The sequence below is a fragment of the Spea bombifrons genome, chromosome 4 (assembly GCF_027358695.1).
Source record: "Spea bombifrons isolate aSpeBom1 chromosome 4, aSpeBom1.2.pri, whole genome shotgun sequence".
Classification (NCBI taxonomy): Eukaryota; Metazoa; Chordata; class Amphibia; order Anura; family Pelobatidae; genus Spea; species Spea bombifrons.
Window position 1 is genome coordinate 109,582,345 of NC_071090.1, and position 72,089 is coordinate 109,654,433.

At 39.9% G+C, this 72,089-nt stretch overlaps 5 protein-coding genes across 5 annotated transcripts; all 5 read right to left on the reverse strand.

The window, feature by feature from the left end:
* Positions 1-20,774: 20,774 nt before the first annotated feature.
* Positions 20,775-21,704, reverse strand: LOC128491661 (olfactory receptor 10A7-like). The gene has a single exon (XM_053463976.1). The coding sequence runs from the start codon at positions 21,702-21,704 to the stop codon at positions 20,775-20,777; it is 930 nt and encodes a 309-aa protein (XP_053319951.1).
* A 5,931-nt stretch (positions 21,705-27,635) lies between these two features.
* LOC128491662 (olfactory receptor 6B1-like) lies at positions 27,636-28,565 on the reverse strand. Its single transcript, XM_053463977.1, has one exon. The coding sequence runs from the start codon at positions 28,563-28,565 to the stop codon at positions 27,636-27,638; it is 930 nt and encodes a 309-aa protein (XP_053319952.1).
* A 3,966-nt stretch (positions 28,566-32,531) lies between these two features.
* LOC128491663 (olfactory receptor 6B1-like) lies at positions 32,532-33,461 on the reverse strand. The gene has a single exon (XM_053463979.1). The coding sequence runs from the start codon at positions 33,459-33,461 to the stop codon at positions 32,532-32,534; it is 930 nt and encodes a 309-aa protein (XP_053319954.1).
* A 12,578-nt stretch (positions 33,462-46,039) lies between these two features.
* On the reverse strand, positions 46,040-46,969 carry LOC128491664 (olfactory receptor 10A7-like). The gene has a single exon (XM_053463980.1). The coding sequence runs from the start codon at positions 46,967-46,969 to the stop codon at positions 46,040-46,042; it is 930 nt and encodes a 309-aa protein (XP_053319955.1).
* A 12,380-nt stretch (positions 46,970-59,349) lies between these two features.
* LOC128491665 (olfactory receptor 11L1-like) lies at positions 59,350-60,285 on the reverse strand. Its single transcript, XM_053463981.1, has one exon. It carries the CDS (start codon positions 60,283-60,285, stop codon positions 59,350-59,352), a length of 936 nt encoding a protein of 311 aa, XP_053319956.1.
* Positions 60,286-72,089: the final 11,804 nt, after the last annotated feature.

The following is a 72,089-nucleotide window of genomic DNA, read 5'->3' on the forward strand; positions in this document are numbered from 1 at the left end:
GATTGCGTCGTCTATTATTAGTGATTCATGTCACAGATGCAATATCTGTATCTCCTTTTGGATAAAACATTACCCCAACTGTGGCATACATTTCATTTCCAATTATTTATATTGTATAAAAAGTACATTAACTCTATCACCAGGTAGCACTAGAGAGTGATTGATGATGTGTACATCTCTTGTTTATCTAAGACCATAGATAATGGCTGCCTACATGAAAAGCTATGGGGGCTATACTAGGAACAATATGACTACCATGAACAGGAAGAGGAGCAGAATAGGCCAGAAGTAGGAGAATGAACCCATATAGCAGAAGCTAAGGGAGCTGTGAAAATATGTCAGAGAAAAAGTATGAAATAGGAAGCACCTCTTCCATCTTGGGCCAATGAAGTACCAAGAAGCTAGGACTAGTTTAGTACCTAGCATTGTAGCAAAAGTTATAAGAACAACTACTGAAAGATTCCTTTTAAGTCTTCTATATGAAGCTGTTATCTTGAGCCATTTTGGATGCTGAACCGCAAAGGAGCCATTTGGAAAGCTAATCCTCTCCAAAGTTAAGGAGAATATAATTGGTGACTGTCTGTTATTTTGTTATGGTTACCTTTTCGATATATTCTTTTTACCACCAGAGGTATTAATAAAGTATACCTTTATAAATCATAGCGTCTCTTGGTATTCGTCTTTACATAATTTAACTGTATTCTTGAATCAAATAAATGTATTGTATTGTTAGATGTGTTTTGTCAAAATGTTGTATTAAATATTAGCATAATTTTGCATAAACAGGCCACGACCACAACAAGCTGCCTACCTTCTTTTATTTAGAAGCATGAATACACCGCTGTGTCTTTACATTTGATTTATGAGTTATGAGAAAACAGAGAGAAAGTTTGGCTTTTGCTGTTTGACCCAGATTGTTATAAAATAAGAAAACTCATTATTGGTTTAATAATCTTATGAGGTAACTGAATGATTCGAAGTAAATTACAATGCAGACGATGAAAACGTTGTATTATTATTATTATACTTCCCAAGAGCAAAGAGAAAAAGCCTGCAAATAACAAAAATAATATCTTATCTTTTGAATGCATATCCTAAATTGGTCAGAGATGCTATTGGTTCTCAATCTTGGTGCATGGAAATGGTATAAGAGTGAGAGTGTGTGAGTGTATGGTTTTAGAAGGTATGTGTAAGTGTATTGTTATAGAGCGATAGTCTATGAATGTAGTGTATGATGTGAGGGCGTATGTAAAGTTGTACTATGGTTCGGTTTGTAGTGCCAATTGGTTGATGCCAGAGGAGGCCCTGCTGCCGACCAATAGAGTCTCTCTCACAGCCCTTTAACTCCTCACAGCGAATCTACTCCCATTAACCCCTGCAATGCTGCAAAGATAAGGTAGGCTAGACGGGGAAGGGACCAGGGAGATTAGTAAACGAAGATTCTAAGATTCTTTGTGTTGTGTGTCTTCAACTTCATATATGTTTTGCTGCCGCCATTTGTTCGTATGTTCGGTATTCGGGCTGAACAATGAAAAAGGAACCTTCGTGTTAGTTTTAATGTTCCCCCGAATACGAAGGCACAAGTCTAGTAACTACTGCCAGGAGAACCATGCGTCCAAAAGCAGCGTCCTCAGAGGCCAGAATTTAACATTGCAATATTTTGCAAATCTAGTTAGGTGAGGCAGGCACAGCTTCTGCCCAGTTGGTGGCAACAGCTCTAATAAAATGGGTTACAATAGAAAATGGAGGAGAGAGCGCTCCCATGACATAGGACTGTTTAATAGTCTCTTTTAATCTGTGCTCTCCCCTTATCCCTACCCAACCCTCCCAACCTGACTATGGCCCACCCTTAAGCCTTAGCCTAATACCGTAGATAGTTCCAAAGATAGTGTTTGGAGGACTGAAGAGGACAATATTACCTGAGAACAGTCGCTTTTAGATGATCTCCATTACTTTTCTTCTTCATAACAATCACTACCCTTAACTTCATCTTGGTTTAAAACAACCCAATTATCAGCTTATCCCTATGTGGTAGAGAAACATATTGCATTCACAACTGAATACTACAGTAACAGGCTGGAAATACTGGCCATGAGAGGAGTAATTCTTGTATAGTTCGTTAAATATGATTGAAACGAACCAGAAGAAACTGATGGAGATTCTGCTGTTGGGCTTTCAGAATCCCCCAAATTATAACTCTGCTATATTTCTTCTGTTCCTTGTGACCTACATCTTTATCTTAGTCTGCAACAGGGCCGGCCCTACAATGGAGCCGAGTGGGGCAATTGACACTTTGCCGCCCCAAGCGCTTTTTTTTTTTTTTTTTTTTTTTTTTAAGCGGAGGACAGAGAGGAGCCCCTCTCTCCTCTGCGGCGAGTCTCCCTGTTCGGTCTCGGTGCCGGCTTGTAATGCTGAGCTCCGGAAGTGACGTCAATTTCCGGTGCTCAGCATTACAAGCCGGCACCGTGGCAGAGCAGGGAGACTCGCCACAGGACTGTTTAAAGGTAAGTACAAAGGGGGGGGGTTAGGGTAGATAATGGCGTCGGCGAAGTTTAAAATGCCGCCCCCCGGCGTCGGCGGGGGGGGGGGGCGCATTTTAAACTTCACCCCAGGCGGCATTAAGTCTTGGGCCGGCCCTGGTCGGCAACTTGATGATTATTATATTGGTGTCAAAGGTTCAGAGTCTGAAATCTCCCATGTATTTCTTCCTCGCTCAGTTATCATTGTGTGATATCCTTCTATCTACAGATATCTTCCCTATGATGCTCCATGTTGTAATTAATGGAGGAAGCACCATATATTTCAATATCTGCACAGTTCGGCATTTATGGTGTTTCAGAAGGTACGGAGTGCTATATTCTCGCCGTGATGTCCTATGACCGGTATTTGGCCATCTGCCGCCCATTGCATTACACGTCCATCATGAGTTTTGCAAGGAAACATTTTAACTTCATGTTGACAAAGTTGATTTTGTTTTGATGATTCTGTAGATTAATAAAATAATGACTGTAGTTTAATTAAGGGAAACCTTTTATTATTTCACTAGAATCAGGATCAGTCTTTATACTTTGAAGGGCCGAAGCACAGCTCACTCTCACGTGTTACCAGACATTCTTTCTTTCCTGTTCCCGGATTTAAAAAAAAGTCTATGAAACTTTAATTTAGTAGAGTTAAAAAATGACTACGATGTCTTGGGATGTGTCGAGTTATTATTGTCGCACCACCTGGAGTTCTCTCTGTGATACACATCCCTGGAGTTCTTTACAGAAATGATGTCATGTATTTTACACAGTATAAAGACCCTCGCAGCAGGTATTGACTGTGTATTCCTGTAGGCCAGTCCACTCCATAAGTTCTTTTTATTAGGAATTGCTTCCTCCACCCTACTCTTTATGAACCACCATGCACCAGTATAGTGTCAACATCTAGCTTTGAACCCACGTGCACCTGAATTTGTATTAGAATTGCTGCTTACTTTCTCCTGCTTGGATTCCTACTTCCAACTGGATTCCAGTATGATCCTGTGGACTGTTTGGCTGCTGGGCCTTGCTGCTTCCTCCTGCTAGGACATCTGTTTCTTGCCTGCTGAGGGATTCCACTAGACTTGCTGGGCAGCTTTTAATTGTTCAAGAACTGCTACCGTCTACTCTACTTACTGATTGAACCCCTGCAAGGACTCAGGCTCCAAGGTCACAGGTCAGTGTTATTATTATTATTTATTGTTTTATAAAGCGCCATCAAATTCCGTAGCGCTGTACAATAGGTAGACAGGACATAACACGTAGTATGTTACATAACAAATTGACTAACAGAGATAACAGGTGAGGAGGGCCGGCTCAAACGAGCTTACAGTCTAGGGAGATTTAGGGTGTGGATGAGCGGAGAGACCGGTTAGAAGTGTATTTAGAGATGGGTGAGGAGAGACCGGTGAGGAGTGTATTTAGAGATGAGAGAGGACATGTAGGGAGTGGAACCGCTGTGAAGGGCTTTGAAAGTAAGAGTGTGGATTTTTAAATGAATCCTGAAGCACACAGGCAGCCGTGAAGAGACTGACAGAGGGGAGAGACGTTAGTAAAGTGATGTGAGGGGAAGATAAGTCTGGCAGCAGCATTCATGGTGGATTGTAGAGGGGTGAGACGGTTAAGAGGGAGACCGGCTAAGACAGAGTTACAGTAGTCAAGACGGGAGATAATCAGGCATGGACGAGAGCCTTAGTGGCCTGCTGTGTTAGGAAGGGACGGATGCGGGCAATGTTTTTAAGATGGAGGCGACAGTTTTTAGAGACAGACTGAATATGGGGTGTGAACGAAAGGTCGGAGTCAAGGGTGACACCAAGACAGCGTGCATGAGTAGACAGGGAGATGATGGCACCATTAACATTGAGGGAGATAGATGGGGGAATCTTAGCATTAGAAGGAGGGAAGATGAGGAATTCAGTTTTGGAGAGGTTGAGTTTCAAGAAACATGCAGACGTCCAGGTAGAGACAGATGCAAGGCAGTTAGTTACATGATCTAAGACAGAGGGAGAGAGATCAGGGGAGGATAGATAGATAGATCTGGGTGTCATCAGCGTACAGGTAGTTATTCACATATATTCCAGATTCCAAGAAGAATTCAAGCCTTTATGGTGTATTTTGATGAGCCTTCTTTACAGCTACTTTTGTGAGTGCACTTCACACCATTACATATTAGTAGTGTGTTGATTTACTACACTATTATTGTTGTTTTTATTTTTGATTTCTCCACATGTCCTTGCGCCTCATCTTTGACGTATAGGTCCAGTAGGATTAGCATGGAGTAGTGGCCCTTGGATTTAGGAGTGAGTAAGTCATTAGTAACTTTAGTAAGGGTGGTCTCGGTAAAGTGTCGAGGGTGAAAACCAGGTTGAAGAGGGTTAAGCAGGGAGTTGGAATCTAGAAACTTAGTTAATTGGATATAAAGAATTATTTCAAGAAGCTTGGAGGAAAGGAAGCAGAGAGATGGGACGGTAATTAGAGAGATCAGTGAGGTCGAGGGAGGACTTTTTGAAGATAGGAGTAATGGTAGCATGCTTGCAGGAGGAGGCCTGTTTAAACAGAGTTCATACCAGGGAGAAAAGGGAGAAGAAAGAAGACACAAAAACAAGAAGAGTAAAGAGAAGAAGTGGAGACATGAACATGGAAGCGGTCAGATGAGAAGGTAGGGAGACATTGTCAGAGAACGTATGAGAGAGCATAAGAGAGAAAATGAGAGTGTGAGAGCATGAGAAAGAGTGAGACCGTCAATGAAAGCACAAGAGTGTGAGTAAGAGTGAGAGTGAAATCCAACGAAAGAACATAAAAATTCGGAGTTGTCCCTCCTTACATTCGGACATTCATACAAATTCACACAAATCACACAAAGTCTAAAATCCAACATATGTAAAAGATACTTCAATACACTTTACAATCGCATAAATAATACAAAAAACAGTCCTTATGTCAAGATTAAACTATGAATGTGTCAACAAAACCTGGTATTAATTATGTTTCTTGATAATTAAGATTATAATATAATAAAGTTCCTAATGTGTGGGGTGACTGGTCATCTTTTTATTGTAATGTTTTACTTCAGCTAATACCTTTTTGGTGTTTATGTAGGTTATAGATATTGTCTGGATATCTCTGATCTCATCTAGTGTTTGGAGGACTGAAGAGGACAACATAACCTGAGAACAGCCATTTTTAGATGATCTCCATTATTTTTCTTCTTCATAACAATCACTACCCTTAACTTCATCTTGGTTTAAAACAATTATCAGCTTATCCCTATGTGTCTAGAGAAACATATTGCATTCACAACTGAATACTACAGTAACGGGCTGGAAATACTGGCCTTCAGAGACAATTGTGATTTTAGGTAAATTTGTTCAGTTTAAATAATTCCTGTATTCTAGTTTATTAAATGTGATTGAAATGAACCGGACAAAACTGACGGAGATTCTGCTGTTGGGCTTTCAGAATCCTCCAAATTATAACGCTGCTATATTTCTTCTGTTCCTTGTGACCTACATCTTTATATTGGTCGGGAACCTGATGATTATTATATTGGTGTCAATGGTTCAGAGCCTGAAATCTCCCATGTATTTCTTCCTCACTCAGTTATCATTGTGTGATATCCTTCTATCTACAAATATTCTCCCTGAGATGCTCCATGTTGTAATTAATGGAGGAAGCGCCATACATTTCAATATCTGCATCACGCAGTTTGGCATTCATGGTGTTTCAGAAGGTACGGAGTGCTATATTCTGGCGGTGATGTCCTATGACCGGTATTTGGCCATCTGCCGCCCACTGCATTACACGTCCATCATGAGTTTTAGGCTCTGTGTCCAATTCACTCTTTTTTGTTGGGCTTTGCCAAGCATAATAACATTTACGATTACATACCTGCTTTCATATTTACGGTTCTGTGGTCATGTTATTGACCATTATTTCTGTGATTTTCTTTTCCTTATAGAGTTGTCTTGTACAAAGCATACTGCTGCTGAACAATTTGATTTTCTGATAGGCATTCCATTCTTAGGTGTCCCTTTTTTCTTTATAATTTTTACTTATGTCTCCATTTCTATCACAATCCTTGGAATTTCCTCCAGCACCGGGAGGCAGAAAGCCTTCTCCACCTGCAGCTCTCACCTGACTGTCGTGTGTGTCTTTTATGGGACGCTAACAGTAGTTTATATTGCACCTACCAAAGGATATTCCTTTAATGCTAGTAAGGTTTTGTCTCTTCTGTTTACGGTGATCTGTCCATTTTTTAACCCAATTATATATAGTCTTAGGAATCAAGATATCAAAATAGGTTTGAAAAAGTTGTTATCAATTAGCCTACGAGGGATTTAGACTAAAGCTCAGAAAATCAATTACCCTAGGAAACTACCTACCTTCTTTTTTAGAACCATTTATTTACCACGGTGTCTTTACATTTTAATATTATTATTATTATTATGCTTCCCATGAGTCAACGAGTAAAAGCCTGCAAACGACAAAAATAATCACTTATCTATTAAATAAATATCCTAAAATGATCAGGGAAGCTGTTGATTCTCAATCTTGATCCATGGAAAGAGGTATAAGAGTGAGTGTGTGTCAGTGTAAGGTTTTAGAAAGCATGTTTAAGTGTATTGTTATAGAGTGAGAGGCATTGACTGGATGGAGCAGAGCAGATGTCCACCAGTCTTGCACACAACTTGACTCAGTTGAGGGTTGAGCAGCCCCTCCTACAGCACAGGTGCCTCATTAATAATGTCCAAAAAAAGGCTTTAAATTGCATGAGAGTCTAATTTGGGTTAAAATACAGTGCAGTCTCACTGATTCAGCTCCTTGGTGAGCAATATAGCCCTGGAAAATTAGTTAGGATGCGCTAAACTTGGGTTACTTTGACATAGTGGCGGGCTATTTAATACATGGCCATATAATAAGACGGAATACCCAATATTTATGGTTTTTATTGGTTGATGCTAGAGGAGCCTCCTGCAGGCGACCAATAGAGTCGCTCACACGGACCTTTAACTCCTCGCACAAACCTATGGATTTCCGCTTCCATTAACCCCTGCAATGCTGCGTAGATAAGGTAGGCTAGATGGGGAAGGGACCAGGGATATTAGTAAAGAAGACGAACCAGTAGCGTACCTAGTGGGGGGGATCGGTCCGCCCCAGGTGCCGCTCGTCAGGGGGGTGCCACAGGCTAGGGGTGAGCACATGCCCGATCCCTGGCAGCATCGTCACATTTTTTTTTTTACATAGAGGAGAGAGAGAGGCACCTAGCAACCGCTTGGCACCCCTCAGTCTCCTTCGCGAGGCCTCTAGCGCCGTTTCGGTGCCGGCATGTCATGCTGAGCGTCGAAATATGACGTCATATTTTGGCGCTCAGCAGTGAAGCAGCACAGCGGCAGAGCAGGAAGCAGCAGCAAAGCAGAAAGACGGCGGCATCGTGCTCCCACCACAGGACTTCTGGATGGTAAGTCCAAAACCTTTAAGTACAAAGGGGGAGAGAGAGGGGGATAGATAGTGAGAAGGGAGGGGAGATAGATAGCGAAAAGGGAGGGGGGATAGATAGTGAGAAGGGAAGGAGAGGGGGGAGATATTGAGAAGGGAGGGAGAGGGGAGAGATGGTGAGAAGGGAGGGAGAGGAGGGAGATAGTGAGAAGGGGTAGAAAAGGGAGAAAGGTAGATAGTGAGAATGAGTGAGTATGATTTTTGTGGGTTGGAGAAAAAAGTATAGTCCCTATCGGAAGGTTGGAGAACGCGCAATGTGTCAAAGAGATGGTGTAAGTGGAGTAGATTCGTCAAGTCATGTCCCATGCGTAGGGAATGTTGGGTATGGGGAGAGCCATGGGGTTTGAGGGTGTCCGAGAGGGGGTGCAGAGGCCTTTCTTATTGCGATCAAGTCTTTCCAAAAAGGAGTTGAGTTGATCTGGATGCGTGCTCGGGACCCATGGGAAAGGCACGCAGAAGGGCAAAATAAAAAGGAAAAAAAGGGGGGTACAGAGTACATCCCAATTAGGTGAACCACGCCTGACCAGTGTGTAATGTGTGCCATGTTCTGTGTGTTGCATTATATAACAAATAAACATGAGAAACCAAAAACAAATGGATTTGCAAGTCAGCATAAGTGCCAGCGCTATGGGTAGCACTAGAGGGTGGGGAGGAGAGCCGTTGTCATGCCCGAGAGCCAAGGTGAGGAAGGTATGTGGCATAAGGCTCCCCTGTCACTGGTAAACATAGAAGGGAAGGATCAGAGCCAGTAATACACTTAGCTGAGTGGCGAAAAAGAAGAGTCCCGATGTCGAAGTGGAAGGTTTGATTGGGGGCCGAGGAACCACCGAGGCGTCGCATGTCTCATAGCAGTCATGGTGGGAAGCGAGGGATCTGGTAATGCAGAGAAGGCGCTTTGTCCATCGCCGGAAATGCGTGAGATTGGCGGGAGAAGGAGCTGATGGAAGTTCAGGTGTAGGAGAGTTCGATGTTGCAGAAGTGGAGTGTTGCTTGGAGGTCGACGATGGGAGGCGGCATTTACCGGGAGGATTATGCTTTCGCCTGAGTCGTCCACGTTCTATGGAGCTTTTTCGGTGGCGAAGAGTTTTGTGGTGATGTTGCTAAAGGTGTAGTGTGGGGCATCTGTTCAGGGTGAAGACCCCAGGAGGCCAGTAGAGTGAGGCCGTCTTCAGGTGATGTAACGGTGGATGTAGAGCCATCTTTTTGGATATAGAGACGAACCGGGTAGCCCCATCGATAGGGGATCTGGCGAGCTCTCAGGAGAGATGTGATGGGAGCAAAGAGTCGTCTCCGTTGAAGAGTGAGTTGCGAGAGACCTGTTAAGAGTAAGATATCTCGAAATGGATCGAGTAGCTCCCGTTTACGGCGTGCAGCTTGCATGATTCTGTCTTTGATATCAAAGTAATGGGTCCGGGTCAAAACATCACGAGGTAGGTTGGATTTAACTGACTTAGATCTGGCGACACGGTGGAGGCGATCTAGCCTGACAGGTGAAGAGGATTCATCTGCCAAGAGGGATTGGAAAAGATTTTGGATGAATTGAGGTAAGTCCGTTGCAGAGACTTCTTCAGGGATGCCCCGTAGCCGGATATTGTTGCGGCAGGACTGGTCCTCGAGGTCCATGACTTTAGTACGGAGATCATCCAGCTCTGCCTGTATTTTAGTGTACCCATCTGAGAGAGTATTGTGGGCTTCTTTGAAGTCGTCCATCTTTCTCTCCAGGTGGTCCGTGCGTTCACCGATGTCGTCGATGTCTTTGCGAAGAGAGGATGTAATCTCCTGGAAGTCCCGCATGTCCTGAAGCAGGGATTTGAGGATTTGAGAGGTGAGTTGCTGGTCGTCTTGGTCATCCGGTATGTGATGCGAAAAGGTCTGGTGAAGGCGGATCAGATCTGGATGGCGAATGTGGACCCTGGGAAGCCTCTGAGTCTTCATCTGGAGCACGTGGTAGGCCGATGTCCCGAGATGACTGTTTCTTTCGAGTTTTAGGCTCAAAAAAACTGGGCATAAGTGTAGTTTTGCGGGAGCTGGAGTGCGCCATGAGAGAGGGAGCACTTTGTTAGAAAAAGGAGTCAAAAAATGATGTAGATGGAGTGCGATTTAGATCTCGGGACTCGGACTCTCTCTAGGCACGTCTGCTCAGACCGCCATCCAAGCCACGCCCCAAAGTTGATTTCTTTTGATGATGTAGATTAATAAAATAATGATTGTACTTTTATTAGGGCAAACTTTTTATTATTTTACTAGAATCAGGACCAGTCTTTATATTTTGAAGGGATGAAGCACAGCTCACTCTCACGTGTTACCAGACATTCTTTCTTTCACCTTTCCTGTTCCCTGAAAATTCTGAAAAAAAAAGTTAACTTTTGACACAATTATTATTATTATTATTTTTATACCAAAATATAGATTTTTTTTTACTAATAGACTGGATGTTTTGTGTAGGTTGGATTTAAAACATAGGTCTAAAAATCTTCAGGTTAGTACAGTTCAAACATGACTACGATGTCTTGGGATGTGTCGAGTTATTATTGTCGCACCACCTGGAGTTCTCTCTGTGATACACATCCCTGGAGTTCTTTACAGAAATGATGTCATGTATTTTACACAGTATAAAGATAGGTATTGACTGTGTATTCCTGTTAGAGCCCAGGCCAGTAGGCCAGTCCACGCCATAGGTTCTTTTTATTAGGAATTGCTTCCTCCACCCTACTCTTTGTGAACCATTGCACAACAGTATAGTGCCAACATCTAGCTTTGAACCCACGTGCACCTGAATTTGTATTAGAACTCCTGCTTACTTTCTCCTGCTTGGATTCCTACCTCCAACTGGATTCCATTAATAATCTGTGGAGTGATTTGCTGCTGGGCCTTGCTGATTCCTCCTGCTAGGACATCTGTTTCTTGCCTGCTGAGGGATTCCACCAGACTTGCTGGGCAGCTTTTGATTGTTCTTATTACGCATCTTGTTAAAGCACCGCTACTGTCTACTCTACTTACTGATTGAACCCCTGCAAGGACTCGGGCTCCAAGGTCACAGGTCAGTGTTATCATTATTGTTATTTATTGTTTTATATAGCGCCATCAAATTCTGTAGCGCTGTACAATGGGTAGACAGATATCTCGACATAACAAGTAGTATGTAACATAACAAATTGACTAACAGAGACAACAGGTAAGGAGGGCCCGGCTCAAACAAGCTTACAGTCTAAAGAGATTTAGGGTGTATTCCACAATAGGTAAAAGTGCCTAGGGATGGACCAGCCACACTAGTAAAAATATTGCAGGAGAGGGACTAGGAAAGATGAGCTAAAGGAATATGGGAGGGCGTTAATGTGCTATGTAGTGCTATGTGGATGAGTGGAGAGACCGGTTAGGAGTGTATTTAGAGATGAGATGGAGGGGAACCGCTGTCAAGGGCTTTGAAAGTAAGAGTGAGGATTTTGAAATGAATCCTGAAGCGCACAGGCAGCCGGTGAAGAGACTAACAGAGGGGAGAGACGTTAGTAAAGTGATGTGAGAGGAAGATAAGTCTGGCAGCACCATTCATGGTGGATTGTGGAGGGGTGAGACAGTTAAGAGGGAGACCAGCTAAGACAGAGTTACAGTAATCAAGACGGGAGATAATCAGGGCATGGACAAGAGCCTTAGTGACATGCTGTGTTAGGAAGGGACGGATGCGGGCAATGTTTTTAAGATGGAGGTGACAGTTTGAATATGGGGTGTGAACGAAAGTTCGGAGTCAAGGGTAACACCAAGATAGCGTGCATGAGTAGACGTGGAGGTGATAGAACCATTAACATTTAGGGAGATAGATGGGGGAATCTTAGCATTGGAGGGAGGGAAGATGAGGAGTTCAGTTTTGGAGAGGTTAAGTTTCAAGAAACGTGCAGACATCCAGGTAGAGACAGATGCAAGGCAGGTAGTTACATGATCTCATTTGAAGGAGAATTGGGTGGTCCACAGTGTCAAAAGCAGCAGAAAGGGCCAGCAGAATTAGCATGGAGTAGTGGCCCTTGGATTTGGCAGTGAGTAAGTAAATATATGCATGGCCAATATAAAGAGCTCTTCAGTGACCTGTTCATTAACAGAAATATACAAAGAACAAGAGGTCACCCTCTGAGACTAGAAGAGCGCAGGTTTCATAGATGAAAAAGGAAGGGATTCTTCACAGTGAGGACAATAAAAGTATGGAATTCACTTCCAAGGGAGGCAGTGTTATCCAATACATTAGATACCTGCAAAAGGGACCTCGATATTTTCTTAGAAAGGCATGACATACAGGGATATAAATAGAATAACATTAGTATTTTAGAGCTTCTTGATCCAAGGAGAAATCTGATTGCCTCTTGGAGTCAAGAAGGAATTTTTTCCCCTGATGGCAGAATTCGAAGTAGCATAATTAGGGGTTTTTTGCCTTCTTTTGGATCAAGAATAGGAAGGTTAGGTAAAAGGGTTGAACTTGATAGACTTTTTTTCAACCTTATGAACTATGATTTTAGTAAGGGCGGTTTCATTAGAGTGTCGAGGGCGAAAACCAGATTGAAGAGTATCAAGCAGGGAGTTGGAATCTAGAAACTTAGTTAATTGGATATGAAAGGAAGCAGAGAGATGGGAAGGTGATTAGAGAGATCAGGCAGGTCGAGGGAGGACTTTCTCAAGATAGGAGTAATGGTAGCATGCTTGAAGGATGATGGGACAGATCCAGTAGTGAGGGAGAGGTTGAACATATGAGTTAGAGTAGGGACAAGGGTAGGTGAAAGAGACTGGGAGAGATAGGAAGGGTTGGGTAAAGGGGGCATGTGGTTGGACAAGAGGAAAGAGGAAGAGCATGTACATCTTCTTCAGTTACAGCAGAAAAATGAGTTAGTGTATTAAGGGGAGAAGAGGTCAGTGGGTAGGGGGGCGCATATTCAAAAAGAGGGTGAGGGCTGGGCGGTGACTGTGCAGATATGTCATCTCTGATTTTATTATTGAAGAATGTGGCAAAGTCAGATGCATTAAGGTTAGTGGAAGGGGAAGTAAGGATCGGTCAAAGTAGTAATAATAATAATAATTATTAATTTTCTTATTATTACTTTTAATTATACTTTGTAGGAACATTTTATTCATATAAATAAATAGAATAGGATTATTGTTGCATTCTTTGAAATTTGAAAAATCTTTTATTTGGTCAACAAAAATCAATCGCAAAGAAATATCAATGAAAGCCTCCTAAAAGTCACCATCCACAGTATTACTGGTGGCATTAAATATAAAATCAATGATGACAGGATACTAGCAGATATCGAGCTTGTCTTAAAGCTAGACCTTACGAGAAACGATTTTGTAGTAAAACCAGTGTGACGGGAACACCTACCAGACGATCCTTCCTTCTCCCTACGGCCACCAGGAACACAAAACGTCAACCATCATGCGGGACTACCAACGGAGATAAGAAGAATCATTGTTCTTCAGTACCTTGGCCTCACCATAGTACACAAAGTAGAGCAATACAGTGCTTTACCACCATGACAAGCATAAAACCAAGACAGGAATCACATTCAGGTAAAAGAGAAACTTACATTATTGAGGAAACAATCACCACCAGCCTCCAAGAGCCTTTCAATAAGGTGGTGGTGAGCTACAACCAGCATGCATCACACCTTATGTAAAACAATATGAAGATCATATGCATATTAGTTACAACAGCACTCAAAGCACATGAACACAATCCTGCCATCATAACCAATAATACTAGTCAGACAGGCAGGAGGAAGGGTGAACCTGGGATCTAGAGCGCTCTGGCTCTCTCACTGTTGCCACCCTGTACCCCTAATCAGATACAGGGTGACTTAACATAAATCCAACCAAAGTAATCAGATATTACACTGTAATTAGTGTCCACTGTCGCCTGCTGGTATGTAATGCACTCCAGGGGTCCACCGTCTACCATGGGAAATACCAACTTCCAGCCTTTGCCCAAGTCACCAAGGCTTCCGTGACAAGCAGACTCACTAGTGATTTTTTTCTCAAATTTCAGTGCACAAAGGCACCGAGTAAGGACTAACTAACCGCTCAGATCCAAGTGATCATTTAGCGGGTTCTTTGCTTAATTACAGCCATTCTTCTACTCTTTCCATTTCAAGTTTTAGGCAACTGCAATTAAGTCGATTGAAAAATGTTGTCAATATGATGTCCTGGGGATCTACATTTCAGTGGGTTTTTTCCCCCCAATTATGTTTATATTTATGTGTGTGGTGGGACTTTGAAGAAGAGTTTTTGGGAATACGTGTTGATATTTTCTATTTCCTCTTCCCGTTTGTGGAAGCGCTCCAGGAGGCCTGTTTAAACAGAGTTGATACCAGGGAGAAGAGGGAGAAGAAAGGAGACAAAAAACAAGAAGAGGAAAGAGAAGAAGTGGAGACATGAACACGGAAGCAGTCAGATGAGAAGGTAGGGAGACATTGTCAGAGAACGTATGAGAGAGCATAAGAGAGTGAATGAGAGTGTGAGAGCATGAGAAAGAGTGAGACCGTCAATGAGAACGTGAGTAAGAGGGAGAGTGAAAAACCAACGAAAATTCTGAGTTGTCCCTCCTTATATTCGGACAATCATACAAATTCACACAAATCACACAAAGTCTAAAATCCAACATATGTAAAATATACTTCAATACACTTTACAATCCCATAAATAATACTAAAAAATAGTCCTTATGTCAAGATTAAACTATGAATGTGTCAAAAACATCTGGTATTAATTATGCTTCTTGATAATTAAGATTATAATATAATAAAGTTTCTAATGTGTGGGGTGACTGGTCATCCTTTTTGGTGTTTATGTAGGTTATAGATATTGACTGGATATCTCTGATCTCATCTAGTGTTTGGAGGACTGAAGAGGACAACATAACCTGAGAACACCCGCTTTTAGATGATTTCCATTACTTTTCTTCTTTATAACAATCACTACCCTTAACTTCGTCTTGGTTTAAAACAATTATCAGCTTATCCCTATGTGCTAGAGAAACATATTGCATTCACAACTGAATACTAGGGTAACGGGCTGGAAATACTGGCCATGAGAGGAGTTGTTCCTGTATTCTAATTTCTAAAATATGATTGAAACGAACCGGACAAAACTGACGGAGATTCTGCTGTTGGGCTTTCCGAATCTCCCAAATTATAACTCTGCTATATTTCTTCTGTTCCTTGTGACCTACATCTTTGTATTAGTCGGCAACCTGATGATTATTATATTGGTGTCAAAGGTTCAGAGTCTGAAATCTCCCATGTATTTCTTCCTCACTCAGTTATCATTGTGTGATATCCTCCTATCTACAGATATTGTCCCTGGGCTGCTCCATGTTCTAATTATTGGAGGAAGCACCATACATTTCAATATCTGCATCACACAATTGGACATTTATGGTGTTTCAGAAGGTACGGAGTGCTATATTCTGGCGGTGATGTCCTATGACCGGTATTTGGCCATCTGCCGCCCTCTGCATTACACGTCCATCATGAGTTTTAGGCTCTGTTTCCAATTTGCTCTTTTTTGTTGGGCTTTACCAAGTATAATAACATTTATGATTACATACCTGCTTTCATCTTTACGGTTCTGTGGTCATGTTATTGACCATTATTTCTGTGATTTAGTTTCGCTTCTAGCGTTGTCTTGTACAAAGCATACTGCTGCTGAACTTGTAGATTTTGTGATAAGCATACCATTCTTAGGTGTCCCTTTTTTCTTTATAATTTTTACTTATGTCTCCATTTCTATCACAATCCTTGGAATTTCCTCCAGCACTGGGCGGCAGAAAGCCTTCTCCACCTGCAGCTCTCACCTGACTGTCGTGTGTGTCTTTTATGGGACGCTAACAGTAGTTTATATTGCACCTACCAAAGGATATTCCTTTAATGTTAGTAAGGTTTTGTCTCTTCTGTTTACGGTGATCTGCCCCGTTTTTAACCCAATCATATATAGCCTTAGGAATCAAGATATCAAAATGGGTTTGAAAAAGTTGATATCAATTAGCCTACGAGGATTTTAGAATAAAGCTCGGGAAATCAATGACCTTACCAAGTTACTGTAGTGGACATGGATTGCATCGTCCATTATTAGCGATTCATGTCCGAGGTGTAATATCTGTATCTCCTTTTGGATAAAACATTCCCCTAACTGTGGCATACATTATTTTACCAATTATTTCTGTTGTATAAAAAGTACATTACCTCTATCACCAGGTAGCACTAGAGAGTGAGTGATTATGTGTACATCTGTTGTTAATTTAAGACCATAGATAATGGCTGCCTACATAAAAAGCCATGTGGGCTATACCAGGAACAATAGGATACCATGAGCTCCAGGAAGAGGGGCAGAACGGGCCAGAAGGAGAAGAAGGAAGCCACATGGCAGACGTTAACAGAGCTGTGAAAATTCACCAGATAAAAAGTATGAAATTGAAAGCTGCTCTTCCACCTTGGGCTACCGAAGTGCCAAGAAGCTAGGACTAGTTTAATGCCTCGTATTGTAACAAAAGTTCAAAAACAACTACCGAAGGATTCCCTTTAAGTCTTCTATACGAAGCTGTTATCTTGAGCCATTTTTTTGGACCGCAAAGGAGTCATTTGGAATGCCGATCCTTTCTAAAGTTAAGGAGAATATAATTGTTGACTGTCTGTAATTTTGTTATGGTAGCCTTTTCGATATATTCTTTTTACCACCAGAGGTATTAATAAAGTATATCAATTATAAATCATAATGTCTCTTGGTATTGTTGTATTGTTAGATGTCTTTTGTCAAAATTGTGTATTAAATATTAGCATAATTTTGCATAAACAGGCCACGACCACAACAAGCTGCCTACCTTCTTTTATTTAGAAGCATGTATACACCGCTGTGTCTTTACATTTGATTTATGAGTTATGCGAAAACAGAGAGAAAGTTTGGCTTTTGCTGTTTGACCCAGATTGTTATAAAATAAGAAAACTTATTATTGGTTTAATAATCTTATGAGGTAACTGAATGATTCGAAGTAAATTACAATGCAGATGATGAAAACGTTGTATTATTATTATTATTATACTTCCCAAGAGCAAAGAGTGAAAGCCTGCAAATAACAAAAATAATATATTATCTTTTGAATAAATATCCTAAATTGATCAGAGAAGGTAATCTCAATCTTGGTCCATGGAAATGGTATAAGCGTGAGAGTGTGTGAGTGTATGGTTTTAGAAGGTATGTGTAAGTGTATTGTTATAGAGCGAAAGTCTATGCATGTATCATGTGAGGGTGAGTGTATGTTAGTATATGATGCTAGCATGTCTCTATCTGGTGATAGAGTGTGTATGTATGTGGTATTGTATGGCGTTAGAACGAGTGCTTGTATGTGTACATGTTAAGAGTATATGTGTTAGTATATGGGAACTGAGGATGCCAATCTGTAGGGGGAATGTTTCGCTGCCCTCTTGGCATGCTTCCTGTTGCGAAAGTACTCCAAGAGTCCAGAATAATGGAGACAGATTCATGGACAAAGAAGTGCAGAAGTAAGAAGGGAAGCTCCAGAGAAGGAGAAGCAGAGGAGTGTGGTTGTCGGAGAAGGTAAGTAGACATTGAGTGAGGGTGTATGTAAAGTACCATGGGCGGTTTGTAGTGCCAATTGGTTGATGCCAGAGGAGGCCCTGCTGCCGACCAATAGAGTCGGTCTCACAGCCCTTTAACTCCTAACGAGGAACCAACTCCCATTAACCCCTGTGATGCTGCATAGATAAGGTAGGCTAGACGGGGAAGGGACCAGGGAGATTAGTAAACAAAGATGAACACGAATATTCTTTGTGTTGTGTGTCTTCAACTTCATATATGCTTTGCTGCCACCATTTGTTCGTATGTTCGGTATTCGGGCTGAACAATGAAAACGCACCCTTCGTGTTCGTTTTCATGTTCGCCCGAATATGAAGGCACAAGTCTAGTAACTACTAGACTTGTGCATTTGTCTTCGGGCGAAAATGAAAACGAACACGAAGAGTCCGGTTTTTTTGTTCGTTCTGAAGAAATGTAGAAGAGAATACAGTCCATGATCGTCTTCGTCTACTAATCTCCCCGGTCCCTTCCCCATCTAGGCTACCTTATCTTCACGGCATCGCAGGAGTTGACTGAAGCGGAAATCCGCAGGTTTGCCGTCAGGTGCTACAGGGCAGTGCAAGTGAGCCTATTGGTCACCTGCAGGGTCTTCCAATTGGTTGATGCCAGAGGAAGACCCTGCAGGTGACCAATAGGCTCACTCGCATGACCTTCTTGACTCCTGATTTCCGCTCCCTTTAACCCCTGCGATGCTGCGTTGGATAACAGGAGCAGAAATCCGTAGGTTAAAGGGCCATGCAATGGACCAATAGGCTCACTTGCACGGCCCCTTACCACTAGTTGCTATGCAGAAAAAAGAAAAACCTGAGACCCTGCTGCAACAGCTAAAAGTCCGTGCCAGCAACCAACAAAGTCGCTGGTACCGTCATTTAACTGACACAGCGGGGACACCACTGGTGTCCCCGCTGCGTCAGTTACATGTCTGTGCCAGCGACCAACAAAGTCGCTGGTACGGACATTTAACTTAGCATAATAGCTTATTATAACTTCGGACACAATGCTGCCCTCTATTGGTGAGATACATTGAGTAGCATAGTCAGTTATTATGCTACTCAATGTATAACCAACAGAGGGCAGCATTCTGTCTGAAGCTATATTAGCCATATGTGGCAGTGTGCTCATTTTCATTTATAAATTATTTAAATAAAATATATTCCCATAATCCGCTGGTCTCCCCGCTGCAACATTAACTCAACCATTACACAAAAGAATTATGGGAATAAATTTTATTTGAATAAATGCAAATGAGTACACTAGTATATATGGCTAATATATGTTCGGACAGAATGCTGCCCTCTATTGGTAAGATACGTTAATTAGCATAATAACTTTGGATTTTAAGCATATGGAACAATGCTACTCAATGTATAACCAACAGAGGGCAGCATTCTGTCCGAACATATATTAGCCATATATACTAGTGTACTCATTTGCATTTATTCAAATAAAATATGTTCCCATGATCCCTTCGTCTAACAGTTTAATACAAAAAGCGGAATACGAAGATTTTTTTTGTTGAAGACGAGCACGAAGACGAAGAGCCCCCTGGTGCCCAAGTCTAGTAACTACTGCCTGCAGAACCATGCGTTCAAAAGCAGCGTCCTCAGAGGCCAGACGCTGCTTTTGGACACATGGCTCTGCAGGCAGTAGTTACTAGACTTGTAATGTTTTGCAAATCTAGTTATCCTGTTCCTGAGCGTCGGTTCCTGACTGTCACGGGATTGGGTCCATACAGACGACTGTAATGACCCAGGTCACCAAAAGATGGTGTTCTGGAGTTGGACAGGGCCTGATGCAGTGTGACTGCACTTCCCGAGTGTTAAGCACCTAGGGTTGTGCGGCCACATACTAGGGCCCTGACATAGCAGCGGATGTTGTCCAGAACAAAGCAGAATCCTGCAGGCACCCTGGAACAGGCATGAGACATAGCACCAGAATCAAGTGCAGGATGCTACAGTCTGGGAGTATGGAAGCTAAAAGGTAAAAGCAGAAACATAGCGAGCAAGGGGTACAGAGGTAGCAAGGGACAGGGAGACAGAGCAAGAAACATAACCAGACATAACCATACGTAATACAGAACACAACAAAGGACAGGGAACAAGGAACACAAAGGAAGGCGTGAAGAGCCGGGATCCTCGGACGCTTCTTCTTTAAGCAAGGATAGGACAGAGAGAGAGGAACCAAAATCCCTCTGCAACTGGGCTCCTAACCGACTTGCTTTCCCAGGCCCTGACAACAGGTGTACAATCTTGAGTATTAATACATACAACAGCTACATAAAGAGAGTATCAAGTGAGTGGTGATGGTACCATTTAGATTGCACACAAAATATAGAGGAACCTGAAGAATTATGAATCTTCATTGGGGATCAAAATAAGGAAAAATAAAATGGTGAGGTAAGGGGGTGGTGGAGATGTTTAAACATTATTAATATACATCCATATTTGTAAAACATGTGTATGTATGTGTTGAGTCTACCCAAATGGTAAGTGCACCCCAATCTCGAAATTTGCTGTATCCTGACACTCCATAAAGGGGAAAAAGGAGAAAGACCAGCACATATGATGCTGGGCTTTACCTGATCTTTCCCATAGCTTGGCAGATACAACTTGGATGTTTGTCGACAATAGGTAAATTCAAACTTGAAGAATCACACGCGGCACATATTACGATGATATCTCAAGATCTGATGGAATATCTGGAATATCTGCACAATATTCTTGCTTCAAACTGGCACACATAGTCTTTCGGCCTCCTGTGCGTTGTGATCTGTAGATCCACCAGTGTATGTGGAGATGCCTAGGATCGCCAAGTCGAGGGGAGGTGACCAGTAACTCTCGGTAAGTATCTTTGCCAAGTCAAGTGAACTTGGTCAGGCACAGTTTTGTTTAGACTCAAATCCTCCACAGCCCACATATTTAGAACCACAAGGTGGATGACAGTGTGGAAGAGCAACCTCCACTCCAGGCCTGGTACTAGAAATGGGCCCTCTGCTCCTGTGGATCATAGTAAAGTTGGTAGCTCCAAATAACAGCAAATCCAAAATCTAGACACTAAAAGTCTCATGAAGGGCTGATATTTCTCCCTTTATAACTATAGAAGGCTGGCGACGGAGTTGGAACAAGAGGAGCTATTCTAAAAAGCATTTGATATAAACTTTTTCAGATGTTGTTTGATCTCTTGATTCCTAAGACTGTATATAAATGGGTTAGCAAGCGGACAGAGAACTGTATAGAGAAGAGATGCTATCTTTTTGATACTAAATAGATTAAGCCATTTAGATGGAGCTATATACACAATTGTTTCAGTCCCATAAAAGGCAGACACTACAATGATGTGAGAGCTGCAGGTGGAGAAGGCTTTCTGCCTCCCGGTGCTGGAGGAAATTCCAAGAATGGTGATCAATATGGAAACATATGTGCATATAGTAAAGGAAAAGGGGACAAACACAGCTGGTATAGCTAGAACAAAGTCTACAAGTTCAGCAACAGTATGCTTTGTACATGACAGCTCTAGGAGGGGAGCAAAATCACAGAAGTAATGGTCAATTACATGGCCACAGAACATTAAAGCAGAAACCAGGGCGGCAATAAAAAATGTTACTATACATCCAAAAAGCCAAGAAAACACAATGAGTTGAAAACAGAGCCTAGAACTCATGATGGACGTGTAATGCAATGGACGACAAATGGCCAAATACCGATCGTAGGACATCACTGTCAGAAGAAAACACTCTGTACCCTCTGAAACACCAAAAAAGTAAAACTGAGTGATGCAGCCAATGAAAGATATTGTGCTTCCGCCATTAATTATAACATGGAGCATGTTGGGGGATATATTGGTGGTCAGCAGGAGATCGCACGTTGATAACTGAGTGAGGAAGAAATACATGGGAGATTGCAGACTCAGAAACTTTGCCACCAATATAATAATCAGCAGGTTCCCGACTAACGTCAGGATGTAGATCACAAGGAACAGAACAAACAGAATAGATTTTAAAATCTGCGGAGTTTGAAAACCCAAAAGCAGAATCTCCACCACTTTTGTCTGATTTGTTACAAACATATTTCCCAGAAATAGAAAAAAATGCAATAAAATGTTTTAGTAATGTTTGACCAGGTACATAATACGGTAGCATTAAGGCGTCCTTCTAGTGGTTGCCTTCTGCTGATCTTGCATGTGGGAGAAAAAAGAATATAATAGTTGAAAGAGAGTAGTAAATCGTCCATCAGATATCAAGAAAAACCAGGAAGACTATGCTGTTTCGTTCAAACCTTAGAAAACTGGAGATAAAAAAAAACTAACTAACAAACAATAACTAACAGTACAAATCAACATAAACATAGAGTTAACTACAATATGCACCAAACAGCATTTAGAAGATATATTGGTATACTATGACACCAAAGTGCCCAACAGTTATCTCCATAATATAATATAAAATGGGGCCGGCCCAAGACATAATACAGCCTGGGGCGAAGTTTAAAATCCCGCCCCCCATTATCTACCCTTACTCTCCCTCCCAATTATCTACCCTTACTCTTCCTCCCTCCCAATTATCTACCCCATTTCCCCCCTTTGAACTTACCTTTCAGCAGTCTCGGCACCAGCTTGCAATGCTGAGCACCGGAAATGACGCCATCTTCCGGCGCTCAGCATTACAAGCCGGCACCGAGACCGAGCTAGAGGGCTCGCAGAGGAGAGAGAGGGGTGCCGAGCGGGTAAGCGAAAACCACTCGGTGCCTCCTCTCCTCCACTTAAAAAAAAAAAAAAAAAAAAACAGCTTGGGGCGCCTGGAGCAATTGCCCCACTCGGCTCCATTGTAGGGCCGGCCCTAGGCGGGGGGTTGGAGGAAAAAGCGGAGCTGTGGAAAAGGTCATGGAAGTGATCTGTGGAGTATGTAGGGAGACAGCTTGAGAGAGTGAATGAGAGTGGAAGAGCGTGAGTTTTGGTAAAACGCATATTAAGGTATTTGTCACAACGCAAATTTAATTAATGGGTAACTATTCATAATTTGTATTTGTCAATTCCTTCTGTTAAAAATAAAGAAAAAATAAAGAAAATCTGTATTGCAAATAATAATAATAATAATAATATTGCATACGTGAGACCAAAGTAACATATTGCTAGACAGACACCAAAAGGAGTCATGTATAAGTTTGTATGCATATTTCAACAAAAAAACAAGAGTCATTTAGTGAGCTTATTCCTCTGTTTAAGACGGAAAATACAGAAATGTGATAAACCTACCGGCTTGACCTATCCTCTTATGCCATCATGTAGAAGGATAACAATAACAGTCTCCTCACATGTAACAATGAACGGTCAGTAAATGCTTTGGAGGTCTTTATAGTGTGCAAAACACATGACATCATTTCTGATGAAGTCAGAAAAGCCCAGGGAATTTCAGGAAAGGCATCTGGGTATAGCTATAATGGGAATACACAGCCTGGTATGGCTTAACTCTTGCTCTACTGCAATGACTGAAGCCGTTAAATTTAGAAACTCTGTACAATATGACAGTAATTATAGCAGGCTATGCCAGAAACGAGGCCAGACCCCTCATGAATCGGATGAAATTGAGCCAAAAGCTTTGAATTTTCATCCAAAATTCGTAAGCCCACATTCACTCACATTCTCATTAATTCTCTCACAGTCTCTATCATGCTCTCTAAATGTTCCCCACCACTTATGCCAACCACTTTTCATCTTTTCCCTTCTCTCTTCTATCTACAAGCACCTATCTTTTACCTTCGTCCGCATCTCTGCCGAATTTTCATCCAAAATTCATAGGCCCTCATTCACTCGCACTCTCATTAATTCTCTCAGAGTCTCACTCATGCTCCCTAAATGTTTCCCTACCACTTCCACCAACCACTTTTTATTCAAATTTTCCCTTCTCTTCCCTCTTCTATCTTCAAGCAGCTATCTTTTACCTTCATCCGCATCTCGGCAGACACAACCTGGCTTAACCTTTCACCAAAATGGTAGCACTTGCAGTGACTTACATTCCACATCCGATCAGGGGAGGGGTCGTCACCGATCCTCCAATCAGAGGAGGACATCACTGCAAGCGCCACAATATTGCGCTCAGGTGTACTGGCAGAGAAGGTAGGGGAACCTTTAGAGAAGATGAGGGAGAGTCCACTAGAATGAGCATGTGAGAGAGTGTGAGTAAATGTAGACGCACAAAGGTCGGATGAAAAATTTGCATAATTTTCATCCGATTTGTTGGGGTCTGGCCTTGTTTTCGGGATTTCCTGCGAATCACAGAATATACCAAATTTCTGTAAATTTTCTATTCGTACGAATCTGAAAAATTCACAAACACACTTTGTATTTTGGGGTATAACTACCCCTTTATGTCAAAATACATGGCATGAGAGACCCAAATCATGAGTATACAAATCGGTTTCAAGCTGAAAAAGTGGGGTGAACCAAAAAGGTGTTGCTTTTTATTTTTGAAGAATAACTACCTCTAAATATTCCCTGCAAATGAAATATTTTCTAAAAGCAACCCCCCCCCCCAAAGATCTCAAATGCACCTCATGGCCAGTCGCCGGCAGAATATCACTGTACTCAGGAGATGTTAGTGAATGATATATGCCAATATTGGCTATGATATATCCCAGGAGCTGTAAGCACAATTTGTGTAAAAAAACCCACAAAATAAATTACTACCACAGAGCTTGGTAGTAGACTTGGCGCATGAAAAGTCTTAAAATGCAAGCATTTCAAATACCTTGGGGTGTCTAGTTTTCAAAAATATATGGTAAAATGATTTGGCCAGCTTCAAAGATGTCCCAAAGAGGAAAAGGGGACAGGATAACCAGATTTGAAAGAAACGGTTTTGAAATAGCAAAACGTTACTTGTACTAATTGACTATAACTTGCAACCCCCCCCCCAAAAAAACCATTAAAACATTGGTTATTTAAAAACTCAGGACAAATAGTAAACTCTATTTAGCAGGTTTTTTCATTAAATTTTGTAGATGAGTCAAATATTTTTCAATTTTCTTATATATATATATATATATATATATATATATATATATATATAGTAAGTTAGATGATATGATCAAAAATGATATCAAAAGAAAGCCCTTCTGGTTCTGGAAAAAAATATATAACTTGTGTGGGTAAAGTAAATAAGAACAATTATCTTATTACGAGCATCACAAAAACATTAAAACAGTCTTGGTCATGAAGGGTACAAAACAACCTAGTCCTTTAGGGGTTAAACATATCTCACCCCCTTTCCTCTTCAGAACTCATTCGCAGTCCACATTTCTCCCTCTCTTCTGCCATCACCCTACCTTAACTCACATGCTATTCTCTCCTTTCCTCATTCACTCCCCCCCACTAACCTCTCTCAGGTAAATGCATCCCATCCCCACAAATCACAGTCCCATTTGTTATCTGTCTGCTCTCTGAAACCCTACCTTTTTCAAGAACACTCTCAGCCATCATTCTAAATCAAGCCATCTGAATGACCAACAACCTCTACAGATTATCTGGGCTCTATTTTTTCACTTCCCCCTCTACCACTAGACTGTAAGCTCCCAATTGGACGGCCTTCTTCTCCTTTTGTACCAGTTTGTTATTGTGTGTGATTATACATTATTCTACTCATTGTAACAGGGCTACGGAATCTGCTGGCGCTATATAAATAAATGTAATATCATTATGTAGAAGTGCTCCGCTAGGCCTGGTTAATGTAGCTGATACCAGGAAGAAGTGGATGAAGAAAGAAGTCAGAAGACAGAAGAACAAGAAGAGTAAAGAGAAGAACCTGAGCTCTGGAAAGGGACACGGGGACAAGAAAGCAGTAGTTGGAGAAGGAAAGGGGACATTGACAGAGAACATGAGAATGTGTGAGTAAGAGAGGAGCGAAAGGAACAAAATGCAAATGAAAAACATGGAGCTCTCCGCTTCATTTTAATTTGTTTCATTTTTGGACAACAAAAAGTTGTGCAAATCCAAATGCGCAAGTCTGATATGCATTATCCTGAATTATATGGCAAATAGTTGTATGAAGTATTTAACCCCTTCTCGGTCAGAGGGGTTTACTCTACTTTAGCTTTTTTGATATTTTTACCATATCTTTGTTCACCCATAATTCCTCTTTATAATGTTTAGCGTACCCACACAAATTATGTATTGTCTTCTCCTCATGACACTTTTTGTATAGTCTTTCATTCAATATGAATTATATGTTAGAAAACAAACCAAAATCTAAAAAAAAACACATGTATGTAGGATTTCTTTTACAAATCATCTTCTGATTTATGTTTAGTAACATCCTCTGAATAGAATAATACCCCACATGCTCCCTGACATACTACATGACTTTTTCTTAATTATAAACTTATTATGATCACCATTATTATTATTTTTGACTGGAGTTCCCTTTGTGGTCTTGGAACTCTCTTGGAACGTGGGATCACTGAAGTCCATTTAATTATCATTGAACTTAATTTATTTATATTTTTAATTATTTCTCCCTCATTTTCACTTTAATCCCCATCTCCGCCGATCACAGTGAGTTCAGTAAGCAGTGCTCCATTGCCCTGCATTACCTGTGGTCAACCTGCTCATCAGAGGTCTCAAGATGTTCTAGTTAGACCCTCTGGGAACCTTTTTAATTTTAACACCAGCAGAAATATGCATTATTCTGGTTTTTATTCGGGTGTAACAGGAGCTCAATTCAGATGCCATTATACTGGACCAGCCAGCAAGAAACAGACTCCTACTGACTGGGGAGTTGTAATGACAGCCTGTTCTCCTGGGTACCAGTGTGTGTGTGGGGGGGGGGGCGTATGATGTACTATTATGTCCTTGGTCCTCTAGACCTTGTTTTTAGTAATACCATTCCATATGGTCACCAGATGAACTCTTGTATGCTATTATTATATAAATCAGTATTCCTGATAAACTTAGTTGATAATCTAATTGAATGTGCCAACATATTCAGTAACTGTAAAATTGCATTGTCACATTATGTTATTCAATTCATGACTTTCTTGAAACGTCTGGTTACAGAGAATTAGTTAAAAGTGTGCTTATTGGTGCTATGATATTATATCAGTAATTCCCATCTTCTGTATTGCACTTCAGCCTCAATTTTACATTACACATTTATTTTTTTTGTATTAAACGTTTTATTCATCAGATCTGTGACACAGAACAAGAAAAATGTCATCAATACATAGGAAGGAAAAGACAACCGTCACGCAGGGCGGTGTGCTAACTCTAGATGACATATTCAAACAACATTAAATTGAGGGCTCCAATAGGGCCATAAGTGCGTCAGCATGTAATGAGAGGGCCAAGATGAAGATGGTGGCGAGTCGAGACCCAAACAGCAGAGCCAGATCCGAAGGCTTTTAAGTGGTTTTAGATACAGAAAAGAATCAAAAACACAAACGTTCAATGAAACAGAACTAAAAACAACAAAAGAAACAGAAAACAATACAAAATACGATTGATGTACCAGGAAAGCCGTGTCTGAGGATAAGCAGGCATACACGGGTATGAGAGCAGTGGATTTACAATGCAAATTACCCATTACCTTCAAAAGCCGTCGGGCGATGGAGATGCAAAAAGTCTTTTGGCTCCCTCTGCGTTGTGATCTGTAGATCCACCAGTGTATATGGAGATGCCTAGGGTTGCCAAGTCCAGGGGGGGGGGTGACCAGTAAGCCTCGGTAAGTATATTTGCCAAGTCAGGTGAACTTGGTCAGGTACAGTTTTGTTTAGACCCAAATCCTCCGCAGCCCACATATTTAGAACCACAAGGTGGATGACAGTGTGGAAGAGCAACCTCCACTCCAGGCCTGGTACTGGAAATGGGCCCTCTGCTCCTGTGGATCATAGTAAAGTTGGTAGCTCCAAACAGCAGCAAATCCAAAATCTAGACACTAAGCTGTTGGTAAAAGTCTCATGAAGGGCTGATATTTCTCCCTTTATAACTATAGTTGGAACAAGAGGAGCTATTCTAAAAAGCATTTGATATAAACTTTTTGAGATGTTGTTTGATCTCTTGATTCCTAAGACTGTATATAAATGGGTTAGCAAACGGGCAGAGAACTGTATAGAGAAGAGATGCTATCTTTTTGATATTAAATAGATTAAGCCATTTAGATGGAGCTATATACACAATTGTTTCAGTCCCATAAAAGGCAGACACTACAATGATGTGAGAGCTGCAGGTGGAGAAGGCTTTCTGCCTCCCGGTGCTGGAGGAAATTCCAAGAATGGTGATAAATATGGAAACATATGTGAATATAGTAAAGGAAAAGGGGACACACACAACCGGTATAGCTAGAACAAAGTTTACAAGTTCAGCAACAGTATGCTTTGTACATGACAGCTCTAGGAGGGGAGCAAGATCACAAAAGTAATGGTCAATTACATGGCCACAGAACATTAAAGCAGAAACCAGGGGGGTAAAAATAAATGTTATTATAAATCCAAAAAGCCAAGAAAACCCAATGAGTTGGAAACACAGCCTAGAACTCATGATGGACGTGTAATGCAATGGGCGGCAAATGGCCAAATAACGATCATAGGACATCACTGTGAGAAGGAAACACTCCGTACCCTCTGAAACACTAAAAAAGTTAAACTGAGTGATGCAGCCAATGAAAGATATTGTGCTTCCGCCATTAATTATAACATGGAGCATGTTGGGGGATATATTGGTGGTCAGCAGGAGATCGCACACCGATAACTGAGTGAGGAAGAAATACATGGGAGATTGCAGACTCCGAAACTTTGCCACCAATATAATAATCAGCAGATTCCCGACTAACGTCAGGATGTAGATCATGAGGAACAGAACAAACAAAATAGATTTTAAAATCTGTGAAGTTTGAAAACCCAAAAGCAGAATCTCCACCACTTTTGTCTGATTTGTTACAAACATATTTCCCAGAAACAGAAAAGATGCAATAAAATGTTCTTGTAATGTTTGACCAGGTACCTAATACAGTAGCATTAAGGCGTCCTTCTAGTGGTTTCCTTCTACTGATCTTGCATGTGGGAGAAAAATGAATATAATAGTTGAAAGAGAGTAGTAAATCGTCAGATATCGAATAAAAAACAGGTAGACTATGCTGTGTCGTTCAAACCTTAGAAAACTGGAAAAAACTTGTAAACCAAACACTTCTAGCAGTGGTTCTTCAGGATGCTAAGATTGGAGACAAAAAAAAAGAACACTAACTAACAAACAATAACTAACAGTATCAACATAAACATAGAGTAAACTTACTAATAATAGTTATGCATTCATTGATTATGTTGTATATGACCACATAAATTACATCATCGATTACATTAGCAAGAGAACAAGCTGAGCTGTGGAACAGGTGACAAGGTCATGGAAGTGATCTGTGGAGTATGTAGGGACACAGCTTGAGAGAGTGAATGAGAGTGGGAGAGCGTGAGTTTTGATAAAACACAAATTAAGGTATTTGTCACAACAAAGATTTAATTAATGGGTAACTCTTTTTTCATAATTTGTATTTGTATAATTTGTATTTGTCAATTCTTTCTGTTAAAAATACAGAAAAAATAAAGAAAATCTGTTTTGCAAATAATAATAATAATAATAATAATAATAGTAATAATACTGCATACCCCATCATGAGTACAGAGTGTTAAAAAAAAAAGTCTAAATATCACCATTAAATTTAAACTGATTTAAAGTACTGCAGGAATAATGCCATACCGCAAGAAAAATAAGTATTAAATATTCTATAATATTTCCTTGGTAATAACATAAATATTCATAGCTTAAAAAAAAAACATAGAAAAAGTTTTATTACATGGAAATTTATATACACTGACGTAAGTAACTCAACTAAAGCGAAGAATTTTATAATTGATTCAATTTAAAGACCAAAGAAATATATTGCTAGACAGACACCAAAAAGAGTCATGTTTAAGGTTGTATGCATGATAAACTTGATAAACCTACCGGCTTGACCTATCCTCTTCTGTCATCATGTAGAAGGATAACAATAACAGTCTCCTCACATGTTTGAAAAAAAAAAAAACAATGAAGGTCAGTAAATGCTTTCGAGGTCTTTATAGTGTGCAGAACACATGACATCATTTCTGATGAAGTCAGGAAAGCCCAGGGAATTTCAGGAAAGGCATCTGGGTATAGCTATAATGGGAATACACAGCCTGGTATGGCTTAACTCTTGCTCTACTGCAATGACTGAGGCAGAAAATCTGTACAACATGGCAGTAATTATAGCGGGCTATGCCAGAAATGAGGCCGGACCCCTCATGAATTGGATGAAATTGAGCCAAAAGCTTTGAATTGTCATCCAAAATTCGTAGGCCCACATTCACTCACACTCTCGTTAATTCTCTCACAGTCTCTCTCTAAATGTTTCCCTACCACTTCCACTTATGCCAACCACTTCTTAGTCATCTTTTCCCTTCTCTTCTCTCTTCTATCTTCAAGCAGCTATCTTTTACCTTCGTCTGCATCTCCGCCTGGCTTAACCTTTCGCCAAAATGGTAGCACTTGCAGTGACTTACATTCCACATCCGATCAGGGGAGGGGCCATCACCGATCCTCCAATCGGAGGAGGGGACATCACTGCAAGCGCCACAATATTGCACTCAGGTGAACTGGCAGAGAAGGTAGGGAAGCATTTAGAGAACATGAGGGAGAGTCCACTAGAATGAGCATGTGAGAGAGTGTGAGTAAATGTAGACGCACAAAGGTCGGACGGAAAATTTCTAACTTTTCATCCGATTTGTTGGGGTCTGGCCTCATTTTCGGGGTTTCCTACAAATCACAGAATATAACCAAAATTCTGTAAAGTTGCTATTCGTACGAATTTGAATGCACAAGTCTATTATGTTTTGCTCTGATATTAGTGGGAGCGAAATAAGAAAATATATTACAAATAAACATTCAAGGTCTCCTGACTAGCACAATAACCTGTGACTTATACTATGTGACAGTCAGAGGGGTTTACTCTACTTTAGCTTTTTTGATATTTTTACCATATCTTTGTTCACCCATAATTCTTCTTTATTACGTTTAGCGTACCCACTCAAATTAAATTTTTGTCTTTACGACACTTTTTGTATAGCCTTTCATTCAATATGAATTATATGTTAGAAAACAAACCAAAATGTGAAAGAATCTGAATAGAATAATACCCCACATGCTCCCTTACATACTACATGACTTTTTCTTAATTCTAAACTTATTATGATCACCATTATTATTATTTTTGACTGGAGTTCCCTTTGTGGTCATGGAACTCTCTTGGAACGTGGGATCACTGAAGTCCATTTAATTATCATTGAATTTCATTTATTTATATTTTTAATTATTTCTCCCTCATTTTCACTTTAATCCCCATCGCCAATCAGAGTGAGATCAGTAAGCAGTGCTCCATTGTCCTGCATTGCTGATTGCACTACCTGTGGTCAACCTGCTCATCAGAGGTCTCATGATGTTCTAGGTAGACCCTCTGGGAACCTTTTTAATTTTAACATCAGCAGAAATATGCATTATTCTGGTTATTATTCGGGTGTAACAGGAGCTCAATTCAGATACCATTATACTGGATCAGCCAGCAAGAAACAGACTCCTACTGAGTGGGGAGTTGTAATGACAGCCTGTTCTCCTGGGTACCAGTGTGTGTGTGGGGGGGGCGTATGATGTACTATTATGTCCTTGGTCCTCTAGACCTTGTTTTTAGTAATACCATTCCATATGGTCACCAGATGAACTCTTGTATGCTATTATTAGTATTCCTGATAAACTTAGTTGATAATCTAATTGAATGTGCCAACATATTCAGTAACTGTAAAATTGCATTGTCACATTATATTATTTAATTCATGACTTTCTTGAAACATCTGGTTACGGAGAATTAGTTAGTTAAAAGTGTGCTTATTGGTGCTATGATATTATATCAGTAATTCCCATCTTCTGTATTGCACTTCAGCCTCAATTTTACATTACACATTTATTTTTTTTTTGTATTTTTTGTATTTTATTCATCAGATCTGTGATACAGTACAAGAAAAATGTCATCAATACATAGGAAGGAAAAGACAACCGTCACGCAGGGCGGTGTGCTAACTCTAGATATAGAGTAATAAGACATGAAACGATGACATATTCAAACGACATTAAATTGAGGGCTCCAATAGGGCCATAAGTGCGTCAGCATGTAATGAGAGGGCAAAGATGAAGATGGTGGCAAGTCGAGACCCAAACAGCAGAGCCAGATCCGAAGGCTTTTAAGTGGTTTTAGATACAGAAAGGAATCAAAAACACAAACGTTCAATGAAACAGAACTAAAAAAACAACAAAAGAAACAGAAAACAATACAAAATACGATTGATGTACCAGGAAAGCCGTGTCTGAGGATAAGCAGGCATACACGGGTATGAGAGCAGTGGATTTACAATGCAAATTACCCATTACCTTCAAAAGCCGTCGGGCGATGGAGATTCAAAAAGTCTTTTGGCTCCCTCTGCGTTGTGATCTGTAGATCCACCAGTGTATGTGGAGATGCCTAGGGTTGCCAAGTCCAGGGGGGGGGTGACCAGTAAGCCTCGGTAAGTATATTTGCCAAGTCAGGTGAACTTGGTCAGGTACAGTTTGTTTAGACCCAAATCCTCCGCAGCCCACATATTTAGAACCACAAGGTGGATGACAGTGTGGAAGAGCAACCTCCACTCCAGGCCTGGTACTAGAAATGGGCCCTCTGCTCCTGTGGATCATAGTAAAGTTGGTAGCTCCAAACAGCAGCAAATCCAAAATCTAGACACTAAGCTATTGGTAAAAGCCTCATGAAGGGCTGCTATTTCTCCCTTTATAACTATAGTTGGAACAAGAGGAGCTATTCTAAAAAGCATTTGATATAAACTTTTTCAGATGTTGTTTGATATCTTGATTCCTAAGACTGTATATAAATGGGTTAGCAAACGGGCAGAGAACTGTATAGAGAAGAGATGCTATCTTTTTGATATTAAATAGATTAAGCCATTTAGATGGAGCTATATACACAATTGTTTCAGTCCCATAAAAGGCAGACACTACAATGATGTGAGAGCTGCAGGTGGAGAAGGCTTTCTGCCTCCCGGTGCTGGAGGAAATTCCAAGAATGGTGATAAATATGGAAACATAAGTGAATATAGTAAAGGAAAAGGGGACAAACACACCCGGTATAGCTAGAACAAAGTCTACAAGTTCAGCAACAGTATGCTTTGTACATGACAGCTCTAAGAGGGGAGCAAGATCACAGAAGTAATGGTCAATTACATTACCACAGAACATTAAAGCAGAAACCAGGGGTGCAAAACTAAATGTTATTATACATCCAAAAAGCCATGAAAACACAATGAGTTGGAAACACAGCCTAGAACTCATGATGGACGTGTAATGCAATGGGCGACAAATGGCCAAATACCGATCATAGGACATCACTGTGAGAAGAAAACACTCTGTACCTTCTGAAACACAAAAAAAGTAAAACTGAGTGATGCAGCCATTGAAAGATATCGTGCTTCCTCCATTAATTATAACATGGAGCATGTTGGGGGATATATTGGTGGTCAGCAGGAGATCGCACACCGATAACTGAGTGAGGAAGAAATACATGGGAGATTGGAGACTCAGAAACTTTGCCACCAATATAATAATCAGCAGGTTCCCGACTAACGTCAGGATGTAGATCATGAGGAACAGAACAAACAGAATAGATTTTAAAATCTGCGGAGTTTGAAAACCCAAAAGCAGAATCTCCACCACTTTTGTCTGATTTGTTACAAACATATTTCCCAGAATCCGAAAAAATGCAATAAAATGTTCTTGTAATGTTTGACCAGGTACCCAATACAGTAGCATTAAGGCGTCCTTCTAGTGATTGCCTTCTACTGATCTTGCATGTGGGAGAAAAATGAATATAATAGTTGAAAGAGAGTAGTAAATCGTCCATCAGATATCGAGAAAAACCAGGAAGACTATGCTGTTTCGTTCAAACCTTAGAGAACTGGAAAAAATCTTGTAAACCAAACACTTCTAGCAGTGGTTCTTCAGGATGCTAAGATTGGAGATAAAAAAAACACTAACTAACAAACAATAACTAACAGTACAAAGTCAATCAACGTAAACATAGAGTAAACTTACTAATAATAGTAATCCCTTCATTGATTACGTTGTATATGACCAGATAAATTACATCATCGATTACATTAGTGATCACACTAAATTTCCAGTTTCTTCATTTTGTATTGGTATCCAGTCAATTTGGACGAATCCTAACTTGTTTTGCAGTTAGAAGGATAAAGTGGGGTTGTCGGCTTGGGTTTTTGGGAACTCGTTTTTTTTTGTTTTATATTTTTATTTCTTATAATCAATAACAAATATGTATGGTTTTAGTGTCGCAATTCCAGGACAAGTTTTATGGATATGTCTGGATAGGGACATGTCTGAATCAGAATAGTTTGGGGCATTTTTCACCCAAAAACAAAATGTGTTGCCCGGTGTCAAGGAGGGCGGGGGGTTGGAGGAAGAAAGAAGACAGAAGAAGCGGAGCTGTGGAAAAGGCGACAAGGTCGTTGAAGAATGTAGGGAGACAGCGTGAGAGAGTGAATGAGAGTGGGAGAGCCTAAGTTTTGGTAAAACACATATTAAGGTATTTGTCACAATGCAAATTTAATTAATTAATTAACTATTTTTTCATAATTTGTATTTGTACAATCTGTATTTGTCAATTCCTTCTGTTAAAAATAAAGAAAAAAAAGAAAATCTGTATTGTAAATAATAATAATAATAATAATAATAACAATACTGCATACGTAGCAAGTTAGACCCCATCATGAGTACAGAGTGTTCTTATTTTAAAAAAAATTGTAAATTCTAAATATCATCATTAAATTAAAACTGATTTAAAGCACTGGAGGAATATTGCCATACAGCAAGAAAATAAGAATGTAATATTCTATAATATTTCCTTGGTAATAACATAAATATTGATAGCTTAAAAAATTACAGAAAAAGTTTTATTACATGGAAATTTTTATACCCTGACATGAGTTATTCATCAAAAGTGAGGAATTTTATAATTGATTTGAGACCAAAGTAACATATTGCTAGACAGACACCAAAAGGAGTCATGTATAAGTTTGTATGCATATTTCTACAAAAAACAAGAGTCATTTAGTCAGCTTATTCCTCTGTTTAAGACGGAAAATACAGAAACTTGATAAACCTACCGGCTTGACCTATCCTCTTATGTCATCATGTAGAAGGATAACAATAACAAATTCCACACATATATGAAAAAAAGCAAGCAATGAACGCTTGGTAAATGCTTTAGAGGTCTTTATAGTGTGCAGAACACATGACATCATTTCTGATGAAGTCAGGAAAGCCCAGGGAATTTCAGGAAAGGCATCTGGGTATAGCTATAATGGGAATACACAGCCTGGTATGGCTTAACTCTTGCTCTACTGCAACGACTGAGGCCATTAAATTTAGAAAATCTGTACAACATGGCAGTAATTATAGCAGGCCATGCCAGAAACGAGGCCAGACCCCTCATGAAACGGCTGTAAAAAAATAATTAATATAGTTTAATAAATGCTAACAATAAAGGCCTCCTAAAAGTCAACATCCACAGTATTACCGATGGCATTAAATATAAAATCAATGATCACAGGATACCGGCAGATGATGGGCTTGTCTCAGTGACCTTACGAGAAATGATTGTGTAATAAAAGCAGACTCACTATTTTTTTCCCAAATTTCAGGGCAAAAAGGCACCAAATAAGGACCAACTAACTGCTCAGATCCAAGTAATCATTTAGCGGGATCATAGCTATTCTTCTACTCTTTCCATTTCAAGTTCTAGGCAACTACAATTAAGTCGATTGAAAAATGTTGTCAATATGGTGTCCTGGGGATCTACGTTTTCAGTCTTTTTTTTCCAATTATTTTTATATTTATGTGTGTGGTGGGACTTTGAAGAAAAGTTTTTGGGAATATGTGTTGATATTTTCTATTTTCTCCACCCTTTTGTGGAAGTGCTCCATGAGGCCTGTTTAAACAGAGTTGATACCAAGGAGAAGAGGGAGAAGAAAGAAAACACAAAAACAAGAAGAGCAAAGAGAAGAAGTGGAGACATGGACACGGAAGCGGTCAGATGAGACGGTAGGGAGACATTGTCAGAGAACGTATCAGAGAGCATAAGTGAGTGAATGAGAGCATGAGAAAGAGTGAGACCGTCAATGAGAACGCAAGAGTGTGAGTAAGAGGGAGAGTGAAAATCCAACAAAAATAAATGAAAATTCGGAGTTGTCCCTCCTTATATTCGGACATTCATACAAATTCAGACATATCAAATAGTCCTTATGTCAAGATTAAACTATGTATGTGTCAAAAATCTGGTATGAATTATGCTTCTTGATAATTAAGATTATAATATAATAAAGTTCCTAATGTGTGGGGTGACTGGTCATCCTTTTATTGTAATGTTTTACTTCAGCTAATATGTTTTGGTGTTTTTGCAGGTTATAGATACTGACTGGATATCTCTGATCTCGCCTTGTCTAGAGTTTGGAGGACTGAAGAGGACAACATAACCTGAGAAGAGCTGCTTTTAGATGATCTCCATTATTTTTCTTCTTTATAACAATCACTAACCTTAACTTCGTCTTGGTTTAAAACAACCCAATTATCAACTTATGTGTCTAGAGAAACATATTGCATTCACAACTGAGAGTAGTAATTCCTGTATTCTAGTTTCTAAAATATGATTGAAACGAACCGGACGAAACTGACAGAGATTCTGCTGTTGGGCTTTCAGAATCCTCCAAATTATAACTCTGCTATATTTCTTCTGTTCCTTGTGACCTACATCTTTATATTAGTCGGGAACCTGATGATTATTATATTGGTGTCAATGGTTCAGAGTCTGAAATCTCCCATGTATTTCTTCCTCACTCAGTTATCATTGTGTGATATCCTTGTATCTACAGATATTGTCCCTGAGATGCTCCATGTTGTAATTAATGGAGGAAGTGCCATACATTTCAATATCTGCATCACACAGTTTGGCATTCATGGTGTTTCAGAAGGTACGGAGTGCTATATTCTCGCGGTGATGTCCTACGACCGGTATTTGGCCATCTGCCGCCCACTGCATTACACGTCCATCATGAGTTTTAGGCTCTGTTTCCAATTCACTCTTTTTTGTTGGGCTTTACCAAGTATAATAACATTTACGATTACACCACTGCTTTCATCTTTACGGTTCTGTGGTCATGTTATTGACCATTATTTCTGTGATTTTCTTTTCCTTATAGAGTTGTCTTGTACAAAGCATACTGCTGCTGAACTTGTAGATTTTGTGATAGGCATACCCTACTTAGGTGTCCCTTTTTTCTTTATTATTTTTACTTATGTCTCCATTTCTATCACAATCCTTGGAATTTCCTCCAGCACCGGGCGGCAGAAAAACTTCTCCACCTGCAGCTCTCACCTGACTGTAGTCTGTGTCTTTTATGGGACGCTAATAGTAGTTTATATTGCACCTACCAAAGGATATTCCTTTAATGTTAGTAAAGTTTTGTCTCCTCTGTATACGGTGATCTGCCCATTTTTTAACCCAATTATATATAGTCTTAGGAATCAAGATATCAAAATAGGATTCAAAAAGTTGTTATCAATTAGACTATGAGGGATTTAGAATAAAGCTCATAAAATCAATTACCCTAGCAAGCTACCTACCTTCTTTTTTAGAACCATTTATATACCACGGTGTCTTTACATTTGTTTATTATTATTATTATTATTATTATTATTATGCTTCCCATGAGTCAATGAGTAAAAACCTGCAAATGACAAAAATAATCACTTATCTATTGAATAAAATATCCTAAAATGATCAGGGAAGCTATTGATTCTCAATCTTGGTCCATGGAAAGGGTTATAAGATTGAGTGTATGTGTCAGTGTATGGTTTCAAAAGGTATGTGTAAGTGTATTGTTATAGAGTGAGAGGCATTGACTAAGGATGGACCAGATCAGATGTCCACCGGTCTTGCACACAACGGTTGAGGGTTGACCAGCCCGTTCTACAACACAGGTGCCTCATTAATAGTGTCCAAAAAAGGCTTTCAATTGCATGAGAGTCTCATTTGGGTTAAAATGCAGTGCAGTCTCACTGATTCAGCTCCTTGGTGAGCAATATAGCCATGTGTAACGTCCACCGTTTGCTGTTAGGAATTATCTTCACTCTGTGCTGCTCGTTTCCCGCTTCCAACCACTAGTGGCCGCTATTGTCACTCTGAAGCACTCAGAGTGATTATCAAGTCCAGCTGCACTCAGACCTGATTGCCATAACCAGGAAACAAGGTGCACCTGGACATCACAGCCTTTATAAACCTGCCCAGCCCTTCAGACTGGGCCTTGATATTGATGTTATAGGACTGTCTGTTTGGTTCCTGCTTTGGTTCCTGATCTGTTCCTGTGTTGTGGCCAGCACCCCACAAGGGGACTCCCAAGCTGAGTACCCTGCAAGTGGGATTACCTGTGCCCCATCCAGAGGGCTTCCTGCCATGTGTGCCCCATCCAGAGGGCTTCCTGCCGTGTGTGCCCCATCCAGAGGGCTTCCTGCCGCGTGTGTCCCATCCAGAGGGCTTCCTGCCGCGTGTGCCCCATCCAGAGGCCTTCCAGCCAAGAGACTTTCCCTGCTTATATGTCGTACCATCATCTGCAATACAACTATTATCAGCATCTTCTGTCTGTGATTTATTTCCTGCGCCTGTCTGTACCAACCCCAAGCTGGCAGGACTAGCAACTGAGACAGCAAGAATCATAGGATCTGTGCCTCACTGTAGTATACAGCAGTATAGCAATAAAGTGCTTTACCGCTCTCACAAGGGCAGCGCCAAGACTTTTTTCTTTTTCTTGGAGCCCGACCAACTTCAAAAACATTATCTCAACCCCAAGCCCTCATGGGTCAGGGGGAGAGACGTGCATGAAGAAAAACCACCTAGTACAATCATGTGCTCACCATGTGCAGCGGCGTGCAAAACTGCACACGGTGATTGCAGCTTGCGTGCTGGGGCAAATCAGCACCTCAGGCTCCATGCTTCCTACCCCCCGCATTGGGGTACTACACTTGATCTTAGCCAAAAGGCCAGTGCCAAGACAAAAACACAGACAGACAAACAGACAGACAGACAAAAAGACCCACATTTAGGCAAAACTGAAACTAATTTAATTGAGGAAGCAATCACCACCAGCCTCCAAGAGCTTTTCAATAAGGTCGTGGTGAGCTACAACCAGCATGCATCACACCATATGTAAAACAATATGCAGATCATATGCAAATTAGTTATAACAGCACTCAAAAAGCACATGAACACAATCCTGCCATCAGAACCAATAATACTGGTCAGACAGGAACGAGGAAGGGAGAAACTGGGATCTAGAGCGCGCCAGCTCTCTCGCTGTTGCCACCCTGTACCCCTGATCAGATACACGGTGACTTAAACATAAATCCAAGCAAAGGAACCAGATATTGCGCTGTAATTAGTGGCCACTGTCACCTACTGGAATTATGTAATGCACTCCAAGGGTCCATCGTCTATCATAGGAAATATAGCCTCCAGCTGCCGCCCAAGTCACGGAGGCTTCCATGACAAACAGAGTCACTAGTGGTTTTTTTTTTCAAATTTCAGGGCACAAAGGCACCAAATAAGGACTAACTAACCACTCAGATCCAAGTAATCATTTAGCGGGATCATTGCTTAATTACAGCCATTCTTCTACTCTTTCCATTTCAAGTTTTAGGCAATTACAACTAAGTCGATTGAAAAATGTTGTCAATATGGTGTCCTGGGGATCTATGTTTTCAGACTTTCCCTGTTTATATGTCGTACCATCATCTGTAATACAACTATTATCAGCATCTTCTGTCTGTGATTTATTTCCTGCGCCTCTCTGTACCAACCCCAAGCCCCTCGTATCCCCTGCACCTGGGCTCCTATCAGACCTGCTCACCCGGTCCGTGACACCATGGAAAATTAGATAGGATGCGCTAAACTTGGGTTACTTTGACATAGTGGCGGGCTATGTAATACATGGCCATCTAATAAGACGGAATACCCAATATTTATGCCTTAGGTGTTTTTATAGGTTGATGCCAGAGGAGGCCCCTGCAGGCGACCAATAGAGTCGCTCGCACAAACCTATGGATTTCCGCTCCCGTTAACCAGGGAGATTAGTAGATTAACAAAGATGAACAAATTGTGTGTCTTCGTCTTCGTATACATTTTGCCGCCGCCATGTTCGTTCGGTATTCGGGCTGAACAATGAAAACGCACCCTTCGGGTACATTTTCATGTTCGCCCGAATACGAATGCACAAGTCTAATAAACATGGAGCACAGCTCACTCTCACGTGTTTCCAGACATTCTTTCTTTTACATTTCCTGCTCCCTGAAAATTCTGCCTTTCTGAATTTTTTTTAACTTTTGACACAATTATTATTATTATTATTATTATTATTATTATTATTATTATTATACCAAAGTATAGATGATTTTTTACTAATAGATTAGATGTTTTGTATAGGTTATATTTAAAACATAAGAAACTTCAGGTTAGTAGAGTTCAAAAATGACTATGATGTCTTGGGATGTGTCGAGTTATTATTGTCGCACCACCTGGAGTTCTCTCTGTGATACACATCCCTGGAGTTCTTTACAGAAATGATGTCATGTATGTTACACAGTATAAAGACCTCCGCAGCAGGTATTGACTGTGTATTCCTGTTAGAGCCCAGGCCAGTAGGCCAGTCCACTCCATAGGTTCTTTTTTTATTAGGAATTGCTTCCTCCACCCTACTCTTTATGAACCACTGTGCACCAGCATAGTGCCAACATCTAGCTTTGAACCCACGTGCACCTAAATTTGTATTAGAATTGCTGCTTACTTTCTCCTGCTTGGATTTCTAATTCTAACTGGATTCCAGTATTAACCTGTGGACTGTTTGGCTGCTGGGTCTTGCTCTTCCTCCTGCTAGGACATCTGTTTCTTGCCTGCTGAGGGATTCCACCAGACTTGCTGGACAGCTTTTGATTGGTCCTGTTACTCATCTTGTTGAGGCACCGCTACTGTCTACTCTACTTACTGATTGAACCCCTGCAAGGACTCAGGCTCCAAGGTCACAAGTCAGTGTTATATCTCACCATCTCTGTCCAGGGTAGCCCAGTGACAATTCCACTCTGATTCTACTACAGAAACTATGCGGGCACATGAGAGTACTTAAAAAACCCAGCCAGGTATTATTCAGTTAGAAATGGACATGGAGATGACTCAAGAGGAAGGTGGGATCCCTGGTACAATGCCAATGGTCTATGTGGGGTTGTGCGTGGTCGTATGAACGTGGAGTATGACTTAGACCCAGCTCTGCACATTTTATTCCACAACCAGCTCACCCATCACTACCTAAAATGTTAAAAACAATGTCTGCATATAGGTTTGTGACACATATTGTCCACTTTCTGTAAGTATTAACAGCTAAAAAGTGGTCACTCTAGTATGCAGTACATTGGACATTTTAGATTGATGTCAGCAGGACAAAACATTATATGTAGAATTCGTAGTTTTGTATATGATGGTTTCTGCTGTAAAACAAATAATTAATATCGTTTAATAAATGCCAACAATGAAGGTCTCCTAAAAGTCAACATCCACAGTATTACCGGTGGCATTAAATATAAAATCAATGATCACAGGATACCAGCAGATGATGGGCTTGTCTCAGTGACCTTACGAGAAATGATTGTGCAATAAAAGCAGACTCACTATTTTTTTCCCACATTTCAGGGCAAAAAGGCACCAAATAAGGACTAACTAACTGCTCAGATCCAAGTAATCATTTAGCGGGATCATAGCTATTCTTCTACTCTTTCCATTTCAAGTTTTAGGCAACTACAATTAAGTCGATTGAAAAATGTTGTCAATATGGTGTCCTGGGGATCTAGTTTTCAGTCTTTTTTTTTCAATTATTTTTATATTTATGTGTGTGGTGGGACTTTGAAGAAAAGTTTTTGGGAATACGTGTTGATATTTTCTATTTTCTCCACCCTTTTGTGGAAGCGCTCCAGGAGGCATGTTTAAACAGAGTTGATACCAAGGAGAAGAGGGAGAAGAAAGAAGACACAAAAACAAGAAGAGCAAAGAGAAGAAGTGGAGACATGGACACGGAAGCGGTCAGATGAGACGGTAGGGAGACATTGTCAGAGAACGTGTCAGAGAGCATAAGAGAGTGAATGAGAGCATGAGAAAGAGTGAGACCGTCAATGAGAACGCAAGAGTGTGAGTAAGCGAGGGAGTGTGAAAAAACAACGAAAATTCGGAGTTGTCCCTCCTTATATTCGGACATTCATGCAAATTCACACAAAGTCTAAAATCCAACATATGTAAAAGATACTTCAATACACTTTACAATCCCATAAATAATACTAAAAAAATAGTCCTTATGTCAAGATTAAACTATGAATGTGTCAAGAACATCTGGTATTAATTATGCTTCTTGATAATTAAGATTATAATATAATAAAGTTCCTAATGTGTGGGGTGACTGGTCAACCTTTTTGGTGTTTTTGCAGGCTATAGATACTGACTGGATAGCTCTGATCTCCCTTATCTAGAGTTTGGAGGACTGAAGAGGACAACATAACCTGAGAACAGCCGCTTTTAGATCATCTCCATTACTTTTCTTCTTTATAACAATCACTAACCTTAACTTCGTCTTGGTTTAAAACCCAATTATCAGCTTATCCCTATGTGTCTAGAGGAACATATTGCATTCACAACTGAATACTACAGCTGAAGATACTGGCCATGAGAGTAGTAATTCCTGTATTCTAGTTTCTAAAATATGATTGAAACGAACCGGACAAAACTGACGGAGATTCTGCTGTTGGGCTTTCAGAATCCTCCAAATTATAACTCTGCTTTATTTCTTCTGTTCCTTGTGACCTACATCTTTGTATTAGTCGGCAACTTGCTGATTATTATATTGGTGTCAAAGGTTCAGAGTCTGAAATCTCCCATGTATTTTTTCCTCACTCAGTTATCATTGTGTGATATCCTTCTATCTACAGACATTGTCCCTGGGATGCTCCATGTTGTAATTAATGGAGGAAGCACCATACATTTCAATATCTGCATCACACAATTGGAAATTTATGGTGTTTCAGGAGGTACAGAGTGCTATATTCTCGCAGTGATGTCCTACGACCGGTATTTGGCCATCTGCCGCCCACTGCATTACACGTCCATCATGAGTTTTAGGCTCTGTTTCCAATTCGCTCTTTTTTGTTGGGCTTTACCAAGTATATTAACATTTACGATTACATACCTGCTTTCATCTTTACGGTTCTGTGGTCATGTTATTGACCATTATTTCTGTGATTTTGTTTCGCTTCTAGAGTTGTCTTGTACAAAGCATACTGCTGCTGAACTTGTAGATTTTGTAATAGGCATACCATTCTTAGGTGTCCCTTTTTTCTTTATTATTTTTACTTATGTCTCCATTTCTATCACAATCCTTGGAATTTCCTCCAGCACCGGGAGGCAGAAAGCCTTCTCCACCTGCAGCTCTCACCTGACTGTAGTCTGTGTCTTTTATGGGACGCTAACAGTAGTTTATATTGCACCTACCAAAGGATATTCCTTTAATGTTAGTAAGGTTTTGTCTCTTCTGTATACGGTGATCTGCCCATTTTTTAACCCAATTATATATAGCCTTAGGAATCAAGATATCAAAATGGGTTTGAAAAAGTTGCTATCAATTAGCCTACGAGGGATTTAGAATAAAGCTCAGGAAATCAATTACCCTACCAAGCTACTGAAATGGACATGGATTGCATCGTCCATTATTAGTGATTCATGTCACAGATGCAATATCTGTATCTCCTTTTGGATAAAACATTCCCCTAACTGTGGCATACGTTACATTTCCAATTATTTCTATTGTATAAAAAGTACATTACCTCTATCACCAGGTATCACTAGAGAGTGAGTGATGTGTACATCTCTTGTTTATCTAAGACCATAGATAATGGCTGCCTACATGAAACACCATGTGGGCTATACCAGGAGTAATAGGACACCATGAGCTCCAGGAAGAGGAGCAGAATGGGCCAGAAGGAGAAGAAGGAAGCCGCATGGCAGATGTTAACAGAGCTGCGAAAATTCGCCATAGAAAAAGTATGAAATTGAAAGCTGCTCTTCCATCTTGGGCTAGCGAAGTGCTAAGAAGCTAGGACTAGTTTAGTGCCTGTTATTATAAGTTAGAAAACAACGACTGAAGAATTTCTCTTAACTCTTCTATATGAAACTGTTATCTTGAGCCATTTTAGACACTAAAGAGTAAAGGAGTCATTTGGAATGCCGATTTGGAATCCTCTCTAAAGTTAAGGAGAATATAATTGTTGACTGTCTGTAATTTTGTTATGGTAACCTTTTCGATATATTGTTTTTACCGCCAGAGGTATTAATAAAGTATATCATTATATGTCATAATGTCTCTTGGTATTCGTCTTTACATAACTTAACTGTATTCTCGAATTAAATAAATGTATTGTTGTATTGTTAGATGTCTTTTGTCAAAATTGTGTATTAAATATTAGCATAATTTTGCATAAACAGGCCACGACCACAACAAGCTGCCTACCTTCTTTCATTTAGAAGCATGTATACACCACTGTGTCTTTACATTTGATTTATTAACAGAATATGATATATGTGAAAACAGAGATAAAGATTGGCTTTTGCTGTTTGACCCAGATTGTTATAAAATAAGAAAACTCATTATTGGTTTAGTAATCTTATGAGGTAACTGAATGATTCAAAGTAAATTACAATGCAGAAGATGAAAATGATGTATTATTATTTTTATTACACTTCCGCACTCGCGGACATTAATTCTGTCGCACTTGCAAACTCTTTTTTTCTATTTATTTTGGGTTTTTTTTTTGTATTAAACCATTACACAAAAGGATCATGGGATATATTTAATTTGAATAAATGCAAATGAGCACACTACCATATATGGCTAATATATGTTCGGACAGAATGCTGCCCCAGTTGAGATGTCCTATCCTTGGGCTACTAACCGGCTTTCCCAGGCCTTGACAACAGGTGTACAATCTTGAGTATTAATACATACAACAGCTACATAAAGAGAGTATCGAGTGAGTGGTGATGGTACAATTTAGATTGCACACAAAATATAGAGGAATCTGAAGAATTATGCAAGAGATTAAAAAAAAAGAAAGATATAAACTGTTGACCTTTATCCCTCCCCCTAACTAATACCCACCCCACTAACTAGTAGATATTGGGTTTATTCCTCTACTCTGCTAATAATCAAACCAAGAGGATAAAGCAAGATCAATACATTGTTTTTTTGTCTGTGCTCTCCCCTTATCTCTACCCACCCCTCCTAACCGGACTATGTCCCACCCTTAAGCCTTAGCTAACTAATACTGTAGATAATTCCAAAAATATGAACAGACCAACAATGATGATAATAGAACAATGGATCTGTCATCTAAGAGAGGGTGTCACTCCATTCTTAAAGAGGAATCTTTGTTGGGGATCAAAATAAGGAAACATAAAAGGTGAGGGTGAGGAGATGTTTAAACATTATTAATATAGGTCCATATGTGTAAAACATGTGTATGTATGTGTTAAGTCTGCCCAAATGTTAAGTGCACCCCAATCTTGAAATTTGCTGCAAGCAATAGTATCCCGACACTCCAGAAAGGGGATCCTTCCTATAGCTTGGCAGATGCAATGTGGATGATTGTCGACAATAGGTAGATTCAAACTTGAAGAATCACACGTGGCACATATTACGATGATATCTCAAGCTCTGATGGAATATCTGCAAATTATTTTTGCTCCGAACTAGCACAGGTAGTCTTTTGGCTCCCTTTGCGTTGTGATCTGTAGATCCACCAGTTTATGTTGAGATGCCTGGGGTCCCCAAGTCAAAGGGGGGGGTGACCAGTAAGCCTTGGTAAGTATATTTGCCAAGTCAGGTGAACTTGGTCAGGTACAGTTTTGTTTAGACCCAAATCCTCCGCAGCCCACATATTTAGAACCACACGGTGGATGACAGTGTGGAAGAGCAACCTCCACTCCAGGCCTGGTACTGGAAATGGGACCTCTGCTCGTGTGGATCATAGTAAAGTTGGTAGCTCCAAACAGCAGCAAATCCAAAATCTAGACACTAAGCTGTTGGTAAAAGTCTCATGAAGGGCTGATATTTCACCCTTTATAACTATAGAAGGCTGGCGATGGAGTTGGAACAAGAGGAGCTATTCTATAAAGCATTTGATATAAACTTTTTCAGATGTTGTTTGATATCTTGATTCCTAAGACTGTATATAAATGGGTTAGCAAACGGGCAGAGAACTGTATAGAGAAGAGATGCTATCTTTTTGATACTAAATAGATTAAGCCATTTAGATGGAGCTATATACACAATTGTTTCAGTCCCATAAAAGGCAGACACTACAATGATGTGAGAGCTGCAGGTGGAGAAGGCTTTCTGCCTCCCGGTGCTGGAGGAAATTCCAAGAATGGTGATAAATATGGAAACATATGTGAATATAGTAAAGGAAAAGGGGACAAACACAGCCGGTATAGCTATAACAAAGTCTACAAGTTCAGCAACAGTATGCTTTGTACACGACAGCTCTAGGAGGGGAGCAAAATCACAGAAGTAATGGTCAATTACATTACCACAGAACATTAAAGCAGAAACCAGGGGTGCAAAACTAAATGTTATTATACATCCAAAAAGCCATGAAAACACAATGAGTTGAAAACAGAGCCTAGAACTCATGATGGAGGTGTAATGCAATGGGCGACAAATGGCCAAATACCGGTCATAGGACATCACTGTGAGAAGGAAACACTCGGCGCCTTCTGAAACACCAAAAAAGTAAAACTGAGTGGTGCAGCCAATGAAAGATATCGTGGTTCCTCCATTAATTATAACATGGAGCATGTTGGGGGATATATTTGTGGTGAGTAGGAGATCGCACACCGATAACTGAGTGAGGAAGAAATACATGGGAGATTGGAGACTCAGAAACTTTGCCACCAATATAATAATCAGCAGGTTCCCGACTAACGTCAGGATGTAGATCACAAGGAACAGAACAAACAGAATAGATTTTAAAATCTGCGGAGTTTGAAAACCCAAAAGCAGAATCTCCACCACTTTTGTCTGATTTGTTACAAACATATTTCCCAGAAACAGAAAAGATGCAATAAAATGTTCTTGTAATGTTTGACCAGGTACCTAATACAGTAGCATTAAGGCGTCCTTCTAGTGGTTGCCTTCTACTGATCTTGCATGTGGGAGAAAAATGAATCTAATAGTTGAAAGAGAGTAGTAAATCGTCCATCAGATATCGAGAAAAACCAGGAAGACTTTGCTGTTTCGTTCAAACCTTAGAGAACTGGAAAAAAACTTGTAAACCAAACACTTCTAGCAGTGGTTCTTCAGGATGCTAAGATTGGAGATAAAAAAACACTAACTAACAAACAATAACTAACAGTACAAAGTCAATCAACATAAACATAGAGTAAACTTACTAATAATAGTTATCCCTTCATTGATTACGTTGTAAATGACCAGATAAATGACATCATCGATTACATTAGTGATCACACTAAATTTCCAGTTTCTTCATTTTGTATTGGTATCCAGTCAATTCGGACGAATCCTAACTTGTTTTGCAGTTAGAAGGATAAAGTGGGGTTGTCGGCTTGGGTTTTTGGGAACTTATATATATATATTTTTGTTTCTTATAATCAATAACAAATATGTATGGTTTTAGTGTTCACAATTTCAGGACAGGTTTTATGGATATGTCTGGATGGGGACATGTCTGAATCAGAATAGTTTGGGGCATTTTTCACCCAAAAACAAAATTTGTTGCCCGATGCCAAGGGGGGCGGGGGGTTGGAGGAAGAAAGAAGACAGAAGAAGCGAGAGAAGAAGTGGAGCTGTGGAAAAGGCTACAAGGTCGTGGAAGCCGAGAGTGGGAGGGCGTGAGTTTTGGTAAAACACATATTAAGGTATTTGTCGCAGTGAAAATTGAATTAATGGGTAACTATTTTTTCATAATTTGTATTTGTATCATTTGTATTTGTCAATTCCTTCTGTTAAAAATAAAGAAAAAAAGAAAATCTGTATTGTAAATAATAATAATAATAATAACAATACTGCATACGTGCCAAGTTAGACCCCATCATGAGTACAGAGTGTTCTTATTTTTTAAAAAAATTGTAAATTCTAAATATCACCATTAAATTAAAACTGATTTAAAGTACTGGAGGAATATTGCCATACAGCAAGAAAAATACGAATGTAATATTCTATAATATTTCCTTGGTAATAACATAAATATTGATAGCTTCAAAAATCACAGAAAAAGTTTTATTACATGGACATTTTTATACCCTGACATGAGTTATTCAACAAAAGAGAGGAATTTTATAATTGATTTGAGACCAAAGTAACATATTGCTAGACAGACACCAAAAGGAGTCATGTATAAGTTTGTATGCACATTTCTACAAAAAACAAGAGTCATTTAGTCAGCTTATTCCTCTGTTTAAGACGGAAAATACAGAAACTTGATAAACCTACCGGCTTGACCTATCCTCTTATGTCATCATGTAGAAGGATAACAATAACAAATTCCACACATATATGAAAAAAAAGCAAGCAATGAACGATCAGTAAATGCTTTAGAGGTCTTTATAGTGTGCAGAACACATGACATCATTTCTGATGAAGTCAGGAAAGCCCAGGGAATTTCAGGAAAGGCATCTGGGTATAGCTATAATGGGAATACACAGCCTGGTATGGCTTAACTCTTGCTCTACTGCAACGACTGAGGCCATTAAATTTAGAAAATCTGTACAACATGGCAGTAATTATAGCAGGCCATGCCAGAAACGAGGCCAGATCCCTCATGAAACGGCTGAAATGGAGCCAAAAGCTTTGCATTTTCATCCAAAATTCGTAGGCCCACATTCACTCACACTCTCATTAATTCTCTCACAGTCTCTTTCATGCTCTCTAAATGTTTCCCTAAAACTTCCACTTATGCCAACCACTTCTAAGTCATCTTTTCCCTTCTCTTCTCTCTTCAAGCAGCTATTTTTTACCTTCGTCCGCATCTTCGCCTGGCTTAACCTTTCGCCAAAATGGTAGCACTTGCAGTCACTTACATTCCACATCCGATCAGGGGAGGGGACATCACTGCAAGCGCCACAATATTGCGCTCAGGTAAACTGGCAGAGAAGGTAGGGAAACATTTAGAGAACATGAGGGAGAGTCCACTAGAATGAACGTGTGAGAGAGTGTGAGCTTTTTGCATCATTTTCATCCGATTTGTTGGGGTCTGGCCTCGTTTTCGGGATTTCCTGTGAATCACAGAATATACCAAATTTCTGTAAATTTGCTATTCGAACGAATCTGAATGCACAAGTCTATTATGTATGGCTCTGATATTATTGGGAACGAAATAAGAAAATATATTACAAATAAATATTCAAGGTCTCATGACTTGCACAATAACCTGTGTGTTATATGACATAATCCCAAGGTCATAACACACCCCAAATCATGAGTGCGCAAAGCAGTTTAAAGCCGAAAAATTCACAAACACACTTATGTCAAAATACAAAAATGTGTTGTTTTTTTTTTTGGAGGAATAACTACCTCTAAATAATCCCTGCAAATGAAATATTTTCTAAAAGCAACCCCCCCACACGAAGATCTCAAATGCACCTCATGGCCAGTCGCCGGCAGAATATGCGGTCCATTGGCATAATGAACTACACAAACCTTAACTTGCCCAGCAAGGATTGCAGCTTTATCAAGGATTGCAATTCATCCTCCGCCAACTGGCAAACCATCATATTGGAATCAATTTTGATGCCCAAGAAACAAATAATTGTCGTCGGACACTCTTTTGCTTTTTTCTTAAGCAACCCAAAATGTGCCATGATGGCTTGCTTTGTGCCAAATAATATATATATATATTAAAAAAAAATGGTGACTAAGAAGGGTCAGCAAAAATAAAATGTCCCAAATAGGACATGTGGGCCAGGATGACAAGAAGGTAAAATTCTAACTTCAAAAATGCACACCTCCCAAATATGGCCTTTTAACAACCAGGCAAACCTATGAATGGATGATATCACTGTACTCATATGTCATGGCAATCATATATACCAGGAGCTGTAAATTTATACCTAAAGCACAATTTATGTAAAAACCCCCCCACAAAATAAATTACTACCACAGAGCTTGGCAAAGGCTGGTAGTAGAATTAGCCCATGAAAAGTCTTAAAATGCAAGCATTTGAAATACCTTGGAGTGTCTAGTTTTCAAAAATATATGGTAAATTGAATTGGTCAGCTTTAAAGATGTCCCAAAGAGGAAATGGGGACAGGATAACCAGATTTGAAAGAAAATGCTACTTGTACTTAATGCCCTATAACTTGCAAAAAAAGAAAAAAAAACATAAAAACATCGGTTATTTAAAAACTCAGGACAAATAGTAAACTTGGAAGTTTTTTTTTCATTAGATTTTGTAGATGAGTAAAATATTTTTCAATTTATTTTTTTTATATATAGGAAGTTAGATGATATGATCAAAAATGATATCTGAAGAAAGGCCTTCTGGTGCTGAAAAGAAAAATATAACATGTGTGGGTACAGTAAATAAGAACAATTATCTTATTACAGCTGAACACGAGCACCACAAAAATGTTAAAACAGCCTAGTCCTTTTGGGTTTTAAACATATCTCATCCCCCTTTCCTCTTCAGAACTCATTCGCAGTCCACATTTCTCCCTCTCTTCTGCCATCACCCTACCTTAACTCACGTGCTATTCTCTTGTTTCCTCATACACTCCTGCCCACTAACCTCTCTCAGGTGAATGCATCCCATCCCCACAAATCACAGTCCCATTTGTTATATTTTTGCTCTCTGAAACCCTACCTTTTTCAAGAAGCGTACAACTTTTCTTCCTAACCCTCATCATTCTTCCTAACCCATCATTCTAAATCAAGCCATCTGAATGACAATTTCTACAGATTATATGGACCCTATTTTTTAACTTCCCCCTCTACCACTAGACTGTAAGCTCGCAATTGCACGGCCTTCTTCTCCTTTTGTGCCAGTTTGTTATTGTGTGTGATTTTACATTATTCTACTCATTGTAACAGGGCTACGGAACCTGCTGGCACTATATAAATAAATGTAATTTCATTATGTAGAAGTGCTCTGCAAGGCCTGGTTAACGTAGCTGATACCAGGAAGAAGTGGATGAAGAAAGAAGTCAGAAGACAGAAGAACAAGAAGAGTAAAGAGAAGAACCTGAGCTCTGGAAAAGTGGTGGAGAAGGAAGGGGGGCATTGACAGAGAACATGAGAAAGTGTGAGTAAGAGAGGAGCGAAAGCAACAAAATGCAAATGAAAAACATGGACCTCTCAGCATCATTTTAATTTGTTTCATTTTTGGACAACAAAAAGTTGTGCGAATCTTAATACACAAGTCTAATATGCATTATACCGAATTATATGGCAAAATAGTTGTTTGAAGTATTTAACCCCTTCTCGGTCAGAGGGGTTTACTCTACTTTAGCTTTTTTGATATTTTTACTATATCTTTGTTCAACCATACTTCTTCTTTGTTACGTTTAGCGTGCCTACACATTATATATTGTTTTCTCTTTATGACGCTTTTTGTATAGTCTTTCATTCAATATGAATTATATGTAAGAAAACAAATCAAAATTTGAAAAAAAAACCACAATTGTATGTAGGATTTCTTTTACAAATCATCTTCTGATTTATGTTTAGTAACATCCTCTGAATAGAATAATACCCCACATGCTCCCTGACATACTACATGACTTTTTCTTAATTTTGAACTTATTATGATCACCATTATTATTACTTTTCTACTTTTTAGAAATGTTTGGCTGGAGTTCCCTTTGTGGTCTTGGAACTCTTTTGGAACGTGGGATCACTGAAGTCCGTTCAATTATCATTGAATTTCATTAATTTATATTTTTAGTTATTTTTCCCTCATTTTCACTTTAATCCCCATCGAAGCTGATCACAGTGAGATCAGTAAGCAGTGCTCCATTGCCCTGCATTACCTGTGGTCAACCTGCTCATCAGAGGTCTCAAGATGTTCTAGGTAGACCCTCTGGGAACCTTTTCAATTTTAACACCAGCAGAAATATGCATTATTCTGGTGTAACAGAAGCTCAGCACGAAACAGACTCCTGCTGACTGGGGAGGTGTAATGACAGCCTGTTCCCCTGTGTACCAGTAGGGGGAAACCGTAGGATGTACTATTATGTCCTTGGTCCTCTAGGCCGTGTTTTATGGGATGTAATACTATTCCATATGGTCACCAGATGTTAATTAACTCTTGTATAATATTAATATGTAAATTAGTATGCCGGATAAACTTAATTGATAATCTTATTGAATGTGCCAACATATTCAGTAACTGTAATATTGCATTGTCACATTAGATTATTCAATTCATGACTTTCTTGAAACATCTGGTTATGGAGAATTAGTTAATTAAAATTATACATTATTATTATTATACAATTTTACATTACAAATGTATTTATATTACCTGACAAGCTACAGCCACAACCACCTTGTAATATATCATCTAGCCAAACACATGATCTGTTAATAAATCATTGGGTGATAACACAGTGGTATCTATGGAAGGAAGGTTCATTGAATTTACATGCTTCATTTTAAATACCTTTAAGGCTATTTGAAATAAGCCTTTTGCAAGCTTCTTTGATATCCTGATTCCTAAGACTGTATATTATTGGGTTAACAAATGGACCTAGCACTGTATATAGAAGAGACAATACTTTATTAGCATTAAATAGATGTCCTTTGGTAGGCACGATATAAACGACAATTAGCGTCCCGTAATAAGCAGACACCACGATGATGTGAGAGCTGCAGTTGGAGAAGGCTTTCTGCCTCCCGATGCTGGAAGAAATTCCAAGGATTGTGATAAAAATGGAAACATAAGTAAAAATAATAAAGACGAAAGGGACAGCTACGCAGGGTATGCCTAACACAAAGTGTACGCGCTCAGCAACAGTATGCTTTGTACAAGACAACTCTAGGAGAGGAGGAAGATCACAGAAATAATGGTCAATGACATGACCACAGAACTGTAAAGCAGATACAAGGGGGGCAACAATAAAAGTTAGTATACAGGCTAAAAGCCAAGATAAAACAATGAGTTGGAAATAGAGTCTAAAACCCATGATGGACGTGTAACGCAGAGGGCGGCAAATGGCCAAATACCGGTCGTAGGACATTGCTGCAAGAATAAAACACTCTGTACCTTCTGAAACACAATAAAAGTAAAACTGAGTGATGCAGATACTTAAGTATATTCTGCTTCCTCCGTTAATTACACCATGGAGCAACTGAGGGACAATGTCTGTGGTCAGAAGGATATCGCACAATGATAACTGAGTGAGGAAGAAATACATGGGAGTTTTCAGACTCTGAAACTTGGCCACCAACATAATAATCAGCAGGTTCCCGAATAACGTCAAGATGTAGATCACAAGGAACAGAACAAATAGAAAAGAGTTTAAAATGTAGGGATTTTCAAAACCGAGCAGCAGAATCTCAATCACTTCTGTCTGGTTAATTTCCAACATATTTTTTGACACCAATTATGTGTAAAATTAGTATTTGAACTAACATAATTTACCTAAAATCTCAATCGGCCAGGCTCGTAGAGTTGAGTTGTATAAGGAGTATTTTTGTTATACTCATGTAAACTGTAAAGGGTAAAGCAGTTAATTAGGTGGTTTTACACAAACAAAAAAGAAGTGGCGATTTTTAATGTCATTAATGAGAAAAGTAATGATGATTGCAATCTAAAATCAGGTTCTTCTCAGATTATGCTGTTCTCTTCATCCTTCCATACATTGGCAAGCAAACATTTTTTAATACAAGAAAATTCAAGTCTGTAGCCATGACCTATGGAAACAAAACGTTAGGAAGAACAGATTACCAGTCAACAAAACAGTAGGTTAAATAAAAAAATGATTAGCAATTTTTAAATGTAAAAAAAACTTGAGCTAAAGAATGACTATTGGAAGCAACGAGAAGACTTTAGGAGCTATGGTATTATATTTAGATTTTTTTAACCTAAAGAGGCATATCTCTCAAAACCCCAGTGCTTTAGAGTACAAATAGAGCTATTTACTAACAACACATGGCTACATAGGTGAAGAATATTATATCTAAATTTGAGGGGTTCTTGCTGATTCCCTTTTAATAGCAGATTAAAAATGAGGAAGCTTTGTATCCTTACCAGTCTACTATCCCGTTAGACCACCAGATAGGAACATCAAAGAAGACCACAAATGCTGAAGAAAGATTCTCTGGTAAGGTTCCCAAAGCTTCTGTATCAGAGGTACAGTGTAACAACTGTTTATACTGTGCAAAAAACATGACATCATCTCTGTACAAGAACACTGGGGATGGGTATTGCACAGAGGATTATAGAGAAGGAGACTGGGAGCAGCAATAATGACTCGACACATCCTTATTCAGCTTAATTCTCTTTAACCTGCAATGAACTGAATATTTTTTTATTATTATTTTTTTATTTCAATCTACACAATTTTACATCAAAACGGAAAATCCATCTAATCATGCCAAAAGTGTGCTGAATAATAGTATTTTGGTTCAACAGAAAAAAGAGAAAGTATACTATATCCAGAAATGTTTGTTGAGGCCACAATGAAAAGAGTTGTGGTTTGTAACTTTGAAGATGAATATTGAACCTGATTGTAGTAATGTCTTGGACAAAAAATGTTGTCTGAATATGGGGGAAATCAACGGTTGTCTCACCTAGGATCAACTGTAGCTGCATGTCCTCTCATGCTATCACTCACAGATCCACTAATATATGCTTTGTAATTTCATGAGTTAGAGGCGAGGGCAAGCAAGTGGAATGTGAACTACCGTGTCCTCAACATCAACTCTGAATATGACTACCCTCTTCACAGCTAAAGATAAAAAATAACAAAATAAATGAATCATTTTAAAGAATGAAGTTAATGAATTTGCCCAGTATTAAGAATTCAGAATTTCTCTTTGAAATGACCAAGATGGGACCTTGTATTGAGTGTGCAGACTCCATAGGCAGTATGGGGCACAAATGTACATAAATAAAATTTATGTGCTGATACCACAATTTTTTGTGTCTTTTCTTACTTTTTAATTTTCATCTTTGGATGGCTCCATTTGTAAAGAAAAATCTTTCTCACTCGGCCTCAATCACTCTCGCACCCTAATTCATTCTCTCTCAAAGTTTCGCTACCTTCTCTGATGACAACTTCTGTGTCTCTGTCTCCTTTTCCATTAACCAGGTCTTCTGGAGGTCAGAGCCTCCACGCACACATAGAGTTGGTGGGCTACTGTTTTGGGAGAACTGGAGGTGTAGATTATTGTTACTCTTCAACAATGCAGTGTTATTGTTAGATGTGGTAGTGATGTCATTTCTGGTATCACTTGTAATGTAAATAATATCATTTGTGGTAGCATTTGTATGAAATTAATCATGACCTTTGTGATGTCATGTTAGTGACAACAAGAAAATCAGTATTGGTCTATAGGTTCCATCACAGGTCCCATATCTATTTATAAACATTGCGATTGGTCAAGCCTTCACTGTATATTCTAGAATATTATATCTCAAAACTGGCGTTTCCAGAGACAATAAATTCAATAAATAGTTGAAACCTATTAATGCCCTTCCTCCAATAAATGTTTGACTTTTTGAGAAAGGCAATTAAGCTCAAGGCTGTCCATAACCTGATACATTTAAAAAACAAATATGTCAAGACATAAAAATAAAAAATAAAATCATAATAGGAGTTGCAAAGTGTTTTTCTTAGATTCATGATTTTCCCTTATTGGATTTACCTCTACCATTTCTGCTTGGATGCAAAATTATTTTTCTACTACCCAATCAATAAAGCAACCCTCTTGTTTTAGATAAAGACCTTTTGTTCACATCCTTTATCGCTCTTTTATTGTCTAAGCCATTGAGATTCATTACTCTTTCCTGCAATCATTTCACAGTTTTACCCTTCTCTGAACTTTCTCCAGAACGTCTACCCAGTTGAAGCCCTCTGAATCATCTGCAAAACACACACTTTACCTTTAAGGCAGGGGTCGTAAATAGAAACCCTGGTGCGAAAAATTGCCCCGGGCCCCCAACTTCAACAGCTGTTTTGTCTAAAGGCTGTCTTGTACAGCGGGCAATTACTTTCAAGGGATCCATGTATAAAGTGGATATAGAGGCAAAAGATGATTATTGTTGACCTTATTTGCATGCGCCCACCCAGAATTCCTTGTGGTTGTGGTAGCACCATGAGATTTCTGAGGGAAAAACACGCCTTCTGGCTTGTCTGGTGTCTGTAGGTGAGTGTTTAATAATACTTCTACTACCCCTTAAATTTAGGTGGAAGGGTTATCACCTTTACCCACCATAATTTATGTAATGGTATTTCTTGGCTACCCCAAGCCTCAACTATCATGCCAGTATCCCAATAGTGGGAAGTTTGGGTCATGCAAGTGAATTGTTCATTGAAATGATCCGATCCATGATTTGGATCATGAGTGTGACTCACGCATCACACATCACACATCACGCATCACGCATACAGCCTCCGGTTGTCAGAGAGAATTCTCTGCAGCCATGCTCCGGCTACCCAGAGCCTTCCCTTGCGGGATGCGGCAAGAACTCCACATGCAATGGGGGCGTTCCCGTTGACAGCAGCAGGAAACACCCCGATTTAAACGAAAAATGGGTAGGGAGCTGGGCATGTCAAGACCCCGCTCCTGTGACCCGGAGGATTCGGGTCTTGACCAGGAGAACCGGAGAAGCAGTGCTTACTGGTATGAATGATTGTCATCTGTATATCACTATAACTCTGGTTTTGTCTTTGCTGTAGCATTAATCTTTGCATGAGTATGCGTAATTGAGGGAATGAATCTGTGAATGAATGAGTATATGAATGAATGAGTGTGTGTGATAACATGGATGTGTAAGTGGGCGGGCATGGCACATGGTGGCTGTAAGTGATGTGCAGACCCCATACTGCTGGCAACACTACTACACAAAGGGGGCAGCTAGCCAGATTTCAGCATGTACTGGCTGATTTCGCATGATAAGCGTGTGATTGCTAACAGCAATCACAGTCCCATCATGCCTAGGTTCCAGCATTTAACCTGATAAGAGTGTGGTTGTTGTTAGCAATCACACTCATATCATGCCGTCATATTATTTGAAACATTCAATAACAATATTAATTTATATATGATTGTTGACAGCAATCCCACTCCTATCATGCCCAGCCAACCAGTACATGCTGGAATCTGGGAATGCCTGGGAACATATATATATATACATTGTTATAATTTTTTTGTACAATTTTGGTGTGTAACTTACTTTTATTAAAAGTGTGTTTTTTTTATTATTTTTAAAGGTGGGGGTCATTTTTGGTTTCGGTCCAGAATTTTCATTTCGGTGCATCCCTAGAATAAATAGAACTATTTCATTTTTACTTATCCAGAATCCTGAATTTGTAGTCACAAAACTTTCTAGGCCCAGTAATCAGTGAGAGGAAAAGTAAAGATTTTGTGTCATTTAGTTTATTTTAATCTGCATATTTTATTAAAGGCTACATTTTCTCACAGTGAAAAATGAGTGTGGCCCACGAACATACACAATTCTCACAGTGGCGTAACTACCGGGGTCATAGGGGTCGCGACTGCGACCGGGCCCTGGAGTTCTGCCAGTCAGGGGGGCCCAAGGGGTGGCGAGCGGTCGTTTTCAGCAACCGCTCGGTGCCCTTCTGTCTCCTCTGCTCCCTGCCGCTGCTGCCACCACCTGCCTCAGCACTGCCCCGACTGCAGTGGTGGGAGCGTGAGGCATCTGTCTCGGGTGCCGGCGCTTCATGCTGAGCACCGGCATATGACGTCATATGCTGGCGCTCAGCAGTGAAGCCATGCGCACCGCAGCAGAGCAGCGAGGCACAGGCCTCGTGCCCCCACCACAGGACTGCACGGTAAGTGATATACAAAGGGGGTAGGGAGAGGGTAGATAGTGAGAAGGGGGGTAGGGAGAGGGTAGGTAGTGAGAAGGGAGAGGGTAGATAGTGAGAAGGGGGTTGGGAGAGGGTAGAGAGTGAGAATGGAGGGAGAGGGGTAGATAGCCTAAGAAGGGGGGAAAGGGGGTAGATAGTGAGAAGGGGGTAGTGAGTGGGTAGATAGTGAGAAGGGGGTAGGGAGAGGGTAGATAGTGAAAAGGGGGGTTAGAGAGAGGGTAGATAGTGAGAAGGGAGGGAGAGGGGGTAGATAGCCTGAGAAGGGGGGAGGGGGTAGATAGTGAGAATGGGGGGTAGAGAGAGGGCAGATAGTGTGAGAAGGGGGTAGATGGTGTGAGAAGGGGGTAGATTGGGTTGGGGTGGGGGGGCCTTAACAGATTCTCGCACCAGGGCCCTGAGACTTCTAGTTATGCCCCTGAATTCTGATGAAGTGGCCCACTGCAGAAAAAACTTGGACACCCATGCCTTAGTAGAACTAGACATATACATTATCTGGAAAAGAGGATAAGGTTATATGTTAGTTCTTGAAGGAGGTAACAAGGGTATTACATTTAGCATTAATACACAACGCAGAAAGGATTATTCTTCACACATATCAACTGGTGGTATTGGTTAGATAGGATAAGTATATGCAACATACACGAGCCTCAGTCTCTTAGGCTAGGTGTGCGATGTATGCTGGATACATTTTTATCACACCAGCCTGTGGGCTGAGGTTTCCTTCTGGAGCACTTTGTAAATAGTTATTTTTTTTTGTTTTTTGAACACATCTATTCGGAAGGCTCAGTATACGTATGGAAGACACCAGAAATGCCAAGGTGGAGCCAGGTCCCCTAAAAAGGTCTTTTCTGGTGAGGAGGGGAGTTAGGTAGCTCTTCTGAGGGCCTCCTCCTCCTTCGATTGTTTCAGTAGTCCCAACCCTTGCAGGCAGGGACAAAGAAGATCCTTCAGGCCTTATGACCGGGAGAGAAGGAAGGGGTCGCGTATCCCTCATAGAGTGTGACCCCTGAAGAAAAGGAAGAAGAAGACTTGGTGTCCACTGTGGCCTTATGACACATTTGGCAACAGTCATTATTTTTGTGTTTCTTCACAGCGGAGCCACTCAGGCTTCAAAAAAATATTTTTTAAAAATTAGGAAGTCCTTTTATTTAGACAGTGTTGAGCTACAGTTACAAAAGAAGAATTCTCCTGAGGCCTAGCCGAACTTAAAGGTCCACCATTCTGGCCGGTTGTCTTCGCTCCAAGCGTTTGAAAGGATCCTGAAGATTGGGTTTAAGATTTGTCTGGTGGTCCTAAAAGGCCAGTCCAGTGAAAATGACCTGGTAGGTACTACATCATCATACAGGGTGAATACCAAGCCTTGGTAGAAGGGAAACAAGGACAATTGATTTTTAAGGACCAATGCTAAATTCCTCTAAAGGTAGTTGAAATAAACTTTTTCACACCTATTTTAATATCCTGATTCCTAAGACTGTATATAATTGGGTTAAGAAAAGGGCCTAAAACGGTATAAAGAATAGATAATACTTTATTAACATTAAATGAATGCCCTTTAGTGGGTGCAATATATACTGTTGTTAGGGTCCCATAGTAGGCACAAACTACAGTCAGGTGAGCGCTGCAGGTGGAGAAGGCTTTCTGCCTCCCAATGCTGGAGGAAATTCCAAGGATGGTGATAAAAATGGAAACATATGTGAAGATAATAAAGAAGAAAGGGACACCTACGTAAGGGATACCAACCACAAAGTCTACAAGTTCAGCAACAGTATGCTTTGTACAAGACAACTCTAGGAGGGGAAAAAGATCACAAAAATAATGGTCAATGATATGACCACAGAATTGTAAGGAAGAAACCAGGGAGGCAACGGAAAATGTAACCATACACGATAAAAGCCAAGAAATAAGAATGAGTTGTGCGTAAAGCCTAAAACTCATGATGGAGGTGTAATGCAGCGGGCGACAAATGGCCAAATACCGGTCATAAGACATCATTGCGAGAAGGAAACACTCTGTGCTTTCTGGAATAGAATAAAAGAAAAACTGAGTGATGCAGCCTGTAAGCGATATTGTGCTTCCTCCATTAATTATAACATGAAGTAAATTGGGGACTGCATTTGTTGTTACAAGGATATCGCACACCGATAACTGAGTGAGGAAGAAATACATGGGAGATTGCAGACTCTGAAACTTGGCCACCAATATAATAATCAGCAGGTTCCAGACTATCGTCAAGATGTAGATCACAAGGAACAGAAGAAAAAGTAAAGAGTTAAAAATCTGGGGATTCTGAAAACCCAACAGCAGAATCTCCACCGCTTCTGTCTGGTTGGTATCAAGCATACTTTCTTCACCTTTCCACTGGAGTAAGATATTTATGTAGTACCTTTCTCAATACACACGTATTATTTTTATGTAGAAGAAATAAGTTAATGAGGTTGTGTTACATGAAGATGAATTTGAAACTAATATTTGTTACAGTCGTTAAAAAGAAGGAAAACGGTGACAACAATCTCAAACCAGGTTCTTGCTCACGTTCTGCTTTGTTGATTTGTTAATCCTAAAATCAGAGATATCAGAGATTTTCAGTCTGTATCTGGAACCTGCAAAAATAATTAAATATATTAACCCATTAAGAAGATTAGGAAGAAACATAGAAACATAGAAACATAGAAAGTGACGGCAGATAAGAGCCAGAAGGCCCATCCAGTCTGCCCAACCTCTGAGTACTCTCCTTTAGTACTTGCCCTTATCCTATATCTAGCTTGGCATTATGCCTATCCCATGCTTGCTTAAATGACCTCACTGTATTAACATCTACCACTTCCACTGGGAGGCTATTCCATGCGTCCACTACCCTTTCCGTAAAGTAATATTTTCTGATGTTACCATTAAACCTTTGCCCCTCTAGTTTATGCTTGTGTCCTCTTGTTGCGGTTTTATTTCTTCTTTTAAATAAACTTTCTTCCTTTACTTTGTTGATTCCCTTTAAGTATTTAAATGTTTCTATCATATCCCCCCTGTCCCGTCTTTTTTCCAGGCTATATAGGTTAAGATCCTTTAACCTGTCCTGGTAAGGTTTATTTTGTAATCCATAAACCATTTTAGTAGCCCTTCTCTGCACTTTCTCCAACATATCTATATCCTTCTGGAGATATGGTCTCCAGTACTGTACACAATACTCCAAGTGAGGTCTCAGCGGTCCTCTGTACAGCGGCATGAGCTCTTCCCTCTTTCTACTGCTAATACCTCTCGCTATACAACCAAGCATTCTGCTAGCATTACCTGCTGCTCTACTGCATTGTCTACCTACCTTTAAATCCTCAGAAATAATTACCCCTAAATCCCTTTCCTCACACGTTGAGGTTAGGACAGTACCAAATAGTCTATACTCTGCCCTTGGGTTTTTATGCCCCAGGTGCATTACTTTGCATTTATCCACGTTAAATGCCAATTGCCACAGCTCTGACCATTTTTCCAGCTTACCTAGATCGTTTGCCATTTGGCTTCTTCCTCCAGGAACATCAACCCTGTTGCAAATTTTTGTGTCGTCGGCAAATAAACATACCTTTCCATCAACACCATCTGCAATATCACTAATGAAAATATTAAAGAGAATGGGTCCAAGTACAGATCCCTGAGGTATCCCACTGGTAACAAGACCTTGTTCTGAATATACGCCATTGACTACAACCCTCTGTTTTCTGTCACTCAGCCACTCCTTAATCCATTCAACAACATTGGGATCTAAACCCAGAGATTGCAGTTTATTTATAAGTCTTCTATGTGGGACAGAGTCAAAGGCCTTACTGAAATCCAGATACGCAATGTCTACTGCACCACCTTGATCAATTACTTTAGTCACCCAATCAAAAAAATCAATAAGATTTGTTTGGCAAGATCTTCCTGAGGAAAACCCATGTTGTTTTTGATCTTGAAAGCCATGTGACTTCAGATGTTCAACAATCCTTTCCTTTAACATTGTTTCCATTAATTTTCCCACTACAGATGTAAGACTAACTGGCCTGTAGTTGCCCGACTCCTCCCTACTGCCTTTTTTGTGTATAGGCACAACATTCGCTGCTTTCCAATCCCCAGGGACAACTCCCGTTACCAATGATTCGTTAAATATATCAGTTAACGGTTTTGCTAGTACACCCCCAAGCTCTTTTAATAACTTGGGGTGTATCCCATCAGGCCCCATCGACTTATTTGTCTTTACCTTAGACAACTGAAGTAAAACCTCCGCCTCGATAAACTCACATATTTCAAATGATTCAGTCTTTTTTCCCAACTGAGGTCCCATTCCATCATTCTCATCTGTAAAAACTGAACAGAAATATTCATTGAGACAGTCAGCTAAACCTTTATCCTCTTCTACATATATGCCTTTTGTTTTTAGTCTAACTAATCCTTGTTTAACTTTCCTTTTCTCATTTATATATCTAAAAAATGTTTTATCTCCATTTTTTACTGATAGGGCAATTCGCTCTTCTGCCTGTGATTTGGCAGTTTTTATAACTTTCTTTGCCTCTTTCTGCCTAATTTTATAGATCTGTCTATCTTCCTCACTTTGGGTATTTTTGTATCTACTAAAGGCTAACTTCTTGTCTTTCACGATTTTGGCCACTTCTGCAGAGTACCACAGCGGTTTCCTTAATTTTTTACTCTTACTGACCAACCTAATACAATTTTCTGTTATCTTCAATAAAACAGCTTTTACAAAATCCCATTTCTCCTGAACGCCATTTAAATTGCCCCAGTCTGATAATGACTCCTCTATACATTTTCTCATTTTAGAAAAGTCAGCTTTTCTAAAATCTAAAACTTTTGTTTTTGTGTGGTGTGACTCAGTCACTGTTTGTATATTAAACCACACAGACTGATGATCACTAGATCCCAAACTTTCACCTACAGAAATATCTGTTAACAAATCTCCATTTGTGAACACTAAATCCAATGTGGCCTCCTTACGAGTTGGTTCCTCAACCACCTGTTTTAAAGATAATCCCAATAAGGAGTTTAGAATATCCGCACTCCTGGTACAACCAGCTACTTTCGTTTTCCAGTTCACATCAGGGAGATTAAAGTCACCCATGATTATAACATCCCCCTTCACTGTCATTTTAGCTATTTCCTCCACTAGTAGATTATCGAGTTCTTCTACTTGTCCTGGGGGTCTATAAATCACACCTATGCGAGTTACTTTACTTTTGCCAAATTGTACTGTAACCCAAACCGACTCTAAGTTCTCTTCACCAACTTGTATTAAGTTAGATTTTATGTTATTTTTCACATATAGGGCCACCCCTCCCCCTTTCCTGCCCTTTCTATCTTTTCTATATAAAGAGTACCCCGGTATTGATATGTCCCAGTCATTTTTCTCATTATACCATGTCTCAGTAACAGCCACTATATCAACATTCTCAGTTGCCACAACTGTTACAAGTTCATGGATCTTATTCCCTAAACTGCGAGCATTTGTAGACATGACCTTCAGCTTGTCATTTAACACCGATGCTGCAATCACTTTCTGTCCTTGCTTTGGGGGGCAAAACATATGCTTCTCCCTATTATCTTTATAGACCAAGCCCCCAGATCCACCCACCTGGTTACTAAGTAAATCGCCTTCCCTTTCTATACTGTCTAACCCGGTATTTATTCCCTCCCCCCCCATTCCTAGTTTAAAATCTCCTCCAACCGTCTAACCATTCTCTCCCCAAGCACATTGGACCCTCTTGCATTTAGGTGCAATCCATCACGACTATAGAGATTGTACCCCAAAGCAAAATCAGCCCAGTGCTCTAAGAACCCAAAGCCCTCCTTCTTACACCAAGACTTCAGCCATGCATTTAGCTGCCTAATCTCCCGCTGCCTTTCTGGTGTAGCACATGGCACAGGTAGTATCTCTGAGAATACTACCTTGGAGGTCCTTTTCTTAATCTTACTACCCAAGTCCCTAAAATTATCTTTTAGGACACTCCATCTTCCTCTTACTATGTCATTGGTGCCAATGTGCACCAAGACAGCTGGATCCTCACCAGCCCCTCCCAATAATCTATCCACTCTGTCCGCAACATGCCGAACCCGGGCACCCGGGAGACAGCAAACCATTCGGTTGCTGCGATCAGAGCTACAGATTACCCTGTCTGTTTTCCTGATTATTGAATCCCCTACCACCACAACCTGCCTGGGCTTTCCTTCCTTTCGGATCCCCTGCACATTGGATGAGCTGCTCTCCCGGCTGTTAGGGAGAACAGCTTTTTCCGCAAAGCCTACCTCTGAGTCTGCCTCCCCAACATGCTCACTTAAAAGGGCAAATTTGTTGGGAGGGAGAGACTCTGGGCTGGCTTGCCTCTTCCTCTTCCCTTCCCCACTGCAACCACGTCTTACTGTCACCCAGCTATGTGCCTGACTCCCTTCTGACTGATCTCCTCCCTCATTGCTAGGGGCCCCATCTAAACTTTGCTCAGTGAGCAACAGACTCCTCTCAAGGTTGTCAATCTCTCTCAGTGTTTCAATGTGCCTCTTAAGAGCACCAACCTCAGCTTCCAGAGAGACCAATTGATCACACTTACCACAGCGATATGGACCCAGGAACTGCTGTTCCAAGCATGCATACATATGGCATGATGTGCACTGAGTGAAATCTCCAAGCTTGCTCATTCTTTATAAAGGGACGCGAGTATAGAATTTAAACAGTTGCTTTATGTCACTTACCCTCCTTGCTCTTGCACTCTTGTGTTGCACTAACTGCTGTGGTGCACAAACTGGTCACTTACAGAAAGCAAGTCACTTAGAAAATGCAAGCCCCTTACAGTGAGCAAGCTCTGTGAGTTTAACCACTTCCTTATATACAGAGCAACACAGTTAATTGATTATAAACCCCACCCTTAACTAATTACACTATAGAAAATGGGAGAAAAAAAAAAAACCAAACAGTTAATGCAAAACACACAGTTTTTTTTTTGTTTTTTTTGTTTTTTTACCACAAACCCTTCAACCCTCTTGTTGCTGGTTGAGATACAAACCCACTGTTGGTATACTTATAATACCACTTCTCTGCCGCTGCTGTGGTGCACAAACTGGTCACTTACAGAAAGCAAGTCACTTAGAAAATGCAAGGTATTATATACTTATAATACCACTTCTCTGCCGCTGCTGTGGTGCACAAACTGGTCACTTACAGAAAGCAAGTCACTTAGAAAATGCAAGCCCCTTACAGTGAGCAACCACTTCCTTATATACAGAGCAACACAGTTAATTGATTATAAACCCCACCCTTAACTAATTACACTATAGAAAATGGGAGAAAAAAAAAACCAAACAGTTAATGCAAAACACACAGTTTTTTTTTGTTTTTTTTTTACCACAAACCCTTCAACCCTCTTGTTGCTGGTTGAGATACAAACCCACTGTTGGTATACTTATAATACCACTTCTCTGCCGCTGCTGTGGTGCACAAACTGGTCACTTACAGAAAGCAAGTCACTTAGAAAATGACAGATGAGCATTCAACCTACGTTAGATTCAATAGGCGTTTAAAAATATGCTATATGACCAACGTACTGTATAACCTATAAAGATACAAATTTGAGAAAAGCATTTAATAATATTTTTCTTCTTATCAATAAATATAAGTAGAAAATATATATATTCACAAAGTATGGATGATACTTTTATACTATTTATAATAATCATAATGATATTGTGGTTATTATTCATTATTTTTTAAGCTTAGGTTCTTGGGAGGTCTTAAGGTAGTCCAGCATGCAAATGGACCAAACAAAATAGTTGGGTGAGCTCGTTGTGCAGGAAAATCCATAGAGCTGGGATTAAGGGCCACCAAGTTCAGCATGACGGTGTACAAGCCAAGTAAGCCACTAGACATGGTCATCCTAGCATTTGCTAATGTTTCTTTGTACATCTAAAAAAATCATAAATCTTACATTTGACAGAAACTATTTTATATATTCTATTTTTTAGTATTTCTCTAAATTTGAAAATGACACATAAACCAGTAAAATGATTACAAAAATCAAGAGTCCCATTTTAGAAAGCCCAGAGTTGTCAATACCAATATTCTGGTCTTACACCATTGTGGGCAAATGATTTTTGGAGCTGTGGAATTACTTTAAGATTTATTAACCTTAAATGAGTCATCTCCAAAAATGCCAAAGTATTTCGGAGCACAGATACAGCTAATTCCTTATGAAATCATGGCTTAATAGGTAGAGAATATTAAATTCCATTTAACAAATTAAAATAAGGAAGCTTGGTAAACTTACCACTCTGTGACACCGCCGAAAAAGAAGGAATGAATAAGGAGCTTCACAAATATTTTGGTTAAATTGATGATAAATTGAGAATATTCTTTTCTGGTAATGCCTCACATTGTTTCTGTATCAGAAGTACAGAACAATAAACAGTCAATAACCGATTCAAAGGCTTTATATTGTGCAAATAATATGGTTATCACTGTGAAGAGCACTGGGGATCAGCATTGCACAGAGAATTCAAGGGAGGAAGGCTCAGAGCAGCAATTATGACATATCTCAAAACAGCTTTAACCTGTTGTTACACTCACTTTAAATTCCTTAAAGGCTAGTTGGAGTCAGCTTACCCGGAGTCCAGTCGTTGAGATGCAATTGGAGCTGCGGGTCAAAGGTTGAGATTTCTCTTCACAATAGACATCGCCTTATGTGAAGAATGCTTCAAATAAAAGAGCTCTCTGAAGACCCAAGATGAAGAATTGTTGAGTTGCAAAAAATTAGAATTGGTTATAAAATATCTTTAAAAGCCTCAATGTTCATCAATCCACGTAAGACAAATTGTCTATAAATGTTGACAGTTGAGAGCACCAGAGCCAAGAATGTTGTTAGAGACTTACAGAAAGAGACATTCAAAGTGTGAGAGAGGGAGAGAGAGAATGAATGAGAACGTGGACAAAAAGAGTAAAAGAAAACGTGAATGAGAAGATGGACAGTGAATGAGTGACAACAAATTTAGTTTTTGAATGTAAATTGCTCCCTGAGTTTCATCCAAACCGAAAGAGCAGAAAGAAAAATGAATGGACCAAAAAGACGAATTAGTTGTCAAAAAATGAATGGACCAGAAAAATGAAACAAAAATTTGTCTGAATCATTTGTGGTCCATTTGCACAAGTCTACGACATATCAAAATCTCACTGCTACTCTAAAGTATGGTGGAAGAAACATGATATGAGTCTGCTTTGCTACTAAGCAGGGCCTGGGCAGCTTGCTATCAATTAGGGGAAAAAATTATAAATAAGAATTCCCAAGTTGATGCAATAGGACAATGATCCACATTGAACTTCCATGCCCTCTCCTGTAAATTGCAAAACGTTGCAGATGCTCCCATACCCTCGCAAATGGCTTCAGAATTGAAGTTGAGTCTGGTCAATGAATAGACCTAATTGTTAAATAAGGCTTTTATTACTCAATTTATGAAGCTCAGCTTTATAGAAACAGAGAACTTGATGGCAGAGAAGATCCGTTTGGCGCATCTAGTCTGCCCTTTTCCAGTAAACACTCAAACTTTAATCAGTCCTTGGTGTTTTCGTAGAGTCAGGATGACTTTATGCCTATTCCATTCATTTTAAATTCTTTCTCTGTATTAGCCTTCTTTACAATGGTGGGCCATTTATCTGCCACCTTCTCTGTAAGAAGTAAAACTTCTTTATATTACATCCAAACCTCTCACCCTTTAGTTTTAGATTCTAACCTCTTGATCATATTCAAAAACTATGGGCATTTATATGGAGTTCTCCCACCTTCTTTGAGACTATAACAGCTTCAACTCTTCTGGGAATTTGTGCCCATTCAGCCAAAAGAGCATATCTTCTCATCCAACATCAGTGAAGTGAGGCAATGATGTTGGATGAGAAGGCCTGACTCGTAATCAGCAACTCTATTGGTCGCTCGTACAGACTTTTAAATTCCTGGTGCCGTAACTTGGCCGGGAGAGACCACTGGTCTCCCTGCTGCAACAGTTAAAAGTCCGTACAAACGACCAATGAAGTACAGGCGTATACAAACAAGAACTTAAGTGAGGGAGCAAAATTAGTTGTCCGTAAATGAGGCAAAATTTAACCAAAAACGTGTCCAAATAATTTTTGGCCCATTTGCACGTTTCTACATTCTAATAAAACATGTTTTTTGGCTGCATGGACTGCCAGGCAATATTTTGTTGTAGAGACTCTCAGTTTATGTATAATAAACTACCATATATAGCTAATATATTCTCGGGCAGAATATTATGCTACTCAATGTAAAACCAACAGAGGGCAGCATTCTGTCCGAAAGATATATTAGCCATATGTGGCAGTGTGCTCATTTTCATTTATTAATTATTCAAATAAAATATATTCCCATGATCCGCTGGTCTCCCCGCTGCAACAGTTAAATGTCTGCACTCGCAGACATTAATTCTGTCGAACTTGCAAACTCTTCTATTTGTTTTGGGGGTTTTTTTTTTGTATTAAACCGTTACACGAAAGGATCATGGGAATATATTTTATTTGAATAAATGCAAATGAGCTCACTGCCACATATGGCTAATATATGTTCGGACAGAATGCTGCCCTCTGTTGGTTTTACATTGAGTAGCATAATATTCTGCCTGAGAATATATTAGCTATATATATGGTAGTGAGCTCATTGGTCACCAGCAGGAGGCCCCCTGCTGGCGACCAATAGAGTTGCTGATACGCACATTTAAACTACTGGTGCCAGAGCTGCTGCGGTACACGTTAACCCCGTATTAACCCCGTATTAACCCCTTAACCGGAAAAAAACGAATAAAAAACGAATATTCGACCGAAGAGAAGACAGGAACGGGCGAATATTCGTGGAATACTAAGATTTTTTTTTTTACTAAGACGAGCACGAAGACGGAGAGCCCCCTGGTGCCCAAGTCTAGTAATAAGTTTGCACAACGTTACTGTTGTTTCATCATCCTTTTAAGTGTATTTTGTGGATGTTGCCTCGGGTCACCTTAACGTATACGGTGGCTTTGGCGATACACCTCTTGATATCAATAAAGCTGAAGATATACATCTTTTATTGTCTGAGTAGTGGCTTATGCTCTGTTATTGGCTAGTTCTTCCGTTTATTGCTTTTTGGTCTGTTAGTGCCTATGAGAGAGGGAAAGTTGGTTCTTTGGCCTTGTGGGGTTAAGCATACTTAATTTTTTTTTTTTGTCCTGTACATGCTGGTAAGTACTTTTTGCAGTTTTGACCTCACCATGCACCTTTTATTTTTGTATACACTGTTCAGGTAAATACCAGGTATATATATTTGTAATTAATATGTGCTTGATCAAGTTAATGTGTGTATGATAGCTGCAAGCCACTTGGGGGGGGGTCAATAAAATCACAGAATGGGGCCTTGGACAGAACATGGATAACAGGAAAGACAGCTGTAAGAAGATAATATCACACCTACATGCTATTTATGGAAGGAAGGAAATGCATCACCTGGAGATAAGCTTTGGAAACATAGCAAGTCAATAAAATTACACAGTGGGGTTCTTGGGACCTTGGGAGGACAGGGACCTCACTTACACATTGTAACTCTGTGTTAGCCGGTCTCCCTCTTAACCGTCTCACCCCATCTACAATCCACCATGAATGCTGCCGCCAGACTTATCTTCCTCTCACATCGCTCTACTAACGTCTCTCCACCGGCTGCCTGTGCGCTTCAGGATTCATTTCAAAATCATCATTCTTACTTTCAAAACCCTTCACAGAGGTTCCCCTCCCTACATCTCCTCACTCATCTCTAACTACACTCCTAACCGGTCTCTCCTCACTCATCTCTAAATACACTCTTAACCGGTATCTCCGCTCATCCAATGATCTCCTTCTATCCTCTTCTCTGACTTCTAGCTCTCATGCCCGCTTACAAGATTTCTCAAGGGCTGCCCCTATCCTCTGGAATGCTCTCCCCTGGTCTATCCGTCTCTCCCCCTGCCTTTATTCCTTCAAAAAATCCCTCAAAACCCACTTCTTTAAGGACAACATAGCTCATTAACACCCTCCCATATTAATTTAGTTCACCTTTCCTAGTCCCTCTCCTGCAATACTTTTACTAGTGTGGCTGGCCCATCCCTAACAACGGCACTTTTACCTTTTACCTATTGTGTAATAGACCCTAAATCTCTCTAGACTGTAAGCTTGTTTGAGCCGGGCCCTCCTCACCTGTTGTCTCTGTAAGTCAAATTGTTATGTTACATACTACTTGTTATGTCCTGTCCACCCATTGTTCAGCGCTACGGAATATAATGGCGCTATATAAAAAAATAAATAAATAATAATAATAATCAATAGAGAAATCCCTAAAAAAGACATAGCAGAAACACACACTTAAGACTACCTCACCCTTGGTACATTTATTGTAATATCAGGTAGAAACCCTTAGTAGAACTAGACATATATATTATCTGGAAAAGAGGATAAGGTTATATGTTAGTTCTTGGAGGAGGTAACAAGGGTATTATATTTATCATTAATATACAAGGCAGAACACATTATTCTCCACACAAATCAATTGGCGGTATTGGTTTTAGAGAGAAGAAGTATATGCAACATACACGAGACTCAGTCTCTTAGGCTAGGTATGCTAGATAAATTTTTATCACACCAGCCTAAGGGCTGAGGCTTTTTGTGGAGCACATTTTAAATAGGTATGTTTTTTTTATTTTTTATTTGAAATACATCTATTTGGCAGGCACAGTATACGTATGGAAGACACCGGAAATGCCAAGGTAGAGCCAGGTCCCCTAAAAAGGTCTGGGTTTTCTGGTGAGGAGGGGTGATAGGTAGCTCTTCTGAGGGCTTCCTCCTCCTCTATCGATTGTTTCAGTAGTCCCAACCCTTGCAGGCAGGGACAAAGAGGATCCTTCCCTCCTTCAGGCCTTATGACCGGGAGGGAAGGAAGGGGTTGCATATCCCCCGTAGAGTGTGACCCCTGAAGAAAAGGAAGAAGAAGACTTGGTGTCCACTGTGGCCTTATGACACATTTGGCAATAGTCACTATTTTTGTGTTTCTTCACAGCGGAGCCACTCGTGCTTCAAAAAAATATTTTAAAAAAATTAGGAAGTCCCTTTATTAAGACAGTGTTGAGCTACAGTTACAGAAGAAGAATTCTCCTGAGGCCTAGCTGAACTTAAAGGTCCACCATTCTGGCCGGTTGTCTTCACTCCAATCGTTCGAAAGGATCCTGAAGATTGGGTTTAAGATTTGTCTGGTGGTCCTAAAAGGCCAGTCCAGTGAAAATGACCTGGTAGGTACTACATCATCATACAGGGTGAATACCAAGCCTTGATAGAAGGCAAACAAGGACAATTGATTTTTAAGGACCAATGCTAAATTCCTCTAAAGGTAGTTGAAATAAACTTTTTCACACCTATTTTAATATCCTGATTCCTAAGACTGTATATAATTGGGTTAAGAAAAGGGCCTAAAACGGTATAAAGAATAGATAATACTTTATTAACATTAAATGAATGCCCTTTAGTGGGTGCAATATATACTGTTGTTAGGGTCCCATAGTAGGCACAAACTACAGTCAGGTGAGCGCTGCAGGTGGAGAAGGCTTTCTGCCTCCCAATGCTGGAGGAAATTCCAAGGATGGTGATAAAAATGGAAACATATGTGAAGATAATAAAGAAGAAAGGGACACCTACGTAAGGGATACCAACCACAAAGTCTACAAGTTCAGCAACAGTATGCTTTGTACAAGACAACTCTAGGAGGGGAAAAAGATCACAAAAATAATGGTCAATGATATGACCACAGAATTGTAAGGAAGAAACCAGGGAGGCAACGGAAAATGTAACCATACACGATAAAAGCCAAGAAATAAGAATGAGTTGTGCGTAAAGCCTAAAACTCATGATGGAGGTGTAATGCAGCGGGCGACAAATGGCCAAATACCGGTCATAAGACATCATTGCGAGAAGGAAACACTCTGTGCTTTCTGGAATAGAATAAAAGAAAAACTGAGTGATGCAGCCTGTAAGCGATATTGTGCTCCCTCCATTAATTATAACATGAAGTAAATTGGGGACTGCATTTGTTGTTACAAGGATATCGCACACCGATAACTGAGTGAGGAAGAAATAC

Excerpts from the sequence above, each read along its gene's own strand:
- LOC128491661 (XM_053463976.1), bottom strand. The coding sequence starts at position 21,704 with ATGTTTGTAACAAATCAGACAAAAGTGGTGGAGATTCTGCTTTTGGGT.
- LOC128491662 (XM_053463977.1), bottom strand. The coding sequence starts at position 28,565 with ATGTTTGTAACAAATCAGACAAAAGTGGTGGAGATTCTGCTTTTGGGT.
- LOC128491663 (XM_053463979.1), bottom strand. The coding sequence starts at position 33,461 with ATGTTTGTAACAAATCAGACAAAAGTGGTGGAGATTCTGCTTTTGGGT.
- LOC128491664 (XM_053463980.1), bottom strand. The coding sequence starts at position 46,969 with ATGTTTGTAACAAATCAGACAAAAGTGGTGGAGATTCTGCTTTTGGGT.
- LOC128491665 (XM_053463981.1), bottom strand. The coding sequence starts at position 60,285 with ATGCTTGATACCAACCAGACAGAAGCGGTGGAGATTCTGCTGTTGGGT.